At 37.3% G+C, this 72,089-nt stretch overlaps 1 protein-coding gene across 1 annotated transcript; it reads left to right on the top strand.

Moving 5' to 3' along the window:
- Positions 1-41,065: 41,065 nt before the first annotated feature.
- On the top strand, positions 41,066-67,461 carry LOC121734715 (connectin-like). The gene is made up of 3 exons (XM_042125313.1): positions 41,066-41,152; positions 63,749-64,822; positions 66,928-67,461. The coding sequence occupies exons 2-3, from the start codon at positions 63,769-63,771 to the stop codon at positions 67,371-67,373; spliced, it is 1,500 nt and encodes a 499-aa protein (XP_041981247.1). The 5' UTR covers positions 41,066-41,152; positions 63,749-63,768; the 3' UTR covers positions 67,374-67,461.
- Positions 67,462-72,089: the final 4,628 nt, after the last annotated feature.

The following is a 72,089-nucleotide window of genomic DNA, read 5'->3' as shown; positions in this document are numbered from 1 at the left end:
CTTCTATATTTAAGCCACCGAGGAGACTAGGTATTATGAATTTTTGTACGAGTTTTTCGGTTTCTATATTTTTGTTATGTAAAAGAGTTATTATAAAGATAACTGCTTACGTTGTACCAAATTTATTTTGCTCAGTCTAAAGTAGATTTCTATTCATTCACATTAAATAAATCATTACTAATATTATAAATGCACAAGTGCTACTGTCTGTTTGTCTATCTGTCTGTCTGTTTGTATGTTACCTCTTCACGCTTAAACGGCTGAACAGATTTTCATAAAAATTGGTATGGAGATGCTTTAAGTCCCGGGAAAGGACATAGGATACTTTTTATCCCGGAAAAATGTAGGGTTCCCGCGCTATAAACAAATTTGGGTGCAATTGAGTTGCGGGCATTAGTATCTAGTAATCTATATTTATCTAAAAATCAGACTTATTTACAAATTCTTTGGTCACCAACTCTACAAAATGTATCTATTATAACTTGAAACTAAATCTGAATTCATCGTAAAAAAATCAATGTAAAAATTCATTTACGAAATTCAATACAACCTCTATAAACCAAGTGTTGGTTTATGTCTGTGGTTGATTTTCAATAAACAACAATAAAAAGTAATTCCCAAGACGGTCAGAACTCAAAAGTTGTTCGTTTTCTTCAAGTTTTTTATTTGCCGACTGAAAGTAACACTTTGATGATAAAACGGTGCGGTTTTAAATATAATTGCCTCGAGGAGGGCTTGATACACAATATAAATAATAAACACAGTAATGCAACTCAGACGTGTTTTCGCCTTCCTTAGAGCCGCAATCCGTATGCAGAGAATATACGCAAAGCGTAATAAGAGGAAACATAAATTCGGCATATCGCTATGTAATATGTATTCTTATTTTACTGTTGTCTTAAAATGCTATAAGTTTGCCAACTAAAAAATATAAAAAAAAAGATTTGAAAAACGCGACGGTTAACAAAATCTATAACATTTTCTGTCAAAATCTTCATTTCTTCAAATTAAAGTTAAGAAATATTTTACTACAGCGCCACGCACTGCGTGTATTTGTATTGCGTAATTCTCTAAAATTATTTCAAACTGAATGTGCATGCAATTTTTTTGAAATTGCTTCGCCAAGTTTAGCCTAAAGAAGTCAGAGGAGATAAAATATAGACAGATTTACTAATCACTCTTATGTGTGCATGCATCTAATTCAAGCAGTCTTAAAGACACTACTGTAAATCATTTACATTGTGGTTAAAATATGAAACTGGAATAGTGAATGTTTTTCCCTTTTTCTCATGCTAACAACTTTTGAAGAAATTCGCGGAAGACTAAAACCAGTGTGGTTGCCCATTGCTATTGTGAAGTATTTTACTTTGAATCCAAACGCTAAACAAATCTTTTGCAACATTCAACTCTTTGCAGTTTTTTTCTAGTTATTGTAAGGGCACGTAATTAAGTATAATATTATTTATTTATTGTCATTAATTTGTAAAATGTGATAATACCAAATATATTAATTTTTGTGCTCTTTTCTAAGGAAGTTGATCCTATAGGTGGAGCCATGCTTCGGCACGAATGGCCCGGCTCGACCGGAGAAATACCATGGGCTCATAGAAAACCGACGTGAAACAGCGCTTGCGCTTCCGAGTGAGTGAGTTTACCGGAGGCCCAATCCCCTACCCTGTTCCCTTCCCTACCCTTCCCTATTCCTTTCCCGGCCCTATATCCTCTTAAAAGGCTGGCAACGCACCTACAGCTCTTCTGATGTTGCGAGTGTCCATGGGCGACGGAAGCTGCTTTCCATCAGGTGACCCGTTTGCTCGTTTGCCCCCTTTTTTTTTACTAAATAGTGGTATGACGTCGACGCCAGACGTCATGAACACGATCTAGTATACTGGGTTATATTCCAGAACTAAGACTTACCTCTTCTTACGTTAAGGGCTGTTCAAAATTCCTTACTATAGTGCGACAAACTGTTCAAATTCTCAGCCCCCAGAACTATTGCAATACTAGTTACTTAGAGTTATGGCTGATAAATATTCTGTTTGCTCCGAGATTAATGACATTAAGTAATTAATATTCATCTCTTACTGCAGTAATGATCATTTCTGTAATTTTCAGTTTACCCAATTCCATCTAGATTTTCACTTGTAACACCATCGTATAAAATTCTCAGCCCCCAGAACTATTGCAATACTCGTTACTCACAGTAACGGCTGATGAGTATTCTGTTTGCTCCAAGATTAAGAGGACACACCAGGGGCTAGAGAAATGAAAAAAAAGTACTTGTAATATCTATAGCTGTCTCCCTTACCTCAAGCCTATACCGCAGAACGCGATAGAGACAACTGCAGAAAATCCAGAAAATCAACGATTCGTTGTCCCCTGATTCCTTCTCCAAAACTTAACCGATTTAAGTACTTTTTTCATTAAAGATTAAAAAAAGGCTTGAGCTGTGTTCCTATGTTTTGCTTTTTTTTGTATAATCTAGCCAAATCTGTTTTCTGGACGTTTGAACACAGCGGAAAATCTGGCCATTTTTTTAGGTTTTTGAACGTTCATATCTTATTTAATAATTAAATTATGAAAAAAAAAACATAGAGACATTGTATTAGTGGCCGTAGATATTCAGTAAAAAAATTATAACTCTACTAGCATTATCCAGGGAGGAAACAGGGGACAACGTTAGTATGGAAAAAATGGCGGTGTGGAATCCTCTTAATGACATTAAGTAATTAATATTCATCTCTGACTGCAGCGAGGCTAAAATGGTCACATTTAACAATTCCTCTCAATCAATTCAGCAAATGAATTGTCAAATCTGTCAAACTGACAAATGTCAAATCAGAACAAAAATACAGAAATGAATTGCAAGCAGAGTTGCATTTTGCGATTTTAGAAAAATAAATAATATTATGATTCATATCATGATTCTTCAAAGCGACCATTTTAGCCCCGCAATAATGAGCGTCATTTCTGTATTTTTCAGTTTACCCAATTCCACCAAGATTTTCACTTGTAACACCATCGTATAAAATTCTCAGCTCCCGGAATTATTGCAATACTCGTTATTCACAGTTACGGCTGATGAATATTCTGTTTGCTACGAGATTATTGTCATTTGTTACACATTGTTTATTGAAAACGGCCCTGAAATGATGCATGTTTATCCAGGTTTAGTAGGATATAAATAATTATTATATTTTTGGAAATTATATAAATTAATCATATTGCATGTTTTATCGAAAATTTGTTGGTCTCCAAAACAATTTTTTAATTACAAAACATCACTATAAAAACCTTTGATACTTTGATTAGATCGAAACAAATAAACTTACTTAAAAAAAAAAAACCATACTCGCGTAACGTATTCGCGTCATTTACATTGTTATTCATTCGATAGTTTGTTAGTGTTAATATAAGAAATTAATAATTTAAAAGAATATGTAACAGAAAAATTGAATAATCAATTTCTTATAAGTTATAACCATTAAGTTAATATACCTAGCGGAATAGAGAAACAAAGGCCTGAGCAAGAGAGATGTCACTATCAGTAACACTGCGTGGTAAAAATAGACGTGTGATACATGACAGCAGCACTCTATTTTTGACGTCCAGTCGGCACGTGCCGCACGTTGACAATTTAATCTCATAGAATTCATGTTCAATCATGCTTGTGTAAGTGTACACACACAATATATTTTTCACACAGATGAAAACCAATTTTGGTTACGTTTGACAGCTCGAGATTGTTGCTCTATTCCGCTAGGTATATTAACTTTATGGTTATAACACACTATCCACAAATAAAACTACATACTTAATAAAAGCGTACTCTGCATTGGCATATTCTGCCAAATTTCAAGAACAACGTGTGTCGATTGGCTCCGTTGACAGTTAAGAAGATAAACGATCACGTCATTTGTCATTCCTGTCCCCGGCTGACTAAAACCCACGACAACATCATCTTCCTAAACAAAACACGCGATAAACACCCTTAATAACAACAAATAGGGAACAAATTTGGATGACAAAACGAGGATGTTTCGCCTCTTTTGTGGGTAGACTGTAAAAACTCCCTATTAAATACGGCTAATGAGAATTTTTGCCGATTGATCGATTGCTTATCTGCACTTTCACGGGCAATATGATAGTTGAAATGCTTGTAACAAAGAATTAATAGTACAATACACAATGATATTCTACTTATACAGATATGTTACGTCCATACTATTTTCCGGCTTAAATCTCTTCCGAACGATTTTCAAATTCAAAATTGCAAACATTGACAAATTTGTCAGACAAGTGAAACAAAAGATACGAAAAACCATTTACATAAAAGAGACAGCTCTATTTTTAAACGTCGAATCGTATCGCTGTCTCTTTCTTCGCCTGAGCTATGACGAAAATTCGATTTTTTCCAGATTGTTCGAAAAAATAATTGAAAATGTAAATAATCGAGGTATTTATTGCAATCAAGACATGTGGTAAGAGATTCCATGTGTTTTGTTTACTTTCGAGTCATAATTGGTACATTTTAGAAAAATGCACGACGTCATTTTCCATTTATTTAGGTAAGACAAGTCACGGCACGTTCGTGACTGCGCTCGATGCAGACTAAACAACAGACGGCCCAATTGGGCCGTAATTGAATCTTCACAACGCGCGCGGTAGTAACATATCTGCTTTGAGTTTTTCATCATTGACAATACAGCATTGACTACAACTAAAATATATTTGCTACATACTGGAAGTGCCAGTAGTGACAATGAATCAGCTGTAGCAGAAATGCAATTTTCTCTTGCAAAAATTAGATAGTTCCCTTTGTGAGTGTGGGCTAGACGAAGGTACCCTGGATCATATTATATTTTTTTGCTTGTCCTAATAACCATTGTTCCCCATATGATCTTCTCTCCCCAACCATTCCCCGTCCTATCAATTTTAAATCTGTGTTATGTTTTGTAAATACGTCATTTATTAAAGTGTATTGTACATTTATTGAAACTAATAAAATAACATTGTAATTAATCGCTAACCCTAAATGTTTGTGTTGTTTAAGGTTCTCTCAACAGACTCATTTTATACAACACCGTACATTTGTTTAAGCATTAGACCTTCTTCAACACAGAGTCTTTGCCACTCACTCAGACATTGGCAACTCAACAAGGAGCCATTAAGTATTAAAAAGAAGAACAAGAAATACGTTTTCGTCGAATGTTAGAAAAATTGGTAAAAGGAGTTTTACTTCCTTTTCTAAGCCGCGCCAACAGTCTACCATCGGTCTTATTAATTTTCGATCGGGATACATAGGGTCACACGAGTTTTTACAGTTGAACCATCCTACATGCGAATCGCCGCTATAGAAGTCTTTAACTCAATAAAGATTAAAAATTCGTAGATATTTCTAGATAATCTAGTCCAAAAACAGGATGAAAGTTTGAAAAAACCTGATCCATTCATCACAGGAGATAAGGCCGTATGGGGAGGCTTGTAAATCAATCAACATGTGAACAACTGGCTTTGGCTGATATCTTGCAGTGTTGTAAAACTTTCACTCCCGTACTAATAATAATTCCGAACTGACTAAAGTTATACAATTATATTGTCTATCAAGACACTTTTAGCGTATAGGAGAAAGATAAAACAAAACTATTTTCAAGAGTTTATGTTCAGTTTATATCGAAACATGATGAGGCGGTGCGATGTATTTTTAAATGAATGATTCGAACCTGCGACCCCCGGCTTCAGCACTGAACTACTGAGCCACAGAGGTCCAATGTGAACTAACCCTAGAAGCAATTTTCCCACACGTCTTTAGAAGTAGCCTTGTAGAGCTTTAACTGTACTTTACTGTAACGAATACATCCAATAACAAAATAAATTAAAAACTTCCGCTCGTCTACGCACATTTCTTTCCCCCTTACAGCGAGGTACATTAGACAGGGGAAGCTAACACAAACATTGCGCTTATTGCGTGGACAGTAGACTGCTGGGCCGTGAAATTATGCTTTAGGCACCTTGATAAGCTACCGAACGTGGGCAAGGCATGAGCGGTAGCGGATACAATATTTCTGATTAATTATTTTAGTAGATTATGTTACCAATGTTAGCGCTAGTTGCAACAGATCCTTAAAGGTCGCAGTGAAGCTGTAAAGTCTTGCCTTCGACAAAATAATTAAGAAATACTTGCGCAGCTTTTATAGCGCCGCAAGCGTAGGTTTTTTGGGATTAAAACTTTCCTATGACCTTTTCTGGGCTTAAAGTAAGTATAATATTAAAAGCAGTTAAGAAGTAGCAAGCATACAGACAACCATACTAGTAATAATTTAAAATATATACGAGCCTGGTAAGTTTTCAGTTGTTTCGGCTATTCACATTATTATTAGGGGGCGTCAAACAAGATGTTTAAGGGGGGAGGGGATCGAGTCAAATCTCATCTAATCTTACATTGGAGAGAGAAGGGGGTGTCAGCAAATCTCACGTATTTTTTTTCTCATTGTTACAAAAAAATATACTTTTTTGGTCCATTTCATCCAGATTGTCCATAATATTATGCTATTTGTGAACGCCCCCTTACTAGTTTAGTTACTCCCAGATAATAAATTTAACGATGCACTTCCACCAGAAAATTTCCCTGACGTTATTGTTAGGTTTATGCCATGCATCAAAAATATGGATAGATTTTTTTTCTATGTACAATATCGATTAAGTTAGCGATCGATCGATTCAAAGGGTTGAATTAGCGCTATAAAGGGTTTTTCTTTATTTCAAACGATAACTTTTTTTGTCATTTTAGGTACAAAACTGATATTAAAATATCCAAAAAAGGTAGGTAAGTAAAAATATTTAGTATTTTGTCGAATTTTTTCCCCGCAATAAGTTCATTACCAACACCACATCCGACATAATGGCGGCGGGGGAGATCCGTACATAATACCTGGTGTTTAGTTTACGTCGCACATAATGCTGTAGAAAAACCCCGTAATCAAAGCGCTAAGCCCGCTATTTACAGTTTAGACATTGATGTACCATTGATGGAAGACACTGACGGGCTTTATTGACGGATGTCGCGGAGTTCTGAAGAAGGAGCAGTTCTGAAGTGGCACTGATACGCAAATTTTTGTTTTACGCGGTATAAAAGAAATAAATAAAAACGTTGATGTATCATCTACGGATGCCACGGAGTTATGAAGCGGTACTGAAAGACACATTTTACTTTCCAGCACCCGTAGCATGGCTACAGTAGAAATACGAAAGTATAGACAAAGCGGAGATAAACTAAAGGTGCCGCGGCCGTTCCGATCTTTACCGCGGCTAGCCGCGATCGACAAAAAATCAAAAGCAATACAGCTAATAGAAGAGCTAATTTCAAAAGTAAACCAGTCAGGAAATGATTTTTTATACAAATATATTTCTTGTCATATTTATACAAATGTCACAATTTATTAACATGAAGATTGACAATCAGAATTGGTTCAGCGGTTAGGGTGTGAAGAGATAACAGACATACATATACACTTTCGCATATATGGATATTGCTACATTTTTATACAAATGCATCATCCATGAATATGGTACGTCAATGGCTTCGACTGTATGAAATAGCTCTTTATAAAGAGTAATTACTTAATAATGATTTTCATTCCTTTAGGGCGGCTAAAAGCTGTGTTTATCGCGAATTATAGTTTTACTTTGCTATTATATGATTGTTTGCACAAAGGACTGGAAATGTTAGTAAAGATAAAAAGAGAACATATTTTAAGCTATGGTTGAAACCACTATATTATGATATTGACACATTAACATGGGCATTGAAATGGGACTGTTCTCGTGATGAAAAAATTGTATATGTCAAGAATTTTTTACGTCTTTCCTAAAGTTGTTGTTCTAAAAATTAAATATGTATAGGCTTTAGTGACTCGCCTCGTGGCTTAAACAATAATGTTCCAACTTCAAAAAATGCTATTTCTTTTCTAGCTACCGCCGCGTCACAAACAGTGATGTACTATAATATTATGAAATACATTATAGTACATCACTGTTTGTGACGCGGCGGTAGATTTAGATGTAGTTGTACTGATGTGAACAAAAGTATTCTTAGTTAATTCACTTTCATTTCGTTTACTAACAACCTTGTGGGTTAGCTATATTTTTGTTATTGTAATCATTGAGTTATATTGTTATTTTTGAAATTTCATACAAACTTTTATGGTTCGATTCGCCATTTGGACTTTAGATTATTTTTGCCTATCTCTGTTGACACAAAATATTTATTTTCTATCCCTTTATTATATCTAATTTAATTCAGGTTGGATATCTTAAGTAATGCACCCCTTGAACAAACAGTGGGAGCAAACATAGACCCCTGTAGTACCCCTCTAGACCCCTGCATGTCCAAGCACCCTCAACAATGAGCAATCAATGGCTGAATTTAACAACTGTTAGAACCACTGATCTAGAGGTGCAGGAAGAGACAAAATATAATGTTTCAAAGTTACTGAAAACCATTGAAAACCATTGAAGAATTTAATAAAGTTTGGTACGATAAGTCCTGGGGAAGAATTCTTACCCCGGAAAATATTTAGTTCCCTCGCGATAAACTTAACATATTTTAAAAACTTGTGTCTTTAAAAATATATACTTTAATATTCTGTAATCGTTTGAAGTAAGGGACAGATCATAGTGCAACGTGATTGATGCAATGCGGACCTCGCGATGCATTTTAAATCTTGGCAATTCAAACAAAGAATAAACTGACTTTATAAGCAGAAAGTTACACAAAAAATGCACGGTGGAAGACTGCCACTCATCAAGGTGATGAGGATGGTATATTTGAGAACGATGGCGAAAAGTTGCAGGAGGTATTCCGAACAATTCCTTAGAGCACTCCCCGTAATACACCCAATAAAAATGAAGCTTGAAGCCACATCCTTTCATAATTTCAAGGGGTCCAGCTTGTTTGAACTATGGCAGTTGACAAGATACAATTTACAGGTATTTTATTCACTTTTTTACTGAAGGCGCATCCAGTGGCGCGCACTCCCCGGTGTATTCACCGTGAAGATGGCACACTGAGTGATCGGCTTATTTCGGCGTGGATAATTGAAGCACAAAGGGTGTGGACACACCTCTGTTAGCTTCACTTCATTATAACGCAATGTATCAGATTACGGGTAATAAAGAATATTGGATTTGAGTTTAAACTTACCTTATTATACTTATTATGTTTTTAGTTGGCTTAAATAAGTTGGCAATATCGAATAAAGACCTACAAGTATGGTGCTATTGCAACATGACTATTCTACGAGACTATGTCCGCATTTCAAAAATTCATTTCTCACGAGGGAAACTGTACCTAGCATGGTCACTCACTAATCACTATAATAGAAATGGTACTTTCTGCGGAAAAAGACCAAGTAAAACATTGACAAAGAAAATATCTGCTATTTTGTCTCTAAAATATCATTGTTTTCTTTAGCATTTCTACTATGTTCCAACGGCCGGCCACACTCAAAGACAAATATTAATTGCCATGAAGAGTTTGACAGATAATGTTTGGGGCTTTTGTCAAAACTTCATTTACTTAATTACAATATTCGTCTCTGACCGCCGTACTCAGAAACATTTAATTATGATTAACCTTCAATTTAATGAAGAGTATGACAGATAATGTATGGGGCTAATGTCAAAATTTGAATTAATTACATTTAAGTAATTAATGTTCTACTCTGAGTGCAGTGAGTGCGGCATTAAGCCTCCAGAGTTTTGGTGCCCATGTATTTAGAACACGATGTATCGATACAATGATGGATATCACCCAGTAGAGCGGTGAATTGAATTGCCAATGTCCGCACCGAGCAGCCATCAAACGACCTTATTAGCCTCTCGAACTAAAAGCTAGAAATGCATACTTCAATACTAGAAAGTACTAGGCTTAAAAAGGCTTTGCGATGGTTTCTCGTTTCGATCCATTGCGAAAGAGTGCCCGTCTTTGGAGCACGAAATTATTATTTGTCTCTTAAACCTTTCAATATTTTTATTCTTTAATCTTTCACGACATGTCAACAATAATAAATAGGAATAGGAATCCCTTATAGAGGTCTTTTTGATTGATTATTCTGTGTTATAAAAGTTGACCAATCGTGTTATGCTATGGTTAATTCAAAGACAAAGACATGATGAATACTGACAATGAACTTTAATTTCCTAGCTTTAGTCATTGTTGAGAAAAATCGACATCGCTACAGCCAAATTATCAAGGCGTCGCCTTAAAATCAGATTAGAATATTGATTAATTACATCGTATTCTGTCAATATTATTTACTGTATGTGTTAGTGCGCCCTCTGCTCTGACTTTTGAGACTAAGCACTATTTTCATTTTCGTTTTTTTTATGAAATAAGGGGGGCTGGACACTCGCAGCATCAGAAGAGCTGCAGGTGCGTTGCCGGCCTTTCAAGAAGGAATAGGGTAATAGGGGAGAATAGGGATGGGAATAGGGTAGGGGATCGGGCCACCAGTAAACTCACTCACTCGGCAAAACACAGCGCAAGCGCTGTTTCACGCCCGTTTTCTGTGAGAACGTGGTATTTCTCTGGTCGAGTCGGCCCATTCATGTATATCCTAGCCTGTAAATGCAAGTAATTATTTTAAAGATAAGTATTTAAAAGGTTTAAAAATTACACTACTTATTAATCTCCCTATTGAACAAATTGTAGGGCTAATTACATCTGTGTAACTTGTATATTTTGTGCCCGATATACACAATTCCCATTACAAAATACTACAGTAATTATACATAGTACAGGCATTTAGACTTCTATAGCTATCCCAAAAACCTTTAAAAAGTTCATAACATTCGTAAACGGAGCTGTAATCTCGTATTATCCGACTGGACGAAAAAGTGTAGGGACGGGAGTTCCCGGCATGGCTTTAATCCTTCCCAATGCCGCGTAATTGGTAAAGGTGTCTTTGATGGGTTCGTATCGCCTGTATTCGTGTATTGGGACTATATTGGAAATACGAGTATTTCAGACAGAGGTCTGCTTCGTGATATTTTGCCTTGAAAGTTTTGAAACAATTAGAAGTTATAATCTAGAAGCGCCTTAACACGCTTATCATGCGGGAACCGTGCTTTTTTGTAGTATAAAAACTATCCTATTTAACATACCTGTTGAAATAGGGCCTAGTTCCTTTAGGCTAATTTTTGGCCTAGTAAAAAATATCCCGCGTCCTTTTTAAAGACTTGTAGTACCTCTAACTGTAAGCAAAAGTGTTTTAGGATAAAGATTGAAAAGCTTGCATACAAACAGATAATTTATACACTTTCGCATTTATTGGAACGAAGTTCCTTATGGCGCGTTCGGCGTTGCGACAGGAGGCTAGACAGAAGAATATTTGACCTCGACACTTTTTTATTAGTACCTGCATAGCTATAGGGGCAGAGGGCGTTGATGGTATTCCTATTTCCTGGATAAGTTGCGTCAACTAGATGGCGTTTTTGAGAATAAACATCACCGACGCGTTGGCGTCAATAGATGGCTTTTTTATTTTTTTTGAGTAAGTTTAAATAATTTATGTATATAGGTTTTTTGAACATAAGAAATAACTTCGTTTCATTCGGGTGTCCCTTGACACCTCTCAAGTTTTAATATCACTAGATGACGCGCATAGCTCCGTTGCGCCTAAATACGTTTATCACGCAGGAATCGTACATTTTACAGGAGAAATCTATCCTATGTCCTTTCCGGGGACTCAAAGTTAAGTCTCCATCTCCATGGCTTTTAAATAAGTTCAACGGTTGCAGGGCGAGTAGGCAATATACACAGAAACATTCTTTCGAATTTAATACTTTAACAGTATCCTTGACATAAAAGTCTTCTCAGATGTAAAATATATACTTTGTATGATATCAAGATTCAAGATGACATAAACTGTATAGTCGATATTATTTCGCTCGAATGGCTCGGAACAATGCATGCAACTTACAAAGATAAAGTCTAGAGATCAGTCGGCTATGTAAAGTTATATATTTTCTATTTTATGCCAGGACCCAATTGAAAGAAGCCGCTTACAATCCTCAAGCATGTATTTTAGCCGTCTGGCTGAAATTAGAAATCCATCTTTAGTTTATTATGTCCAGACTTCACAGACAACAATCCAAACTGTATTATTGAAAGACTATTTAGCAGAATCGAGATATATGAAAACTTTTTAGTTTTAGGGTCAATTCAGATCGCTACGCGACGAGTAGATATGCGATAGGCTAAATTTTGACAGTAAGAATTTTTTTGTGATTATTTGCTTTAAACGCATAAAATGATGGTTCTTTATGTTATTTACATAGGTTTTAATAAAAATAATAACAATTAATACATCCAAAAACACAAAGTATGTTTCGCTTATTGTTTCTCGCGCCGCTTGTTCGAAAACGATCCGGATTGGCTAATGTCATGATGACGTCATAGGCGAGTAATGTCGTTTACACAGCAGAAAAAAAATACCAATATAATATATTGGTTTACACGCTAGTGACGCGGACGTCACTTACAGAGAGCGACGTCATATTGCTGAAAAGCTTTGAATTTTGAATTTTTATTTACATATTTTTTACGAAATACGTTTAAAAAAACTTAGAAAAAAAAATAATGTAATGAATTTCTTAATAATCGCAACCAAGTAATTCAAGATTGAAAATAATACAATTTAGAAGTGCATCTACGCGTCACGTTGCGGTATGAATTGACCCTTAAGGTGCCATTTGGGTTTAGTATAGACACCATACTAAACCCAAATTGGAAGGAAATTAAATAAAAATAAGTGCTTCATAAAACAACTTCATACCAATATGTTATGTATGTTTTGTACAATCAGAGAAGTAGATTCCTATGCAAATCGGGGACCTAAGTAGTTTGGAATTTTGGAAAGCAGATCACAATTAACATTGAATTGACATATTCGACCAAATAATAATAATACTCCCCCACACCGGTTTCGGTGACGGTGGCCGGTTTCATTGAAACCAGACCAGGTACGCAGGAGTGATTTTATAGTGCCCAAGTGTGTGCGCAGTACACAAGAGCACTCTCTATTCCTTTACTCTCATAACCCAGTGGGACGGAAGACCGACACGACTGGCGAGAGATCAGGCGCAGGACCGACTTTTTACATGCCCATCCGACGCATGGATCGTCTTACTTGTCAGACAATCAGGTGATCAGCCTGCATTGTCCTAACCAAACTTGGAAATGACATGTTTCCAACGCGGGATTCGAACCCACGACCTCCGGAGTCGAGAGCGACGCTCTAACCACTAGACCACGGAGGCGACTTCGACCAAATAACGTTGGTCTGTCAATTGCATAGGAATCAACTTCCTCGATGGTACAAAAACTCTAGTGATCCTTCATTCTTCAATCAGGCGATAGTTCAGACTTCAGGAGCTCTTCGATTCCATAAACAAGACGTACATAGTTCTGTTCCGCTATTTATTTGCTCTCATATTCGTCGGACTTTACAATGTACTTTTATAGCATACACTCGTAAACTGAATCCTCAACGGGACGGAACATACTTGGGGACGGTTAGACCACGATGTGCATGGACTTCAGACAACTTAGCACGGTTAGATTTGCTTCTCTGCTACGTGTAATAATACTTAGGAGTAAATACTTTTTATACTATAAAGTTTATACTAAACTGTATAGTAATAAAAAGTTTTTATAAAGTAAATAAATAAGATTGTAGATTCTTCGTCAAAGGATAGCTGTTGAATGTTAATTATATGGTATTTTCAGACTTCATTTTAGAATATCGAAAAACATTTTGCAAGATGGAAATTAAAAAACTACGTTAATTAAGTTAGTCCACTTTTATCTTTGTTTTGAATACTTATTTACTTTTTTCTCTTGTTGCTCTTGTGCAAAAAGGGAATCATTCTGTAAAACATGATATTAAAAGGGTGTGATCAGTTGACTCATTATTACTTTAATAATAATTAACGTTTACGAAATCGGTCACTACTTTGCAAATAAGACGTGAGCATAAAAATTTGCTACTATTCATTATAATCATAAGCCATAATAATATTTTGCTACATATTAGAATTATAATAAAATAATTGGGAAGAAATAAAATAAGTTATTTTAGGGTTTAAGTTTGGAAAATTTCAAAATATAATCAAAGACGGATAAATATCATATTTTATAGTTTAAAAAATAAAATTATTACTTGAGGTTCAACGTTTATGTAGTTACTAATAACTATCCGCCGCAACATGGGAGCTCCAAAGCTCCTTAGGTCTACAGTCGCGAGCCAATTCACTATAAATGCTATACAAAGCTTTACTAATAAACCTATTTCATTACACTTTTATTATCTAACTGTGCCTTGGATACTAAACCTTTTTATAAGCTGGTTTATTCGCTCAAAATCGTAAATGGACAAATTAAAATGACATAAAAACTTGCAATAAATAGTTGCTTCTGCATTTACTTTGTATCAAAAGTATGTTAATAGTTAATTCGATGTTATAATTGATTGCAGCATTAAATGCAATTCTTTTTAAATGCAACTTTTAACTCGGGTATTAAGAATTCGCAACGAACCTTTATCAGCATTATTTTCTGTTACTGCATTTAAAAATGTTTTCCATCCCTGGTATTTTATTACTGGTATTATATTTAGTGCTACTTAGCCCAACGGAGCTATATTTATTTATATTTGTAATAAAACCTGAAACTTTATAACTTTCATCTTGCGGGCGCATTGCCAGTATTTCCATTTTGTGAGTAACTACTATTGAAAGTTCGTTTTATTGATTTTGATTAATAGAATCCAGTGCATAACATTTTAAAATGTTGTGTATCCCTGATTTTATTGGTCAGGATCCAATAAAATTTTATCTAAAAATTATTTAGTTTTACTACAACGTGACATTTTAGTGGTTGTATTCCCGCAGCAGAACGAATTATTTTTAATTAACTTTATTTTTTGAAAATTAAAAATATTTTGTAGGACGTACCATTTATGCCGATAGGTGCGAGCGGCTATGACCCGGCCGAATTTTATTTATGATTTGAATAAAAAAAACTTCACAAATCGATTGTACTACTAAGATAGAATCATTTTACTGCGGGAAAATAACCATTAAAATTTCACGCAGTATATTCTAACATAGATCTACGTGGTAGAGCCATGCTTTGGCACGAATGGGCCGGCTCGACTGGAGAAATACCACGGGCTCACAGAAAACCAGCGTGAAATAGCGCTTGCGCTGTGTTTCGCCGAGTAAGTGAGTTCACCGGAGGCCCAATTACCCTTCCGTTCACTACCCTTCCCTATTCCCTTCCTTACCTCCACTACCCTGTAATCCTATTCCCTTTTAAAAGGCCGGCAACGCACCTGCAGCTTTTGTGATGTTGCATGTGTCCATGGGCGACTGAAGTTGCATTCCATCTGGTGACCCGTTTGCTCGTTTGCCCCCTTATTTTATAAAAAAAAAATTAAGACAAAATCTTATATTTCAAAATATTCTCTTGTTGCGATGTTAGTTTCCAAGCTCCTCTGAAATGGCTCTAGTCTCGATAGATCGTGTTGCATATTTATTTTGTTTGCTTATTCTGTGGATTCAAGGGGGCGACTAACCCAAAATTGTCGATTTTATAATTCATTTTTAAACTTGAAAATAAGCCCTGAATTGTTTAATTTTTTAAACATAGATACTTCATTATATTTCCAAGAATTTGATGTGAGTGAAAACACGATATCTTGAAATTTTCTTAATAGAAAAAAATCACAAAGATGCGTCTAATTTTCACGAATTTTTCATATATTGCCATAACCGTGCATTAAACTAAGTTAATATTTTAACACATCGTATAAAATTATATTATTGAGACACTGACCTGGCGGATTTTTAAAATGTTGTATATTTATCGAGTTATTAAGAAAAAACTAATTTGGCGATGATTCCGCGTCGTTCTTTTTCCCCTGGCATATGAAAGACGGGCATGAGTGTGAAGAGAGAAGGACGATGTTTAATTTTTTGGGTTAGTTGCCCTCTTAAGAATCGGCCAATGTCTATTTTATATCCTCAAAATAATGTTGAAGCATATTAAACAGCTCCCAGTCCTGAATCGTGCTATCAAAGTTTTTGACACCGGCACTAATTGTCGACTGCCGACAACGCGTGCTGTCGACAAATGCCATTCGTCTGAAGAAGGGTGAAGCTAAACGAGCGTTATTTGTGAGTTGTGAGTCACAGAATTTCGGCTGGCAGAAATTCTGCTGCATTCAGTTTCATACAAAACTCCTGTTTGATTCACACGAGCGTAATTTTATGAGTCATGATTTGTATAAAAAGATGTTCATATTGACGTGGGAGAGCCATGATTCGGCACGAATGGGCCGGCTCGACCGGAGAAATACCACGTCCTCACAGAAAACCAGCGTGAAACAGCGCTTCCGCTGTGTTTCGCCGAGTGAGTGAGTTTACCGCAGGCCCAATCTCCTACCCTTTGCCCTTCCCTACCCTCCCCTATTTCCTTCCGTATCCTCCCCTATTTCCTTCCGTACCCTCCCCTATTCCTTTCCCTACCCTCCCCTATTACCCCTTAAAAGGCCGGCAACGCACCTGCAGCTCTTCTGATGCTGCGAGTGTCCATGGGCGACGGAAGTTGCTTTCCATCAGGTGACCCGTTAGCTCGTTTGCTTCCTTATTTCATAAAAAAAAAAAAAATTCAGACGAATGGCATTTGTCGACGGCACGCGTTGTCGGCAGTCGACAAGTAAATCTAGATTTGATCTAGATAGAGATAGAGATAAAGTCTAGATTTGTATTGAATTGACAGATTTGCATGACGTCTCATGCAATTAAAATTTAAAATCTGTCAAATTCATTTAAAAGAATAATTAATTTATCTTCGCATCGCGTTGCGGTCGGACCCTTACTCGTTTGGATCTTCCTTTGTGTCTAAACACACTAGGCCGAAGTTACGTGGCGTAAATTCCACATGATTCCACCTGCAATGTATTTTAAATTACCGATGACACACTATTCCGTCGCGTTCCGTCCGTATTTTGTATGCGTTGACGTAATCATGCGTAATTTACGCCGCGTAACTTCGGCCTAGTGTGTTTAGACACAAATGAGTCTCTCAAGCACATTCCCACTCCAAACAAAACAACGTTTCCCGGGTCTCCTACGGTACAAAATGAGCTAGTACGTAAATCATACCTATCAGTACACCCAACTGTGAGTTATTATCAGGTGCACATGCCCTTTATGCTCCCTACACACGCACGTCTCAATTGTTATAGCTACTATACGCTTTAGCACTTTCCGCTTAACCTATCGGCATATTATTATGTCAGTTGATTAAAGGCCGGCAACGCACCTGCAGCTCTTCTAATGTTGCGAGTGTCCATGAATAATAATAATAATACTCCCCACACCGGTTTCGGTGACGGTGGCCGGTTTCATTGAAACCAGGCCAGGTACGCAGGAGTAATTTTTATAGTGCCCAAGTGTGTGCGCAGTACACAAGAGCACTCTCTATTCCTTTTACTCTTATAACCCAGTGGGACGGAAGACCGACACGACTGGCGAGAGATCAGGCGCAGGACCGACTTTTTACATGCCCATCCGACGCATGGATCATCTTACTTGTCAGACAATCAGGTGATCAGCCTGCATTGTGCTAACCAAACTTGGAAATAACATGTTTCCAACGCGGGATTCGAACCCACGACCTCCGGAGTCGAGGGCGACGCTCTAACCACTAGACCACGGAGGCGAGTGTCCATGAGCATCTGTAGTTGCTTCCCATCTGAATATTATAAATGCGAAACTGAGACGCCGGCCCGGCCTCTCATAGAAAACAAGCAATGAAACAGCAAAAATGGAAAGGGCGTAAGCCACAAAATGGTTTTATCGCGTAATTTAAAAACCATAAATACATTTTATATAAGCTATGGGCAAATTAAATTGTATGCTTGAACCAATTTATGTACAAATTTTGAAAGCTTAAATCACTCTCCTCTGTTGGCAAAATAGGAATCCCTTTTTTGTACAGAGGTCTTTTTAATAGATTATTCTGTGTTACAAAAGTTGACCGATCGTGTTATGCTATGGGTAATTCAAAGACAAAGATATGATGAATTCTGCCAATTAACTTTAATTTCTTAGCTTTAGCCATTGCTGAGAAAAATCGATATCGCTACATCCAAATTATCAAGGCGTCGCCTTAATGATCTCAGTAGCTCAGTTGGCCTGAGGTCGCTGGTTTGTATGACCAAGGAACTAAAAGTTATCAGTGTTCCTGATCCTGGGTCACAGATAATATTAAAAAAAAATATATGCATAGTGTTAAAGTTTTAAATTTATTTCCATTGTCTAGTAACAACAAGTTCTTCAGGTAGTTTAGCACGGGGCCAGACTGACGTGATTTTTTTAACAATGTGCGATTATTATCACAAAGTTTATACAACAAATAATGACATCCAAGGCTGATCACCTGATTGTCTGACAAGTAAGATGATCCATGCGTCGGATGGGCATGTAAAAAGTCGGTTCTGCGCCTGATCTCTCGCCGGTCGTGTCGGTCTTTCGTCCCACTGGGTTATGAGAGTAAAGGAATAGAGAGTGCTCTTGTGTACTGCGCACACACTTGGGCACTATAAAAGTACTCCTGCGTACCTGGTCTGGTTTCAATGAAACCGGCCACCGTCACCGAAACCGGTGTGGGGAGTATTGTTATTAATGACATCCAAAGTACTTAAGAGACGAATATTCTAAAAAATTTCGTCGAAAACGGATTATTTTTAAAACCGTAATGGGGGCTATTTCTATGGGCCTTTTGGGAAATCTTCAAACGATTGTCTCCGCCGACAATTCTAACTTCTTGGTATTATTTGCATTTTTACGAACTGTTATCATCATCAGTATGACCTAGTTCTGTTAGATATTTATTATTTTTAACCGACTTCCAAATAACGAGGAGGTTATATATTCGGCTGTGGATATATATAGATATATATATATATATTTTTTTTATTTTTGTTATTACTCCAAATATATTTTTAACTTATTTATATTTTCTTTTTTTGGTTAGGTATAAGGTATGGTATAAACTACGAATAATAAAAACTAAGGAAACGTAACTGCCATACTATTACCGTTTTAAATTTGGTTCCTTTCGAACTGTTATGTAACGTCAGCCTGATACCGCTGAAGGCCACCTAAATATTGCAAATGTATTGAAAATGTGTACTGGTAGTAGTAGACTACTTTTGACAAGTATTGTAGAACATGTTTGACAAGTATAATTATTGTAGAACATGATTTTTAACGGAGTTACATTTCCTTAGTTTTTATTATTCGTAGGGTATAAAGAATTTAAAAATTAATTCCTCATACAGAGCAAATCGTTGAACATACAATGAACAAATCACTTATTTATACGAGTAAAATATAATCATACTGTCCGTCGAAATTTTGAAGCATGTTGCAAATACAGTAAATAATTATATTCGAAACTAGCTGGTGCCCGCGACTTCGTCCGCGTCAGCATAGTAGGTAAATTTGTAGGAAATTTTATGAGCTTTCATTATGTATCGAACTTTTTTTACTCTACAACGCACCGTTTTAGCGATCGCGATATGCGCAAAAAACTAAAAATATTGAAACTTGAGCCCCTCCCCCCCACCCTAGGCGATATCGTAATAATATTATATAGCCTATGTATTGACCCGACTTCTCAGTAATATTCGTGCAAAATTTTAAATAAATCCATCCAGTACTTTTTGAGTTTATCCCGGACATACATACAGACAAACAGACAAAAATTCTAAAAACTATATTTTTGGCTTCCATATCGATTGTAGATCACGTCCCAAGTATTATTTTTCAAAAATATTCAATTATTATATTATATGTATTAGTTTGTTTTATTTAGGGGTAACGGTTAAGAATTTCTGCCGCAATTTTGTAGCAAACATTACAATAAGTTACAAAGTCATATTCCAATCTTGATCTTTTTGAGGGGTCTAACAATACATTACAATACTTTTAGAATACTTTACAAAGGTATTGTATGTATTTGTAACACATTATACACACGTGAGTGAAAGCCTAACAAAAATAATGCAATTGATCCACGGGAATTCATATTATTATAAGTTTGGAGTGGTGGCCTTTATAGGGGATTCTTCTTCCGTGCGACTGACTTTTGTCTAACGAACCGACGTAATTTGTAAGCTGAAGCGTTTTATTCTCTTGACTTTATATAATACGACTATTGATTCTGCTTAGTTAATGATACATTTATTAATAATTACGAATAATTTACGTAATATTATAATAAAGGTATTCAATCAAATTTTAGTCGATAGTTTCGATAGTGTAGTTAGATAAAAATGTATGGGATTTGACATAATAATAATACTATCGCAACTACCTTGTCACTCATCGATGGCTTATGTCAAACACTATGAGTTCAATTTGAATATTTCCCCTGATTCGAGGCTTAACCTACGCGTCAGTGACCGAGCGTCAAGTTGCGTCAAGTTGTCAAATGAGTGTTTTGTATACAAAAAAACACATTTGACAACTTGACGCAACTTGACGCTCCGTCACTGACGCGTAGGTTTGTTCTAAGCTTCATTGCATCCTCGTATATCCACAACATAACATAACTTAACATACGATTATTCTTTTCCGCTTTGTCTATATCATAAAGTTAATATACCTAGCGGAATAGAGAAACAAAGACCTGAGCAAGAGAGATGTCACTATCAGTAACACTGCGTGGTAAAAAGAGACGTGTGATACATGAAAGCAGCACTCTTTTTTTGACGTCCAGTCGGCACGTGCCGCACGTTGACAATTTAATCTCATAGAAATCATGTTCAATCATGCTTATGTAAGTGTAAACGTACACATATTTTACACACATATGAAACCAATTTCGGTTTCGTTTGACAGCTCGAGATTGTTGCTCTATTCCACTATGTATATTAACTCTATGGTCTATATCTACTTTTTTTATGAACATCACGTCGGTGATGAGTTACAAGTAAAATATCGACGAATAATATTTTATTTTATGTTTTTTAACCTGTCAGGGATATTTGTTGCATATTGAAATGTATCTTTTATATTTTGGTTACTAAATAATAATAAAAATAAATAAATAATAACCACAATCCTCTGAAAAAAAACTTAAAACATATTTTGAATAACTTGAAATTATAAACCGCTATCGCGTATAACTTGGGGACGTATCTCATTAAATAAGGGCTTGTAACAATGCACCCCATTTCGCACGTGACTGACTTTTTGGTATCGATTAAAATTATCTATCCCATACAACCGTACAGGCTAAGCATAAACGTTTTAATTACTTGGTCTATTTTTAACTAAAAGATGGTGTTGTAAATTAATTTTTTGATCTGCAATCACGTTTACAAATTTTAAAATCACACGGATCATCCATTTTACTCGCAAATCCAAAAGATGAAGAAGTATGTGTATTTGATAAATGGTAATATTATGTATTGTAATTTGTACATAATATTATGTGCTTTGACTAGTTTTACCGCTATGGTGTCATGATGAAATATTGCCCAAAGACTTCCAAATTTTTAGATGGCACGTCTTTTCGATTTCGCTCTTTGTCGACAATAAACTACGCTACACTACGCTGTAGCGAAGTGATGCGACAGTTTACGGCCACATAATAATATTTTATTCTTTGTTTGAAATTGCAATGTGTTATGTGACGTATTGTGGGTTCCGAAGTATTCCCAGAGTATTGAGTACATAATATTATGATTTCATTGGAATGTCATTATTGTGGAAATCACGTACCTACCTCTCTACTCTAACTTTAAACTTTAAACTTTAAACTACTCTAACTTTTAACTTTTTAACTTTTAATTTTAATTTTTTATTTAATTTTTTATTTCTTCACTTTCTTGACTTTAGTTCCATGTCAATTTCTGTACGTTTTACTGTTTAGTTTATTAGTATTGTGAAGCCACTCATTGGCCCCCGCAGAATATCAGTGCAGCGGGCTCGCTTGCTGCGTTTGCTGAGCTGGGGCCAATTTTTGGTATCACACAGCATTGTAATAATATTTATAGATCTTATATATACTGTTTGTGACTAGATCATAATAACTGTAGCACTGAATACTGTTTAATTATTATGATGTTTCGTGTGATGCTGGAAATAAAAGTATTCTTATTCTTATTCTCTCCTAATCTACTACTAATACGTCACACTAGTGTAATCAGGGCCCTGCAGGGTGCAAGAATATAATTTTATGGCTTCGCACTCAAAACGTCATAGCTCATGAGTGTACAATATACTGGCTTAAATTTGTGGATGGAAGTAATCGAACACGCAGCTGAACTCAACATTTGGTAGATTCCGAAAAGGGGAACCTACCCCTTCTTGAGCTTGTTATGTCGACGATAAAAATCGCTAGGTCGTCGTTAGCCCCAGGCCAAAATAGAAAAAATGATAAGATCATTAAAGCTCAAACATGTATCACATTCACGTCTTGTTCCGGTCACGTGGCCTCGTTAGACCACTCAGGCTAATGATGGTGAAGGAGTAAGTACAACGGTAGGGTATTTTAATATTATTATGTTGTCGGTGGTCGTTAAAGACAACGCCTTGATAATTTGGCTGTAGCGATATCGATTTTTCTCAGCAATGACTAAAGCTAAGAAATTAAAGTTCATTATCAGTATTCATCATGTCTTTGTCTTTGAACGACCCATAGCATAACACGATTGGTCAACTTTTATAACACAGGATAATCAATCAAAAAGATCTCCGTAAAAAAAGGGATTCCTATTTTGTCAACAGAGGAGAGTGATTTAAGCTTCCCAAATTGGTACTTTGGCTTTAACTTAGGTGACCTTAATGGAATCAGAGTGCTTATTCAAAACGCATTTGCTACTTTTGTCAGCGAAGTAAGATGTGAAACATGTATGGGATTTACACGCATCGCTAAGACCTGTCATGGCGCTTGCGAAGCGAACTTTTCCTAAAAATGTTTGGCTTCTAACTTCACTATCGACTAGCGAATGTTTTGACTAGGAAGCCAGGCATTATTTTGCGGATAGCCATAGCATACAATTTTAAATGTAAATTTTTAGCAATATTTTACGAATTAACTAACCAAGAAAGTGAGTGAACGCATAGATATAAGGGAGGTACTGTAGCCTGTAGACAGTAATGCATGCCTATTGCCTATGCTCACTCACTTAATTACTTGTATGAAGTTTTTTCGTGGGATATTGTTAAAAAAAATAATATGCTTAGGTCGTAAAAAGTTATTAACTTGCATTGTTATTATGTACGTAGTACTTACATCTCAGTGTTCATTAAATGAACACTGAGATCTTACATCTCAGTGTACTACGTACGTATAAGTATTTTTTAGGTAATTTGTAAATACTATCTGCCGTTGCTATTTGAAAATTATAGACGACTAGCTGTCCCGGTGAACTTCGTGTCACTTTAAAACCTTCCCTGGACTTCTACGAATATTTTAAGACTAAAATCAGCCCAATCCGTTCAGCCGTTTTCGAGTTTTAGCGCGACTAACACATTTGAAAATATATATAAGATAAGAAAGATGAAATTTATATATAAGATAAGAAAGATGAAACATCATCTAAAAATAGTAGTTTTTTGACTTATTGATTTGTAATTTACCGGAATCGACGAGCGTGTATGAAAAGGGTTACAAATGCGAAAGGGTAAGTCTGGATTTAAATTATTTAGCCAAATGGATCGAGACGCTTAGCTTTATGGCAAAATCTTCTTTTATATTCTAACCGATTTTTCGTTGGTGGTCTTTTCATTAAAAACGAAGCTATTGGATGCCAAGCTAGATAGTCATTGGATCTAGGATGGTTACTGTAGTGCCTAACTGTACAAAAGCATTCACTGCTCTCTCAGAAAAATATATATTATTCGGATGTCAGAAAAAGATGTCAGGACATGGTTGATCAGACGTATTGATCATTCGTTTGGGCTGGGCTGATTATGTTTTGCGAATTGTTGCTGTAGCAAATTTTTGCGAATGCTATTGCCTCTACAACTGCCTGCAGTTGCTGACTACAGGCATTAAAATTTAAGGTATTATGTAACTAATCCTTGTCATTATACTCGATAGTATATTTTAAAGAGTCAGTTGGCCTGAAAGATACAGTATCTACAAATGACCTAATTTTTCTAATGTACAATTGTTTAGTAAAACTAAACCATCTGTAACACAAAATTATCTCCTAATTAACCACATGTCCATCATTATCTCTCTATAATCCATCAGGAATCTCTTCACATCTGCGTCCAATTGAAGATTGATCAGTTCTCAGATTACGTATCAGATAGTATTGATGTCACCACCATTGTCCGTCGAGCGCATTATTTTGAAATAAAACCGGCAAGCGCGTGATGGGTGTACGCTCGGGGGTTCCGCAGATCTTTGAGGTTGTTTAAGAGTTGCATTAGATACATAATATTATCTAATACTAGAGGGAGGTCCCCCAGTGGCGGACACTTAAGGTTTTTTGGAAATAGTTCACTATAGAAAATAAAAAAATAACTTTTATTCATGAGATCTCAAGAGCAACAGAGTATATAATCAATAGAAACTAACAAAACAGCAATTTTTGCTTGAACATAATTAGAAACTTAAATTGAACTTTGGTGAAAAATAAATCAGTTTCTGAAAGTGGCACCTAGTACCGGACGCATATCAAGTCAAACCCGTAGCGCCGGACATAATCAGCGAATCAAACACCTATCGCAGATATAGCAACCTGCGCATTCAGGAATGTCTGCACACTCTTCGTGAGCCCACCCATGACAGTTGGACCCCTGTATCTAATCTTCGTCGTAGTCTTCTAAACTCATTTTTTGATAACAAGTTATCGATCGCTTCTTGTAAGTTCTTTGGTTCTCACTGTCCTTTCTTTTTCACATTCTCAATTTTTTAGTTTCCGACAGTATTTTCTGTAAAATAAAATTATTGTAGGTTAAAAATATCGATGAAAATAAAATACCTAAGGAGCATGTTCGTGTCCGGTAATGGGGGAAATGCCCTTGTCCGGTACTAGGGGGCGAGAACGTCAAAAATTAATGCAATTCATACAAATACTACTATAAAAGTTGATATTTTTTTTAGATTACATGGAATATGATGTCATGTTTCGTGTATAAGAGAACGTAACATAGTAGTATATAAAAAACCAAGACTTAAGAGGAGTCCACACCGCCCTTTTTTCCATACAAACGTTGTCCCCTGTTTCCTCCCTGGATAATGCTAGTAGTAGTCAATTTTTTAGTTTCCGACAGTATTTTCTGTAAAATAAAATTATTGTAGGTTAAAAATATCGATGAAAATAAAATACCTAAGGAGCATGTTCGTGTCCGGTAATGGGGGAAATGCCCTTGTCCGGTACTAGGGGACGAGAACGTCAAAAATTAATGCAATTCATACAAATACTACTATAAAAGTTGATATTTTTTTTAGATTACATGGAATATGATGTCATGTTTCGTGTATAAGAGAACGTAACATAGTAGTATATAAAAAACCAAGAGTTAAGAGGAGTCCACACCGCCCTTTTTTCCATACAAACGTTGTCCCCTGTTTCCTCCCTGGATAATGCTAGTAGAGTTATAATTTTTTTCCTGAATATCTACGGCCACTAATACAATGTCCCTATGTTTTCTTTTTTTTCATAATTTAATTATTAAATAAGATAGTTCATATCTTATTTAATAATTAAATTATTCAAAAACCCAAAAAAATGGCCAGATTTTCCGCTGTGTTCAAACGTCCAGAAAACAGATTTGGCTAGATTATACAAAAAAAAGCAAAACATAGGAACACAGCTCAATCCTTTTTTTAATCTTTAATGAAAAAACTACTTAAATCGGTTAAGTTTTGGAGAAGGAATCAGGGGACAACGAATCGTTGATATTCTGGATTTTCTGCAGTTGTCTCTATCGCGTTCCGCGGTATAGGCTTGACGTATGGGAGACAGCTATAGATATTACAAGTACTTTTTTTCATTTCTCTAGCCCCTGGTGTATCCTCTTAATAGTTACCTGAATCTTATGCGGTGCATCGTTTTCCCGCCAACACAAACAAAAACCCTCTCTAGCTTACGCTCGCGGGCCAGTGGCCTGCTACCCTATGAGGTCCGGCGTTGAAACCATCTCCCGCACCCCTCTCACACGTCTTTCAAACCACCGCGTTTTGAATTACCAAAATATTACTAGTGTCCGACGCTAGGTGCCGTCCGGCGTTAAGGGATTTCCCCCTACATGCAATGCAATACATGCAATACATGCGTACTCTATCTAAAACATCCTTATATAATATTAGATAGAGTCAATTCACATTGCAACGCTGTGAGACGTAGCAATGCATTTTTAAATGAGCCATACAAAATTGGAACAGCAGGCCCGAAACTGCGAGCACCAAGTCTGTTAATACAGTGTGTACTTTCTTCTGCATTAAATAAAGTTTAATTTTAAATGGCTCAAAACTAAAATGCTTTACATGGCGTCGTATCGCTTTGCTGATCATGAAAATATTAAGTATATTAGCAACACCGCTAAATTACGTGTTCATACACGTCATACTATAACGTCTCGTCTCATGCATAAACATAATTATTACCTCTTTATGAAGATATGTGGGAGAGCCATGCTTCGGCACGAATGGGCCGGCTCGACCGGAGAAATACCACGTTCTCACAGAAAACCGGCGTGAAACAGCGCTAGCGCTGTGTTTCGCCGAGTGAGTGAGTTTACCGGAGGCCCAATCCCCTACCTTATTCCCTTCCCTACCCTCCCCCATTCCCTTGCCTTCCCTACCCTATTACCCTATTCCCTCTTAAAAGGCCGGCAACGCACCTCCAGTTCTTCTGATGCTGCGAGTGTCCATGGGCGACGGAAGTTGCTTTCCATCAGGTGACTCGTTTGCTCGTTTGCCTCCTTTATTTCATAAAAAAAAAACATAATTAATACATCTATAAGAATATATGCAAAAAAAATGCAACGAAATAATATGAAAAATACGGCAGGGTTTAACTTTACGGAACCCTTACGATGTCGAGGTAAAGTTTTGTCATTGACAAAGAATTTCTCTATGGAATCTGTGGACCAGTTCCGAAGACGTGCTTATTGCTTTTTTATTTTCGCTCCCGATCAGGTTACTATGTTTATGTTCTTGGTATTATATTTGTTCACAAACAATATTATAATAATAACAAGTTGACCCGGTAATAATCGCCATATGAATTATTTCTAGTATCAATATAAAAAGTAGATAAAAGCCTATTCTCAGGCCTTTTTTTTTTTTTTTTTTTCGTTGGGGAAATGCTATTACGCATCCCCGGCGGTCTGGGGATGGCTACCGGGGTATGTGGGACTCCCCAGGGCGGTGAGGCCGCGCCCGGGCATACCCACTAAAAACCCAACGAGTGTTCCTACATTCCGCTTTAGGCAGAGCCACGGGATACGCGGGATACACAACCGCGACCCTGCCAGCGAATACCCCTAAAGGCACTAGTGCATGGCTGTTAGGCCCACACTGCACTGCACTATGATGCGATGCGCGGAACACTTAGCGCATCGCAGCCAACTCGGGAGCTCGGTGCTGTTGGGTGACGGCGTCCCCACGCCGGTACCCCGAGCTTCCCCGCTAAGTCGGGATGTCGGGCCCATGTCTGGCCCTCTGTCTTCGCCTTGGCCTCCTCTGAGGGTCGAGTGACTCCGCCTCACGTCTGCGCTCTGACTCCTCCTTCGCTGACATCACCTCCTCGGCAAATGTCGCGACTGCTCTCCAGGAATTTTCGCTACTCAGCATCGCGCGTACGATCGCTGGCAGCGAAATGTCATTTCCGATGGCGGCTTGCAGAGCCGCTCTTTGTCCGGTCCATGCGGGACAAGCCAGCAGGGTGTGCAGTGCCGTATCCCGTTCGTCGTCGCAGTGGTGGCAGGCTGTGGTCTGCTCACGTCTGGCGATGTCACACAGGTACCGACCAAAACATCCATGTCCGGTCAGCACCTGTGTGAGGCGGTAAGATAGCGCCCCGCTTTCTCTGTCTGCCCACTCCCTCAGTACGGGGCGCATAGCAGCTAGTAGGTCGACACTAACTGTGGATTCGTTTATTCGTGCCAGCCATTGCTCGAACGCGCGGTCTTTTGCGTCATTCCTCCACCGTCGTATATAGTCTGGCGGTGGAAGATATCCCTCCTCGCGCTCGGCTTGGCAACGCCAGTAAATATCAGCCAGCGATTTGGCTTCAATGTCCCAAGGGACGCTGCCTGCGAGAACGCATGCTGCGTCTTTCGATATTGTGCGGTATCCCCGAACCGCTCTAATGGCCAGTGTACGTTGCATTCTGACCAGGATCTGTCTGTTTTTTGTCGCCAGGTGTTCGGCCCATATTGGCGCCCCGTACATGCACATTGACCGCACTATGCCCATGTACAGGTTTCGGCATTTGAGGTTGGGTCCTCCTAAGTTAGGAAGCAGCCTCGTTAGTCCACCGGCGGTCTTTGAGACTTTCTCTGACAAACATCGGAAATGCTCTTTAAAAGACCACCGGCTGTCCAACACAAGACCCAAATAGGTCATGGACCGACGCACCTCGATCCGTGTACCTCCCACGATTACAGCAGCATCCAATGGCGGCGCATTCCGCGGCCCATGAAAGCAGATCGCCTCGGATTTATCCAGGGCGACCTCAAGTCCCAGAGCGCATATACGGCGAACCACTTCTGCAACCGCAGCAGTCGCCAGTATTATGGCGTCACGCTGATTTTTCCCCCGGCAAACCACTGCTGTATCGTCCGCGTAACATTTCAGCTCTACTCCTTCTAGGATGACTCCTCGCAACACCCAATCGTACCCAATGTTCCACAGATTTGGGCCGAGGGTTGACCCCTGTGGAACACCGCATACCACTGCCATTTTTACCCAACCATTTCTAGTCGAGAACTCTATATATCTTACTGAGAGGTAGTTCCTGATTGTTCTTCTTAGGTACTTGGGCACTTTGTGGTACCGAAGTCCTTCTTTGATAGTTGCCCAGGGCAGAGAGTTAAAGGCATTCGATATGTCTAGTGACACGGCCAAAACTACTCCGCCCCGAGCAATTTCTTCTACCGAAATCGTCCGCATCTGAGCAATCGCTCCGATGGTAGATCGTCCTGCTCGGAATCCGAACTGGTTGGAGCTCAGGTTTGGGCCAACTCGGTTTAGGTGCTCAGTAAGACGCGCTACAAGCACCCTTTCCAGCATCTTACAGACTTCGTCGAGCAGGACGATAGGGCGGTATGCTGAAGGTCGATTTTCAGGTCTTCCGTATTTACGGATCAGAACCAGCTTCCCACTTTTCCAGCGGTTTGGGAAACGACACTGCGATAGACAGATGTTAAGTACCATGAGCACTCGCTCTTCCATCTCCTCCATTGCGAGTGCCCATACGCGGCCTGGAATGCCGTCGAGGCCAGGTGCCTTATTTTTCTGCCGCATTTTCCTTACTGCTATGGCAAGTTCCGCCGACGTTATGGGTGGAACCTCCTCTTCATCGTCGGTACCGTCGGTATCGTCCGGGGGTGCCATTACTGGCGGAGACCAATCGGCTCTGGACGGGAACAGAGCTGAGAGGACTGTCTCTCGTAGTTGTGGCTCGAGACTCTGGGTGAGTGGTGGGCCAGATGGACGAAGTTTTTGCCTTATGTATTTGTAAGGCTGCCCCCAAGGATCGCGATCTAGAGTCTCCAGCCACTCGGTCCACGCTTTGGACTTGGCTTGCCGAATGCCTGCCTTTAGAGCGCTTCGGGCGTCTCTATAGGCTTCATAAGCAACCTCTTCAGCGTCTGCATTTCTGTTGCGTCTTCTTCGAAGACGCGTATATCGTCGATGAGTTGCTACGCATTCCGTTCGTAGCTGATGGATCTCCGGACTCCACCAGTACACTTCGCGTACGCGCTTGGTTGACCGAATTCTGGGCATAGACGCATCGCAGATCTGCGTCATGGCCTCATTCAACCATTCCGCCGCTGTATCAGCATCTTCTACCGGTGGCATTGGTACCAACGACTGCACAATGGCAGCTTCTATTAAAAGGTCTTTATTTAATTGCCGCAGAGACCATCGGGGGCCACCGTAAGGTGATGAGTGGCGACCCGGTCTGTCGTGGAAGTCATTAATGCCAAACCGAATGTACCGGTGGTCGGACAAAGTCTCCACATTTTGGAGAACGCGCCACTCGGTAGACCGCTGTGCAACGCAAGGGCTAGCCAAGGTAATGTCGATTACGGATTCCCCTCTTTGGCGTACGCAGGTACTGGCATTGCCGCGATTGAGCACTACCAGGCCAGTTTCGACTAGCCACTCCTCGATTGTTCGGCCTCTGGCATTTGTCGCCGGGGAGCCCCAAAGCGCAGATTTTGCGTTAAAGTCTCCTGCGACGACTACTGGATTGGGCGTTCCGCTTATGAGTGCTGAAAGTCGCGTTAGGAGCTCCTTAAAATCAGCTATCGGTCGGTTGGGCGAGAAATATACGCTTACCACGGTAAACGACTCGAAGTGCACTGCGACAAATCCGTTACCCTTCACTGCGCTACTAGATGCTACGATTCTTGGGCCGGTAACGATAGCAGCTAAGGAATCTGCATCAACAAACCAGTTCGGGCCAGGCAGAGTCCGGTATGGCTCGGATATTACGGCTATGTCAATGGACCACTGCGCCGTGGAGTGGACCAGTAGATCCTGTGCGGCGGCGCAGTGGTTCAAGTTACATTGCAGGAAACTTTTTTGGGCCATTGTTATAGGGCGTCCATCAAGCTAGTCTTCTCTGCTGCAGAGGCCGCAGTAGATGATGTTGCGGCTGTCTGAGGACTCGTGCTCTTTTCAGAGCCGGTCTTCTTTTTATTCCTAGGGGCTGATTTCCCGCAGATCGTGCTTCCAACGCGGTGATCGGCCGGTCTTCCCTTCGAAGCGCAAAGCGCACAATGCGGAGCGTTCTGGCATTGCTGCGATATGTGACCTGGTTGACCACAGCGGAAACAGAGACCACTGCGGTCAATGTCGCAGGTGCACTTGCTCTTCGCATGACCCGACTCCTGGCACTTATAACACCGCATGGGCCGAGCTGGCAGCAGTGTAACGCGGGCTACAACCCACCCCACGTACAGTTTGGTACTAGGGTTAGAAATGGTCTTCGCGGCTTCTATCGGGCAACTCACCCACGCAGCCCCTAGACCATTCCTGCTGACGCGTATTTCACCCACTTTGATTGCCTCGACTGGACAGTTGGCAGCTCTTGAAATTGACTCGGCGACATCTGTAGACGTAACCGAGTCGTCCAACCCTGACACCCGTAGCTCGACGCACTTTTGGGGTCTGGAGATACGTACTTTATGGTCCCCCAAAATCTCCCTTAGTTTACTAGCTAAGGTGTCCGCCTTTTCGCTGTGTGCATCGCCTGAGACCTCAAGTATTCGGGCCCCAGTAACCGCGACCTTGACTTTAACCGCAGGGATTTCGAATGCCTGCTGGACAAGACGTTTTTTCGCTTCTTTTAGCACTTCTCCGTACGAAGCGCCGCGCTCCTCTGCCTCCGGTTGTAGGGTAAGAACCACAGCCGCAGTCTTAGGGGCGCGTAACTTACTACTCTTTGTTTTCTTCGGCACCTTGCCATTCTTCTTTTCCGCTCCTTGTTCTTTTTTCTTTCTACCTCTTTTCACCACTTCAGTCCACTCTGTGGTTTGAAGTAATCTCGGAGCTGTTGTTGCTACAGGGGCGTCTTGTTTCGCACTAGTCGCCTCCAAAGCCGCAGCAGTTTTCCGCGCCTTCTTTCTTTTTTTCAGGGCTGGGCCTGGATTTGTCGGTGGCATTAGCGTTGTGACCGACATCGTCGCCGTTCTTTCAAACTCTGGTTGCGACGGCTGTGCAGACTTTGCATTAGCCGCTTGGTCCTTCTTTCTGTCCGCTGCGAGTGGGGGTCTCAGGCGTGGCTCCGGTAGGAGTCGAGCCTCGAGACCCTCTAGTCGTGCGTCCAGTCTAGCGCTCGATAGCGAGACCGCCTCTCGTACAGCCCGTTCGATCAACTCTTCTGTGGTCAACTTCGTCGTCGTCGTCTGCTTCGTCTGAGTGCCATGCGGCCGAACGACGGCGAGCTCCCGTTTGACAATCTCAAATTCTTGTTTTAGGTCCGAAAGCTCACGGGAAAGGCGAGCATTCGCCTTTTCCAGGGCTCTGGTCACTGCCGTTGACGAACGAGTCAGCAAAACCGAGCAAGCCTCTTGCAAGTTACGGGTCGCATCTTTGATGGCCTTAATGCTAGTAGCACTCAGGTTGCTGGATTTCCTGACTGTCTCTGAAATGGCAGCCAGGCTAGTTGATATAGTGGCGCCCAGCGCGCTTTTCGTCTCCTCGTCTGAACCCAACATTGCATCCGAATATTCAGAGGTTCCGGACGCTCGCGATGATCGGAGCGGTTGGTTCCTCTGCGTCAGTTCCAATACCTCTCTGTCCGTTTGGACTTCAAGAAGCTTATGCTCCACGCCTCTTTTATTATTTAGGCCTACATGCTCTCCTGTAGTAGACGGTCGTCCTCTCCCGCGTTTAGCACGCGAGGCTTTCGTCTTCTGCGGGCTTGTTTGGTTCGACGGCTCAGCCTCCGACTCCCCATCTGCATCGTCTTGTCCAGGTTTCCGCTTTTTGGCGGTGGTCCTTTCTTTCAGGTATGCCGCCTGCTTTGAAAAAACGGTGGTCTCATTACCGCTTTCTTCAGAAGCTGACGTACCTTTAGTAGGTCTTCTAAAGAACACCGAAGTTTTTTCCGTTTCCATTGCTGTGACTGTTGGCATTGCCGCCCGCGAGCCACTTCGAGTCATAATACGTGTTGTCTTGTCCGGTACTGTCAAATCCGAGGTGTCACATCCTTTAAAAACGTCTTCCGATCTTACCAAAGCAACTTGAGCCCCCCCCGTATACTTGGGGCGACCCCCCGCCAAAGCAGGAGTGTGGGATTCTCCGACATCCACCGGACTGCCGGAACCCACCCGGGGAGAATTTTTTCCATTGCTTACTTCCATGTTTGATCAATTACTAAGGGTGATTCTGCCCTGTTGTGGTACCCTTGCGGCGCAGACCTCCCGCTCGCCATGCATCCCAAGGCCGGGTACCTATGCCGGGGATTGGGGACCCACGGGTCCATCCGTCAAATCATACACTCACTGACATACACACAGAAACACACACTAATGTAAAGAAGAGATAAACAAAAAGGAAATACAGAGTAGAGAAGATGGTGAAAGATAGAAAAATAAAACAAAGTAAGCAAAACGAAGAGTACACTAATAAAAAGAAAGAAAAATAGAAAAGACCGACGTTCCGCCATCCTGAGTACCTCACCCCGTGTAAAGGGCGGGGTGGCGCACCCATAAGCCCAGTGACACCAACGAGGAGGAACCGGTATCGCCCCCGCCTATTCTCAGGCCTAACGAATTTAGAAAAAATACAAAATTTCATTACAATCCGTTGAGCCGTTTTGGAGGAGTTCGCACACAAACACTTTTTTTTTATGAGATAAGGGGGCAAACGAGCAAACGGGTCACCTAATGGAAAGCAACTTCCGTCGCCCATGGACACTCGCAGCATCAGAAGAGCTGCAGGTGCGTTGCCGGCCTTCTAAGGGGTAATAGGGGAGGGTAGGGAAGGGAATAGAGGGGGGTACGGAAGGGAATAGGGGAGGGTACGGAAGGAAATAGGGGAGGGTAGGGAAAGGTAAAGGGTAGGGGATTGGGATTATAATTTAGAAGACATACAAAATCTTTAAAATATTACGAGTATCTGAACTATCTATGATTGTGTATCGTAATAGACTTAATATTGACCATCAATTTTGATTGAGGCTACTTTACACACAATTTTTTCTAAAAATATACTTTAAAAAGTGATTAATTTAAATTCCCCTAACTAGTATTCATAGCATTACCATAATACTTATTATAATAATGAAAATGTACATCATACAGAAAAATATTTTTCATTACTTTTCTCATTTTAAATAAATAAATATTTTTTACAAACAATAATTTCTTTTTGTCCTTTTAAATAAATAAACACTTTTTTCGAACCATTTCTAAATTGTAGGTCACAAGTCTCAAGACACAGACTCGACCGTCATAAAAATGGAACCTAAATAAATCCAGATCCGTCAAAGAACAGATTTGACTGGTCCTTTCCCTCGATATAAACACATCAGTCCTTTTATGGCCGATCCCCTACGTCCAGATTTCATTAAAATAATATTTATCACATTTATTAAGTTTGTTCAAGGCATAATCCGCCATTACTTTGGGGTTATTTATTCCTAACAATGCGAAATATGAATCCTCTTTGTTGGTGATGCCATAAAAAATCAAAATACGTGTTATATTAGAAAAGCTCACCCTTCGTTATGAAATTATGGTAATGCCGTCATATTGTTTCCTTGTTTGATAATAATGACCCTTTACGGCATCAAAATAGGGGCGAGAATCGCTTAGCGAGGAGCGCAGCGGGTCCCAATGTTTCGTTTCATAAAGAGATTATTTGAAAAAATCTCTCAATACTCGAGACTTATTGTTCAATCCTTGTTGGAAGGTTTGGATTTCCGAGAAGTTTGCGAGTATATTTACATGTAACAAAGAAAGAAGGAGTGAAGAAAGTTATTTTAAATTCTAATGCATTTGCCAAACAATCTTTGCTGAAATACATCCTAAGTTGTAACCCTTTTTAACTGACTTCCAAAAAACGAGGAGGTTATATATTCGGCTGTGGATATTTTTTTTTTATTTTTTTTTGTGTCTTAAGATTTGGAATAAACCAAAACTAAAGTGATAAAATTATGAAAAAAATATATTTTTCTAGATGTTTTCAGAGTAATGCCGTGGTTATCTTTCAGTCAGGGTTAGGATAGTATAAAGGAGGTTGGCAAGTTGCCATACATTGAATGCCTAATGAATATCTACGTGGTTTTTGAACGTGGATTAGGAATTCAATTTAAAGAAATTGATTAAGTGCGGACCAAGACCAATTGCATAAAGGGTTCCATAATAAAGCAAAAAAATATATTTTTTGTTGAGCTGATAGTATAAAACGTACGAATTTTGCTCCTCAATGTTTCTATGCTTTTCAGAGCCAATCAAAGTAATAATTAATACCCAATTATTTAATGACTACTGAATACCTATTCTACAAAACCACAATATTATAATAATTTGAAGTATGAACCCTCGTGATAACAGGGCAGGATTTGCCATCCTCCTTGGCAAAATTAGTGGACCCGCGCTGGTAATTTTCGGCTAAATGTAAAACAACACCCTCCATAGTACACGATAAACCAAAAACATGTAAAGTGATGTTCAAACTGTACTCAACTCTGCTTTGAAACTCTAGTGTGATGCTCTAATATTTTATTACACAAATTATCTATGGACTTTGTACAAAATGGTACTTAAAATAGAAAATTATAAGGCGCTCCGGATGAAATGGACTTACTGAACTTTCTTTCACGAATACAGATTCATGTAATCAAAGGTTAAAACTTAAAACTGTAATCCGACTACTCAAATTATAAACCGCTACTTACTGATAAGTTCCGGATAGGCTATCTACAACTTTTCTTTAAGATACTTCATACTCTATCTGTCACTTGGCTACATGACAAACTTGGTCATGTAGTCAAGTGGCTGTATGACTAAGTTTGCTTAAAAATGTAAAACAACGATGTATTTAAAGTCTAGAAAATACAATGTGAAAGTAGCAGCGCTGAAAGACCAATTTTTTCCCCTTTTGTTCGGGGAAACTCGTGACGCTGGGGCGCTTGCCCGTACCAAAGAAAAATAGTCTTTCAGCGCTCCTACTTTCACAGTGAACGCTCTACAACAGTGGTCCTCAAAGTTTTTTCATACGCGCCACAAACATATTCTGGTCTAGGTGCGCGGGCCGCAACAAAAAAAAATTAGTGTGAAAAAATAACGTTTTAAAAAATTAACGATTTAAAAGTGGAAAAAATTACGACTTTCACGACGACTTTACATTATTTTGCCGGTGGGCGTAAATTTCAAAAATTTAACAGCACGCGGGCCACAAATAAAGTCCCGGTGCGGCGGGCCGCGGGTTGAGGATAGCTGCTCTACAAGGAATACATACACATCCTAAAGTATTATACCCTAATTTTGTTACACCCTTTAAACAGGTAAATATATTGTTTCTACGAACTTTGGCGTCCGTTATGAGTCATACTACTTGAACATTGCAACACAATAACCTATTATTTAGTCCACTTGCAACAAAAGTTGTTACCTGCCAGTAAACAATGATCAAAAAACTTTGAGAGTTTTGTCTTAAACTCGAGTGCTTTTATTGATGTAAAGAAATCTTGAGAGCTGGCATACTTGGAATTTTAAAACAAAGCCAAGCTTTAGAGTTTCGGTTTTCTTAGCTCGTGGTTTTTAGAGTTCCGTACCCAAAGGGTAAAAAGAGACCCTATTACTAAAACTTCGTTGTCTGTCCGTCTGTCTGTCTGTCTCCAGGCTGTATCTCAAGAACCGATATAGCTAGACATCACTGAAATTCTCACAGATTGTGTATTTCTTTTGCCGCTATAACAAACTTGATGCCGCTAAAAACAAGATACTTAAAATTAATATTTAAGGGGGTTCCCATACAAAAAAACAACAACTCAAAAAAAAGGCCTCTTTTTGCTCTGTAACGGTACTGAACGTAGGTCCCCCATCTGCCTAGGAATCAACTTCTCTGATAGTACTTTCAAATGACAATTTCTAACAGGGAATATTGCACAAAGGTCTGAGCAGAGGGCCCTTATAGCATAAACAGTAAATAGTCTTACCAAAATTCGACATATTGTACCACGAGGGCGCGTGGCTCGAGCTGGCGCGTGATATTAAACGCGCCTGCTCGAGCCAGCCCTAGCCAGTGAGAAGGCACCATCATATCAGAATATTTACTGAAATTTTGTCAAACGTTGAACAAAACTTTTTGCTTACTTATTATATTATGATTATATTATATGCTATAGCATTAGATTAGATTAGATATATCTAATTAATAATTAGATATAATAATTAGACATATCTAATACAATAAAATTCTCGTGTCGCAGAGTCTGTGCGCGAACTCCTCTAAAACAGTTCAACCAATTTTAATGAATTTATTTTTTATGTACATTCGTTAGGCCTGAGATTAGGTTTTTATCTACTTTTTATATTGATACTAGATATCATACACATGAGTCAAAACAACATTTGCCGGGTCAGCTAGTATAATAATATTATTTTTTTTTCTGAAATAAGGGGGCAAACGAGCAAACGGGTCACCTGATGGAAAGCAACTTCCGTCGCCCATGGACACTCGCAGCATCAGAAGAGCTGCAAGTGCGTTGCCGGCCTTTTAAGAGGGAATAGGGTAATAGGGGAGGGTAGGGAAGGGAAGGGAATAGTTGAGGGTAGGGAAGGGAATAGGGTAGGGGTTAGGGGATTGGGCCTCCGGTAAACTCACTCACTCGGCGAAACACAGCGCAAGCGCTGTTTCACGCCGGTTTTCTGTGAGAACGTGGTATTTATCCGGTCGAGCCGGCCCATTCGTGCCGAAGCATGGCTCTCCCACGTATAAAACATTTATATTTTTTCCAAATAAAAAAAATGTGCTAATTATAAAGTTGTGCTTGTTTTATTTATCAAACAACCCTTAGTTTAGGTAAACTGGGTGGTCCCCGGCTAGACAAACATTTGGTAAAAAGGTCCCTCATGACTAAAAGGTTAAGAACCACCGATCTAGTCTATAGGTATTTTCATAGTCATGGTTGAAATTGAAAAAAAGCAAATTCCGCAATATAATATATTTCAGCCTCCAGCCTATTTTCTTAACTTTCACTATTTTTCTTGCGTAAGGAAAATCACAGTAAATATATTCCGTACGTGTCCTCAATAATGGGTCACACACAACTCACACGCGTATCGAAGTAGAGTCATAACTCATATCATAGACCAAGTGAACTTTTCCACAGTAGTAATTAAGAAAACGAGTGTGTAAAGCGGTGAAAGAGATACTTTTGTCGTCTATGTTTATGTCAAAACATGTCCCAGCATTATTTTTCCATACTTTCATGGTAAATAAAAGCCAAGGAACCCAATATACACTTCCTAAACTATTATTGCCAATAATTTTACTAACCCTGTATTATGTATACATTTCAGGTATAACAAAACCACATACTTTAGGGTGTGTATAAGTCTCGTGTAAAGAGTTCACTGTAATAGTAGCAGCGCTGAAAGAGTAACTTTTTATTATTTTGTATGGTAAAATTCATAAAGCTCGGGTGCTCGTCCATACAAATCACAAAAAATGCTCTTTCAGCGCTGCTACTTTTACAGCGAACTCTATAAAGAAAAACATACACACCCTAAAGTATTATCACTTAGTTTAGTTACACCCTGTATAATAAAAAAGGCTAAAGGCTACCATGCCCTAAGCTGTTTCAAAGATAATAACGAATGATGATATTATTGTCATAACGCGGGTTTTCTTGATTGAGCCGACGTTTTATATTTATGTAGCTGTGCATATTGTGTAGATAAGTTTTTCTACAGTATGTACCTATGTATTTTCTGCAAGACCTCCATCCTTTAGTCAAAAGCATATTTTGATTATTTCACGGTGAGTCGGTGTTTGACAAGGTAACATGCCGATTGCTTTACTTGATTCTTAAGGCGAGGTAAAACCCCATTTTCTTATTTCTTTACATCCGATTTACCTAGTTCCAATATAAAAACGAAATGTAAAAACATGAGATATAGAGCACAATGTTTAAAAGGATTTAAGCCATAAAGATTTACAAACTCACCTCCGAAAAAACTCTTTGTCATCGAAATATATTGTATTAACAAGAATATCTTACATTTTATTTTATTAAATTGTTAATAAATCTATTTTAAAAAGGTCTGAATCGAACAATCTTTTTTCTTCATAATATTTATTTAGAAATATATTTAAAAAAACATGAAAAATAGAGAAGATCCGCCCCTAGAAACTACAATTTTGTGCTAAGCTAAAATGAATCTTATTGCGATGCGTACACCAAGGTCTTTGGTTGTGTGCAAGGTTATCGTTTTGGATTGAGATAAGACCTCGCCTTAAATCTTATTTCTTTATTTCCGACGCCCTGATCCTACTACCGCTAGGACACAGGATGTATATGTAATAATATATCTTTATAATCCGCCGAATCACCACTCAAATAAATGAATATTGATTTTTATAACAAAGCTGCGGTATACCAAAACCGATCTGTTCTGATTGTTTAATAGTGTTTAAGCCCGTGATTCATATGTGCACTCAATCACAATTCACAATGCATAAAACGATACACGCACACTGAACATTAATTTTGTTTGGTCTCGTCCATTCTATACTAATATTATAAATTCTAAAATGTGTCTGTCTGTTACCTCTTCACACCCATACCACGGTGTTGTGCAGCAACCGTTTGTGCTGAGTATGGACTATAATAATAAGATTCACACGTGGGAGAGCCATGCTTCGGCACGAATGGGCCGGCTAGACCGGAGAAATATCACGTTCTCACAGATAACTGGCGTGAAACAGCGCTGCGCTGTGTTTCGCCGAGTGAGTGAGTTTACCGGAAGCCCAATTCCCTACCGTATTGCCTTCCCTACCCTCCCCTATTACACTATTCCCTCTTAAAAGGCCGGCAACACACCTGCAGCTCTTCTGATGCTGCGAGTGTCCATGGGCGACGGAAGTTGCTTTCCATCAGGTGACCCGTTTGCTCGTTTGCCCCCTAAATTCATAAAACAAGAGCACTCTCTATTCCTTTACTCTCATAACCCAGTGGGACGGAAGACCGACACAACTGGCGAGAGATTAGGCGCAGGACCGACTTTTTACATGCCCATCCGACGCATGGATCATCTTACTTGTCAGACAATCAGGTCATAACATGTTTCCAACGCGGGATTCGAACCCACGACCTCCGGAGTCGAAAGCCGCGCTCTAACCACTATACGACGGAGGCGTTAGACTATGAAGTATGGAGATGCTGTGAGTTCCGAGGGAGGACGTAGGATAGTTTAGATCCCGGAAAAATGTACGGTTCCCACACAATAAACGAATTTTTGGCGCAACGGAGTTGCGGGCGTCACCAAGTGTTTAATATAAACATTGATGCAAAACTCGAGACAAGTCACAAAATTTTACACAAGTTTTGACGTTTCTTTCAGCTTTAGTCGCTGTGGAGCTGTGTCTCATCTCATGGCACGATCAATTTAACGATTCAATAAGTTCCAAGTAAACCAATGTATCAAAGCCTTAAGCAGGTGTCTCACTTAGGGGTAGCAAACCATTGGGGCATATTTTCTGAAACAATACATTACCCGAGGGTTCGCTATCTCTGCACTCATCGTCGAATTACGACGCTTAATGAAATAAAAATGAAAGTTATTGGACGTGTCTGGCTTTTTCACTTTCCTTTTGTTTATTTTTCATATTTATTTGTCCTAGGTAAGTAACTTAATTAAACGCCTACGCTTTGTAACCAAAAATATGTGATAACAGTTAATTTCATGGAATTATTAATTCAATGCTAATTTTGTCTTCTTTATAAAAAGGGTTATTTTGCTTGTATTAAAATATATATTTTAGATTTTACTCTGATTCTCTGATATTATTAAAACCATCATCAAATTAATCTGCTATACCTAAATATATAATATATATTTATATTTCTGTCACGTTTCTAAAACACTAAAATTAACCGAATCAAAATCTTAAAACCCACACATTTTACTTTAACAATCAACTGTTATGCTATATTTAATAACCAATTTATACCTGCAACGAAACGCGACAGATACGCGACAGGGGAATAACTTTAAACTATCATCCCGCCCCAACTTTGGGCTGCCCTGATTCAGTATTGAATTTGTGAGCGGAGCGGACAGTTGCGTATCGCGTGGGCCGCATGCAGGGGTGACGAACTTTTACGGACTTGTGTTTGTGCTTTGTGTTATATTTTTGGTAAGTTTATTTTAGTGACTTTTAAATTATTTTTTGTGGTTTCTCAATTGGGTATTTTTGGTATTTGTTGTTCAGGAAAATACTTGATATTAATCAATTTTGAAATTTGAATTATTAATTTAATTAATGAGTTAATTATAAAATAATTTAGGAATACTCAACGGGTTTTACGCCATGTGAATTTAATAATAATATGGAAAATCTCTTATTACAAATTTACAGTTATTTTAAGAGCGTTTCGCGTAGAGTTTGATATACACTTAGCTTTATATTTTGGTAAATTTTAGTCTAAATAGCACTAGTATATTCAATATTGAGTAAGTATATAGAAATTTATAAAATGAAGAAGACCATTATTAGCGTGATTTAAAATAACTTTCAAACGCTGAACAATAATGAACAATAATCTTTTCTTATCTATTTATATAAAAATGGATTCTCAAATGTGTTAGTCGCGCTAAAACTCGAAAACGGCTGAACGGATTGCGCTGATTTTAGTCTTAAAATATTCGTAGAAGTCCAGGGAAGGTTTTAAAGTGACACGAAGTTCACCGGGACAGCTAGTATATTATAAGATTCTCGTGTCACAATGTTAGTTATCGTACTCCTCCGAAACGGCTTTACTGATTTTTACTAAATTTTATATGCATATACAGTGGGTCTGAGAATCGGCTACTGGGTACTTTTTATAATTATTGATATGTGCATTTGTTGAATAAATAGTAAATTATTACAACTCGAGACTGACGGCGACCATAGTTTGTGCGACGGGATAGCAATGGACGTTGCCATGGTGACATACTTATTTAGTCACTTCAATAAAATAATACGGCGAAATACTTTATATGGCAAAGAAACGTTTGCCGGGCAGCCAGTACCTTTATAATCTTACCCCCTTACTAATAAACGTTGTATAAGCTTTGAATAGTTATACAGTGTTTTGTCTTCTTCAATCCAATTAAAAATGTCACTTGTGTGACAGGAACACTAGTCTCTAGATGACGCCCGCAACTCCGTTGCGCCAAAATTCGTTTATCGCGCGGGAACCGTACATTTTTTCGGGATGTAAAGTATCCTATCTCCTTCCCCGGGACTCAAAGTATCTCAAGACCAAATTTCAGCAAACAGGTTTATCGGTTTGGGCGTCAAGAGGTAGCAGACCGATACACTTTCCCATTTATAATATTATTATGGAGGAAGTATGAAAGTATGGATATTCAACGTAACATCCAATATTATATTAAGGATCCAGATGAGGACACTTCACCTAACTTAGTTAGTAACATATTGGCAAGTCTCGGTTAAACTTAAACTTAATTACGGCCCATCATAACCCCGTTAAGACGGCGGTCAAACTTATCCTGACGTTTATGTGTTTTCATCTTCAGCCATCTTGAAATTACAAATTTAATCTATATATATAAAAATGGATTTTCAAATGTGTTAGTCGCGCTAAAACTCGAAAACGGCTGGACGGATTGGGCTGATTTTAGTCTTAAAATGTTCGTAGAAGTCCAGGGAAGGTTTTAAAGTGACACGAAGTTCACCGGGACAGCTAGTATTCGAATAATATTACAATAGTGATTTAATTAAATCTATGATAAAAAAAATAAATATAAAATTGGCATATTTAATTTTATCAAATAAATCGAAATTTTTAACAAGGAAAGAGAAATATATATATTTCTTGCATGCGACGCTGTATGGCGCACGTCTCTTAATTTTCAATTTTTCACAGATATAGAGAGGCGTAAAAGTAAAAATTTCTCGTAAAATAAATACTTTACAAACGGTGCAGTGTACAGATTACAGGTAAAAACTTGTATTGTGTCCGACTTCGTACGTCCGCGTCGTCCGTATTCGTATTTTTTAAACGAAATGGTCAACATTTCGTTTTGTTCCAGTTTGGCTTTAAATCCACCATGATTGGTTATATTATGTATTATTATATAATGGCCATAACAACATAACGATATCCTTATTAACAAACCCCTTCGAAATATTATATCGGTAATATTTTGGCACCCGTTCACAAATTCTGAATATTCACACAGGAATTTACGAAATAACAAAAGTATTTGTTAGCATCTTGGCAATGACCTATTTGCCTTTGTAACGTCTTGACGCAGATATTTAGCTTCCAAAACACGTTCCTTTAAAGTGCTCCCCACAGATTATTGTGTTGGCTAAGGAATTTTTAATGAAATAAAGATTTTTCAAGTTTCTTGAGGTGCATTTATGTTTTTGGGTTTATATTCGATGGGTCAAATATAATTTTACTGTAGTTAGACTTTCTGTCTAAAAGTATTTTTGGGTTCAAATTTGGAGGTTGAATACACAATACACTTGATAATTATAATTCTTGACATTATTGATGAGCATTCTGCTACTATTTATAGTATCTCCCAAATACTATCTAATTTACTAACAATTTTTTTGATATTTTCCAATAAAGCGGTAGATGCTTAAAATTAGAAAAAACAACTTGAATTACAGCTGTTACTTGTCGAACCTCAGGTTTCTACCGGCCTTAATATAATATTTTAATAAAGAAAATGCTATACTGCAAAATGTCTATATAAAATTCATGGTATAATTTACCATAAAATTAATAAGGCTGTCACGTGCAAAGAGTTGGCAAGAGGGCAGGCGAAAATAAAAAATAAAACCTAGCAACGCGGGACTTTTAACTTTTCTGTGCCTTTCGTTGTGTATTTTTAGAGCGATTTGAATAATTTTGGCCTACATTATTTAGTTTATTATTTCCGTTAAATGTCTGACATTTAACGTCGCTGTATTTTACCCGTTAGCTATTTTATAAAGTGCGAATATTTTTGTATCTTTCCTTAAAGAAATAGATTGGTACTTTTGAGAGAAGATCATCTTCGTTGGAAGAGTTTAACGGCTCTAACAGATAATATTTCACTTATATAATATACAAGAATTGCTCGTTTAAAGATATAAGATAAGATAAAGTTGAGCGTTCATTGAAGTCTTGGAGTGTGGCCGTAGCTCGTAAGACGCTTAAATGATTACTCTATGAATGAGCATATATGATAGAACATGACTATTTAATTAGAACATCTGCCAGAATCTATATTTATAACAGCAGAAACAGCATACGTTTCACATGAATTATTAAAGTCACAACTTATATTCTATTTAGAAATGTCGAAGCGCTGAGAATTTCATGAGATTTTTAAAAGGAATTCCGTCGGATGTCTAAAGAAAATCTTAAATCCAATTAGTGTCGACCATTTATTAGTTGGCAGCTTTGCCAGGCGACTTATGTGTTTCTAAAGTAAATTCTTCTTTATGCTTCGATGGTTTTATGTCACAGTTTTAATCTAGAAGTTGCGCCCGGCTCCGCTCGCGTAAAAAAAGTACGGGCAATTGTAAATGTGCCCAAAAAAAATGTCCTTCCTCTACTTATATATTTGCTAAATTTCTACAAAATCAATGCAGGAATCTTAAATCAAAATAATATTTTTAATTAAATTATATTTTTTTCCTTTTCTCTCGTTACACACACACACACACACTAGTATACAAAAAAACGATTCACTATAACATTGTAATTTTTAAATATTCAACATCTTAGAAGATTTTTTCCCTCATGAAATTAATCAGGATTCATCTCATTGTATCCCGAGGGACAGGACTAGATTATTAAGGGATATAATATTATCTGTGCTTGGCGGTAGGAACTTAATTAATCCGAATAACAAAAGAAAGGTAAATATAATATAGGTTACTTATTATTTAATAATAAGTAGTAAGTAACTATAAAAAGAAAACGAAAATTAAAAATTCAACAGTGGTAACCAGTTAATATTTGCATAGAAGTAAAACAAAATAATTTGATTAATGACTTTGGTTTTCTGAAATAAAATAAACAAAATATTAAACGGTGGTAGGCATCATGTGGACGTTCAGACTTTAGAGAGTATTTGAAAAAAATAATTCTGAATAAAAAAAATTGAGTTGGAGTTTTTTGAGTTTATTAGATCATACTAGATAACTATGTCCACACTATGCGCTTTCGTCTTCAATTTTCGTCATCTTCTTTCATTCAACGAACGCAACGCCAACATTGTCATCACGTTCGCTTTTGACTGCGCTATAACGCATGCCCTTGACGAACAGAAAAAGGCACAGTGTGGACAAAACCTTCTGATGAACCTTGACGTGAACTTCGTATTTTAGCGAGACTAACATTTAAAATTCATTTTCTCATATACAATGTGGGTATTAAAATTAATGAATAAACAATAAATAATATTGACATAATGATGAAGACAGAAGCTACGAGTATAGAGCATTAGCTGTAATATTATTAAATGGAATATCAGCATCTTTGTGTGCACATCCCACAATGTTTTTGATCACTAGTTGTATCTATGTAGTAGTTTACGATATATTTTCGTCCGGCTCTCAGCAAACACTCAAAGGCTTGCATTCTATCTACTTGTTCAATATTCCATTTTTGATAAGAAACGAAAATGTTTTGTTCCGTAAACATTTTCTATTCCTTGTTATTCTGAAACTTACCGTTCTCTGGAACTTGAAACAGAGTATAGTAGTATTTATTTCAAACTCGGTACTGGAAAGGACGTTTTGAACATTTTAGATTTTGTCTAATTAAAAATTTACACTTTCGTTACGAAGATGACTAAAATAGAGTAGTCTAATTATCATTGATTATGAAATAAAACTAAAATAGAGGCTGAAACAAATACTCTCGATCATGTAAGCTTTCGAACAAACAAAACTTGATAAAATTAATTCCACCCATTTGGATGTAACAATTCCACAGACACGTCAAAATTAAGACATTTAAAACACCCCTTTTTTCGTCGGTGTTTAGAATGTAACGTTAAAACGTAAGTACTAAAAGCGTCGTACTAATTTCTTCGCAGGCTCTTAAACAATTCAAATACGTCTTGATTAGAAATGAAATTAACAGACACGTTGATTGTGATGGTGGTTCAAACAAAGGTATTTAATATGAATATTTGATTACACCTTCACAAAGAACTGAAGTTATGATTAGACGAACAAAGGAATTGGAAAATTAGGATGCAAAAGGAATATTTAATGGTTGAGGCTGTGTTGAGCCAATAAGCTTCTGAGGGCTTCTTAGTCACTAAAACGGAAGGGCTACAAGTCCCAAAACCAAGAGAATTAGAAGCTTCCTCTAACGTCCTCTCATTATAAACCCTATGGTTGCCTAGAAAGACGCATTTGGATCACTTTCCCTGCTTTAAATTCAACAAAAGGTGAAATTATACTGAGCATATCCAACGGTTTATTTTAAAATATAATCCAGATTTAGTAAAAATACTGCGATTAGATTAATTGTATTTCAAATTCCAAAAATAATTCTGAATTCCAATCGAATAAGGATTAGATTACACTGCCAATATTTTTGATCATTTTATTGTAAATCAAAACGCTGACGCTGTGCAAATATGGTGGATTTTGTTGTCTGTTGACGAGTTTATATTCTATTTTTAAATAAATATTCAATTTAGGCGTGCCACGGATGGCTGACTTTAATCGATCGGATAATAGTTGGGAATTAACATACGTGTCCATCAGCTGAATTATAATGGCACCTGGATAATTTACTCCGTATAATAATATTTATACTTCTCCTACTTCTTCTGTTTAATTCGTTGCTGGTTTTGAGAAAGCATACCTCTCCAGCACTCTTGAGAACTTTAAAATGTTCTTAATCTTCACTATTTTATTGAAGCCATACTCAAAAATGTTTTTTTCTACTTTTTCACTGAATAATAAGTAGTGAATAGCAAAAAGTCTATACCATCCACAGACTGAACAAAATTTACAATAAATATCCCATAATCACAATGTACAAAAAGTGAACACGAGGGGTGGTTCTTATCAGATCCATATCTGGCTAGTTATGGCTAAGGGATCATTCAAATATTGGGGTTGCTATCTACTCATGCGTAAAAAAGAAATATTTACATTTGGGTCTTTAAAGCAACAAGCTAAAGGTAAAGTTTGACCAAACTTCCGACAAACTTAAAGCTTAGTAACGTTATTGCTTGCCACTTGAAGACTTGAAGACTTAGGCAACACGACAGTTAGTTCGGAACACTAGGAATTTGATACTATCTATGAGCATGTATGGGCGGTAAGTCCTTTCAACCAAATAGCTTGATAACTATAGTAATAATTTACTCCGTGTGTGACGTCTCAAAATATGTTTGTAATAAATTTAGTTGAGAAATTTAAATTGCAGTTCCGATAATGCTCAACATGAGCGTAATTATCAAAAATAAAACAGTGCAAAAATCAGTAAACTTCCCACCTCATAACGAAATCATGATCACTTAAGTAAATAGATTGGTATCTAAGAGGATCATAATATCGTCCATCTATCAAATCCAAGAAAACAATTTACAACTAATTGTCCTAAAAGTGGGACTTACGAAGCACTCCGACAAATTAACTTGGCGAATCTTGAAGTTAATGTCGTCTTTCGTTTTTGGGTGAATGGTTCTCACCAATGCTTAATAGTATACAAATATTGAATCCTGATTCTAATTAAACATTGAAATAATATTATTTCATTCACGTTTCATGTTGTGGTTTTTATTTATATAATTTCATGTTTCCTATTTTTATAATTTCGTACCATGTATTCTTTGTAATTATTCTCTATGTTAGTGACTGAAGAATTATTTAAATTTTTAGATATTTTGTCTCCTGAGTTTTAACACACATATTTAGCTTCACCTGTATACGTATTACGTATGTTTGTGTGTTACTCTTCTTTTTTAGGGTTCCGTATCCAAAGGGTAAAAACGGGGCCCTATTACTGAGACTTCGATGTCTGTCCGTCTGTCTTGGAACTTGGCTGTAACTCAAGAACCGCTATAGCTAGAATTCTGAAATTTTCACATATTGTGTATATCTGTTGCCGCTATAACAATAAATACTAAAAACCAAATAAAATTAATATTTAAGGGGGGCTCCCATGCAACAAACGTGATACTTTTGGCTTTTTTGCTCTATATCAATAATGGCAACAGGTAGGTACTTGAATTTTTCTCAAAGTTCTTAGTTATATGTGTTGTGTGTACTTTAATATTTAATAATAATATTAAAATAAAATAAAAAAATAAGGGGGGCTCCCATACAAAAAACACCATTTTTGGCCTAATTTTGCTCTATAATGGTACAGAACCATACCTGCGCGAGTCCAACTCGCACTTGGCCGATTATTTTGTACTTTTTTTCTTTTTAATTCGCCTCCGTGGTCCAGTGGTATAGAGCGCGGCTCTTGACTCGGAGGTCGTGGGTTCGACGTTGGAAATATATTATTTCCAAGTGTTGTTAGGACAATGCAGGCTGATCACCTGACTGTCTGAAAAGTAAGATGATCCATACGTCGGATGGGCATGTAAAAGGTCGGTCCTGCGCCTGATCTCTCGCCAGTCGTGTGGGTCTTCCGTCCCACTGGGTTATGAGAGTAAATAGGAATAGATCGTGCTCTTATGTACTGCGCGCTATAAAATTACTCCTGCGTAGCTGGCCTGGTTTCAATGAAACCGGCCACCGTCACCGATACCGGTGTGGGAGTTATCATTACTCTTCTTTGGACTAAGCGTGTTTTTTAACTATATTTGTTACCTTAATTCTCAATTCCCTCAGCGCATTAATCGTTAACTACCCCTTTAATTTGCCTTTTACATTCGAGAACTGTTAGTTTATTACACACTTTAATCATTTTAATATAATTAGTAATAGATCAGGGGTTCCCAACTTAGGGCGCGCCTACTAAGGGGGATTATCCGTCATATGTCACTCTTGACGTAACATTTGCATTTAAGAAGGAACCTAATTTTACGCATAAATTAAACATGAGACTGTTCATTTGAATAATATTGATTCTCTTGGTAATATTATGTATGCAATGCTAGAATGTTAACACAGTGATGTTTTGTTTGAATTAAAACGTGCGGTAGAAAAATTAGTACTCAAAAAGTAATGAGATTTATTTATATTGTAATAGTGAGGAAAATATCAAGTTTTAAGCAATTATTTAGTAATTTGATATCAAAATACTACCAATAGAGTAAATAACAAAAATATTGCAGTCAGACCGTTACTAGTTCCTCCGTTCTCGTAATGACGACGACAGAAAACTACAAGAATTCTTTTATGAATGTAGTTTCTAATACAGAACAAGGCAATTATCCCAAGAGGTTGTTATAAAGACAAGGCAGGTAGGACGTGAGCGTTGATAATTTTGAAGAATCTTCAGAAAACATTTTTTGCTCACAATCAGAAAGCAGGTAATCTCTGTGATTTCCTTTGTTTGCTTACCTTTTCTTTGTGCCTTTGCAAGTTCTGTTCGTATTGTTGACAAATATCGATTTTACCTGAGTCGTCATTCGAAGGAGAGGTATGAGCAAACTATGGAATTCGTCTTTTGTTATTCTGTTTGAAGTTAGATAATTATTGTTATTGTAAAACTATGGCACCAGGTTAATAATATTATCTAAAACATTTATTTAAATAAATTATATAACTCAATGGTACCTGACTGACTGACTGACATAGTGATCTATCATCGCACAGCCCAAACCACTGGACGGATCATGATGAAATTTGGCATACAGGTAGATGTTATGACGTAGGCATCCATTAAGAAAGGATTTTGGTCAATTCTACCCCCAAGATAAAATAGGGAATGAAAGTATGAAACTTTGTCAATTTTAAACCGATCGAGCTCGATCGGTTTGCATTCATAAAGCTACCATGACGTACGCATCTCCTAAGAAAGAATATTTTTTGAAAGGAAAAGCTAGTCAATAATAATGTTATTTATCTTTGTAGGTTCATCAAAAATTATCATCACCTTTATTGTAAATACTTAAGTGTGTCTGTCTGTGACCTCTCTCTGACTCTACAGTCTACACCACAGAAATAAATCTATTGATTTGACTTATAAACTTGATTTATTTCTGTGGTCTACACACTCAAATTGCTAAAACGATTTTAATTAAATTTGTCATGGATATATTTGGAGTCCCGAGGACGGATATGGTGAGATAGATTTAATCACGGACTTTTAGAATGGTGTTGCCCATTTTTTGGGACGGGTAAAAAATGTTAAACTCTCACAAACACTCGTCAGCGCACGTCAACTGAAGGAAATCTTTCAAGACTGCCTCAGAGTAGGCGCAGCCGGCGCGACGAATAGGAAATAATATCTCTAAAAAAATATATTACTAGCGACCCGCCCCCGCGTCGCACGGGTATAAAATATATAGCTACTGAAAAAATAATTAAAATCGATAGCCTATGATCCTTCACGTGTTCAACTTCTTATCTGTGCCAAATAACATAAAAATTGCTCCAGTGGTTCACGAGATCAAGCCCTTTCAAATAATTTCCCCCGTTTTTTCACATTCTCCTATTAGTCTTAGCGTGATAAAATATAGGCTATAGCCTTCCTTAATAAATGGGCTATCTAACACAGAAATAATTTTTCAAATCGGACCAGTAGTTTCTGAGATTAGCGCGTTCAAGTTAGCCCTTTCAAATCATTTTCCCCGTTTTTTCTACATTTTCCTCAATTTCTTCGCTCCTATTAGTCTTAGCGTGATAAAATATACCTTCCTCGATAAATGGGCTATCTAACACTGAAATAATCATCAAAATCCATTGCGTAGTTTTAAAGATTAAAGGGAACAAAGGGACATGAGGGAAAAAAAGCGACTTTGTTTTATAATAAGTATAGATGCTCGCTATTTGCCTCTCCTTTGAATATCTGCCAGCACTCTATAAGAGCAACCCGTTGTTTTTATTAGTGTTTCTCTCAAGCATCCCTCAACTAATATTACGTTCATAATAATCATGGTATTCTGTATTTTACTGATGCTTTTATGCCACCCCTCAAAACTTTGCAACATATTGCTGCTCATGAGCATGACCAGCGGGGCTAAAATTGTCACATAGCATTTCCTGTCAATCAATTCAGCAAATTAATTGTCAAAACTGTCAAACTGACAAATGTCAAATTAGTAAGAATTAATGAATTGAAACTTGCAAGCAGACTTGCATTTTGCGATTTTAAAAAAGTGAATCATATTGTGATTCATTATATGATTCTCCAAAGCAGCCATTTTAGCCCCGCAGAAATAAGAAGTTGGGAAATAAGATTTAATTATTTGGACACAGGAATTTTGTGGTAGTATATTTCAGCGGGGTGTGGCACAATTATCTGACATGGCAACGTTCCAATTACTAGGGGCGGAGCGTTTTGTTAATATTAAGGTACGTTACGTTTGCGGTGTCTCAGCACTTCTCAGAAACCTTTCCTACCGAGAATCTGAAAAGTCTGAATGCGGTGATTTTGTTCTTGAGTTCCTGGTATACTCCTATCTGATATCTTTAAACGAGCAATTCTTGTATATATATAAATATATAATTGGAATCTCGGAATCGGCTCCAAGGATTTTCATGAAATTTAGTATATAGGGGGTTTCGGAGGCGATAAATCGATCTAGCTAGGAATCATTTTTAGAAAATGTCATTTTATTCGTGTTTTATCGAATACCGAGCAAAGCTCGGTCAAATAGCTAGTTATTTTTTAATCGTTTTATTGCGAATTTAATACACCGAGGGCCTGTTTCACCGCTTCCTGATAAGGCTATCCGCCACTTAATTTGACAGATGGAGTATGGAAAATCTGTCAAATAACCCTATCGGGCACCTTATCAGGAAGCGGTGAAACAGGCCATAACTGTCGCACTCAGAGACATTTAATTATGATTAACCTTCAATTTAATGAAGAGATTGACAGATAATGTATGAGGCTTATGTCAAAATTTTAAATTAATTACATTAAATTTACTTAAGTTATTATTAATGCTCGTCTCTAGGTGCGGCAGTTAGGCCCTTTAGCAGTTTTGAAATACACGTTCCTCTTCTTGACACTTAGTCTTTTGAGGGTTCTATAAAGTCACAAGAAGCACTTACACGGCCAACAATTGCGGCAATAAGTGCCCGGCGACACGAATGGACCGATCTGGAGCAATTAGTGGAGCAATATGGAGCAATTTCAATAAATTGCGGCAATTATTTCGGCGATATTGCTCCAGATATTTCATATTGCTCAATGTCGCCGATACGAATTGACGAATATCCGACAGTATTGCCTAGTAACTAGTTGATGCAGTTGCGCCATATCGCTCAATTGTATTGCGATGTACTGCGCAATATTGTTCTGCTTGTTCCTGCTTGTTGCCGAAAATTGCTCGATGTAGTCGTGGCGTCAAAGTTGACGAGAATTGACTGGAATGGAGCAATTTTAGTTGCCCGTATAAGCGTACCTTAAGCCCTATAATGGCCGGTTTGCTGATTCTGATCCAATTATAAAATCCAGTGTTGGTTTGAATCATTGGAATAGTCTAAGCCAGCCTTAAATATTAATTCTTAATGCTTCTTTTTGAATCCTGTGATTTCTTTCAACTTCGTTACGCTAATAATTCTTACATATTTAATTTACTGTTCAATTCTACCCTCATTTATTCAGAGAGCCTAAGCTTTAATTCCAAAGGACAGTTTAAAGTTTAAAGGTACTGTTCTTAAGACCTCAAAGCATCCCAAGAGCTTAATATTTGCTTACGCTGAAAGCTCAAGTGGATCAGTTACGTAAGCTCGTTACAACTTAAAGCTGCATCCATAAAACACGAGCTTATTCGGTAACAACGTTACAGCTGAAAGATTATCTTTTTAGATACAGCCGCGGATGGACGGTTATCTTTGGTCGAGGATTATTCATTAAAATCTTCTGGCATGGCTTCATTTTAGCAACGCATGACCTACAATTCTCTGTAGGAATATAAAGAGAAAAAATGTTGTGTTTGTTAACAAAAACAGGGTTTCAAACTATGCGTCTCCGGTGCCCGTTAAAAATGTCAATAATACAGATCTAAAAGGATTATTCTCCGCGTGGATGACATTGTGCGTGATGACTGATGACATGCATGACGTGCGAAATAGCTGACACTTAAAATTACATCAGTGATAATTTGTATTTCAAATTCATCTTAAGGTGCTCCCTCATACTAGGGAGCATTCGCTTGTAATGTCAAATCAAGTCAAGTATAGAGTCAAGAATTGCAATTCGCACCTTGTAATGATACAGTGTGTAATATCTTGATTCAACTTGTAACATCAACTATCTATGGAAAGCTCAAATTCGAATGTTACATTACACGCGAATGCTGTCATTCAGGGAGATAGTATTGTAATGTAATACTCAAAGTCGAATCTTTAATGTTACATTACACGTGTAATATAATGCTCAAAAACGAATCTGTAATGTTACATTACAAGTGAGTGTGAGAGGTAGCACTTTCAAATTTTGGTTACCCACCAAAACAGCCTTATAGGTTTTTTATTAGACCATTATTAATCATGTCGTTTTTTGTGAAGATATACCTTAGAAAATGTCATAATATAATATTGAAATAAAACAATAATTTTACTAAATTAACAGTTCTTTTGTAGCTAAAGTTGATTTAAATGGAATACCTATTTAAATAGCTACTTGCTAATATTTGAGAATTTTTAATTATTATTCGCTTCATTAATTTAGTCAATTATCATTAATTTAGTGTTTTAATTCATAACTCGTTTTACGTTATTTTGGGTATGAAAAATGGATGGTAGCCGATTTTCAAGATGAGCACACGTCGTCATCATCGGTTCAGCCGTTTCTAAGGAGTTTGAAAAAAAAATAGCTTATCCAGGAAAAGTTGTTTTGCTTTATTATTTGGAGCTTAACAATTTGCCTGTATGAATAATAGCCAAATGGGTATGAGCACTTTTATCATATCTGGTTAGATCTTGTCGCGTTTGTTGCTAAACTACTTCAAAACGGCTGTATTAATTTTGATGATGATGATAATATTTTGTATGCCGATCACCCGATATACATCTAGTAACAAAGTAGGTATACAAACACCGCGATTCGTATATTTTATACGAGCTTTTGCCCGCGGCTTCGCTCGCGTTAAAAAGTATTATTATATACAAACTTTCATCCCCTATTTTAACCCCTTGGAGGTGGAATTGATCAAAATTCTTTCTTAGCGGATGCCTACGTCATAATATCTACCTGCATGCCAAATTTCAGCGATAGCGGTTTAGGTTGTGCGTTGATAGATCACCATGTCAGTCAGTCACCTTTGAGTTTTATATATATAGAAGATAATATTAGTCTTGTAATTTTTACCTAATAATGAATTTGAATAATATGTGTATTTAACGAATAAGTACCAAGTAATATACTAGTAATATCTATCGGTTAACGACCCACAGTTTTGCGATCCAACTTTTAGCTCCCCGAAGACAAATTTCATGAGCTCACGACCTCTTCATATTAAATTTATATTAAGGCGCTTTAGAGGTTTTAAGCAAATAACCAACTCTTTACTCATATTATTAGTTATGATATCCTTTAGGTGTCTAGACTTCAGAGCCCACGCCAATACAATTTTTATAAAGAATATTATATTTCGTTTGCACTGAATAGACTATGTAACTTGAGTCATCTATATTTCTTTTGTTAAAACTTAAAAAAAAACTCAGCTAAAACAGAAAAAACAAGAGGAAAGGAGGTTAGTTTTTAAACACTTAGAATAGAATAGAATAGAATAGAATACGTTTATTTTTTCCAACACACAACATATACAGAATAGAAAATAAAAAGTAAAAAGGACTTAAGCTATGTACAATTATAATTATAGGTATATTGAAAGCCCCAATCCTTATGATAAATACAACAAATTTTCAGGACTAATAAGAATCTATAATGATGTCTTTTAAGATTTTTATAGTTAACTAGATATTATAGAACTTCGTTGTTCTAAAATTAGTTTATCGCGCTGGAACCGTACATTTTTTATGGATAAAAAGTATCCTATGTATAGGAAGGGAGGGGGGGGGGGGGGGGTAAAGATGCGAGAGTCGGAGGGAAATGTTGCTTATAAGTTATAACAAAGGTGTCGCGTCGTCAGTGTTGATTTTTTATCCTCCTTTTTAGGAACAAATTAAGTTAATAATTAAGTGTAGAATCCATATTATTATAACAAACCTTCTAAGTTCTAATATATCGAAGCTAGCACGTACACAAAATAGACTAAATGATATTCAAATCAACCGTATCCGAATATTTAGTGTTTGAATTTAGAACTTATATTGTAATGAATGTATCGAACAGAATATGAATGGAATAAGGGCTGGTACACACTAACTGAAACTTAGGATGTGTTAACACCAAGAAACAAAAAAGAAACGAAATGAGACGAAAAGAGGCGTGGCTTAAGGATTCATTTAAGCAATATGAAAAAGGATATTATAATCCATATAAATTTAGAATTGCATCTACGCGTCGCGTCGCGGTCTGATTCAACCCTTAAGGAGTGAGCACACTGAGACGGGCCGTGCCGGGGCTCAGCGTGCCGGGCCAAAAATCCGCCTCCATACAATTTGTATGGAAGCGGAAATCCGCTGCGCCCCGACACAGTGTGCGATACGCGCATCCGCTTCCATACAAATTGTATGGAGGCAGACTTTTGCGATGAGCCCCAGCACGCTGAACCCCGGCACGGCCCGTCTCAGTGTGCTCACTCCTTTACTGTTTGTGCTCGTAGCGCCCTCTACTCCGATGGCTCCGACCTTTTCGTAATAATCCCTATTGAAATATCAACTACAAAATGTAATACAATGTCAAATTCATTGGGCTGAATTTTATTAATATTTACATGAAAATGTATTTAAACTTTAGTGTAAATCTATTAACTGTATAATTTAGCCGCACTTTTGTCAACTCTGTTAGATCTATTTAACTTAAGAGGATTCCACACCGCCCTTTTTTCCATACAAACGTTGTCCCCTGTTTCCTCCCTGGATAATGCTAGTAGAGTTATAATTTTTTTCCTGAATATCTACGGCCACTAATACAATGTCCCTATGTTTTCTTTTTTTTCATAATTGAATTATTAAATAAGATATGAACGTTCAAAAACCCCAAAAAAATGGCCAGATTTTCCGCTGTGTTCAAACGTCCAGAAAACAGATTTGGCTAGATTATACAAAAAAAGCAAAACATAGGAACACAGCTCAAGCCTTTTTTTAATCTTTAATGAAAAAGTACTTAAATCGGTTAAGTTTTGGAGAAGGAATCAGGGGACAACGAATCGTTGATTTTCTGGATTTTCTGCAGTTGTCTCTATCGCGTTCTGCGGTATCGGCTTGAGGTAAGGGAGACAGCTATAGATATTACACGTACTTTTTTTTCATTTCTCTAGCCCCTGTTGCATCCTCTTAAGTGATAAATTTTCGTTAGCGTAATTACAAACAATAAATTGGTGGAGTTTTATCGCTCAGGGCTTAATGGTTTGGAAGTGCGTTAAACATGAATATTTTAGTATTAAAAAAAAATATATATTTTATGGTATCTGCTGTAGCTATTTCACTTCGAATCGGCGAAGTTTTTGTGCCCTTCGGCCTATCCGTGCTAATATTATAAATGCGAAAGTGTGTCTGTCTGTATCTGTCTGTCTGTTATCTCTTCACGCTTAAACGGCTGAAATGATTTGAATGAAATTTTATATGCAGGTACTTTGAGACCCAAGAAAGGACATAGGATATTTATGTCGTTTTTTTAATGCAAGGGCAAACGAGCAAATGGGTCACCTGATGGAAAGCAACTTCCGTCGCCCATGGACACTTGCAGCATCAGAAGAGATGCAGGTGCGTTGCCGGCCTTTTAAGAGGGAATAGGGTAATAGGGTAGGGAAGGGAAGGGAATAGGGGAGGGTAGGGAAGGGAATAGGTTAGGGGATTGGGCCTCCGGTAAACTCACTCACTCGGCGAAACACAGCGCAAGCGCTGTTTCACGCCGGTTTTCCGTGAGTATGTGGTATTCGTGGCGAAGCATGGCTCTCCCACGTGGTAAAACGTACGGTTCTCGCACGATAAACAACTTTTGGCGCAACGGAGTTTCAGGCCTCATCTAATTTAATAGTATACAGTCGAACTGAGAAACCTCCTCCTTTTTGGAAGCCCGTTAAAAAACGGCAAAACAAGTTGAAAACAACAATGTTTCAGCCATTTCGCCACATCATAAACCACCGTGTTAGTCGAAACTAACACAAAACTCATTCGTTTTAGTTAAAAATAATTCACTTTCCCCCAACAACCCTCCTGAGGCTAATGCTAATTAAAAACTTCTTAATTAACCGTCGTTTCTTTTTACTGTAATCTTCTTATCTGAATGTCACATGTACTGCGCGGAAATGGTTATTTTATTTTTTTAATCCAGTTACACATAATTGAATGGTTCACCGTCGTGATGAAATTAGGCTTTAACGTTATATTATTCGTAACTACTTAAAAAAGTAAAATCAAGTGAATAGGGAACGCAAAGGTTGGAGAGGAGGGTGGTACTAGGATATACAGTAAACAACACGACCAAAATCCGTTAAGTTGCATACGTCGTATCAGAATATTGAGAGAAACGTTGTTAACAGTCGAATAAAACTTTCTATATCTGCTGATGCTGCCTTTTTTTTATCCTCCTTACTTCTTTTTGCTAAAATGACGACCTCTGTGGCTCAGTGGTGAGCGCGTTGGTAGCTCAAGCCAGGGGTCGCGGGTTCGAATCCCGCCGACGGAACAAAAAGATTTTCAAAGTTCCTGGGTCATGGATGTGTATTAAATATGTGTATCATATAATAAAAATCTTAAATATATGTATAGTATAAAAAGTATTAAATATATATTCGTTGTCTGGTACCTGTAACACAAGTCCTTCAGGTACTTAGCACGGGGCCAGACTGACGTGGTGTGAAGCGTCCATAGATATTATTATTACTATTATTATTTTTGCTAAAATGTTTTAAGATAATGCATAGCAATGTGACTTGTCAACGTCGGAATATGATGGACCAATTCAGACGATTGCGAATATTCGTCTGCCATTGCTTAAAATGGACGTCGATTGTGCCTGCAAACAGCTCTCGCAATACAAAAACCTAGCGCAATTGTAGAGTTTTGAACTTTGTTAGGCATATAAAAATGTTTCTTTCTAACCTAATTCATATAAAGTTGATAAAAAAGCGGACTAGAATCATCATTTGTAAAAAATATTAGTAAACAGTGTGCTGACTTTCAATACCTTGACTGCTATACAAAGCAACAGTCAATTCCAATACAAAAGCAAACTATAAGTTACATGCATATAAAGATATCAAATTCCATTCATTATACTCTCCCCAAGCTCACTACTGGTATTAAAATATCATAAATTTGACATTGCCACTCCTATGACTACTATACAAAGAATATTTACAATTCATTTATAGGGTGTTCAACTGTTCGATCTACGTGATTATAGATGCGTGTAGAGGGGACAACTTTTGTACCTCATGATCAAGAAAATACATTTTTTTTTAAATTGAGAAAAAGTTAATTCTAATTTTTTTTATGAAATAAAGGGGGCAAACGAGCAAACGGGTCACCTGATGGAAAGCAACTTCCGTCGCCCATGGACACTCGCAGCATCAGAAGAGCCGCAAGTGCGTTGCCGGCCTTTTAAAAGGGAACAGGGTAATAGGGGAGGGTAAGGAAGGAAAGAGAAGGGAATAGGGGAGAGTAGAGAAGGGAAGGGAAGGGAATAGGGTAGGGGATTAGGCCTCCGGTAAACTCACTCACTCGGCGAAACACAGCGCAAGCGCTGTTTCACGCCAGTTTTCTGTGAGAACGTGGTATTTCTCCGGTCGAGCCGGCCCATTCGTGCCGAAGCATGGCTCTCCCACGTATAAACCTATTGTACCTTAACTTTTTCGTGTTAGGTTTCTACAGTTATTGATTTATCAAAGTGAAAATCCAAAAATGTGTTAGAAAGTCGTTAAATATTTGAAGATGGAAATATTTATATTTATCACGTAAAAAAATAACTAATAATTAATAAACAATTTTAATAATTGTTTCACTATTTGAGAATTGCAAACGGTTCACCAAGATTTTGTAATAGCAGTTCATCTATTCAAATATTCTATCGATTGATATATTTACTTTATGATACTAGCTAATCAAAGTGTTGTCGAATCAACTCTGCATCCATGACCCAAGAACATTGAAAGCTTTTTGTTCCCCCGGCAGGAACCAAACACGCGACCCCCGACTTGTGCCATTGAGCCACAGAGGTCGTTAAGATTATTATATCAAGTGTCCCCTCTATCCAAATACTCTTTGATTCCTCAGTCGATGACTCACGATATTCCCCCGGTTCCATTTACGATATCCATAAACTTTAACTCGTAGGGCAAAGTCCAGAGTTTATTTCACTAAGTTTCCATAATGATCATTATATCCAGGACATAAGGGTCCTGTCAGAGGTTTCGAACGGAGAAACTACAAACTTATATTTCTCGTCAAATTAGAAAAACTGTGTAAGAAATTGGCTTTATTTTTAAGGTTAAAAAGTATAATAACTGTTTTAAAAGTTAATAAATCACAGAATTAATGTTTTATTATTACAAATTAACAATTTACGCAACGTAAATTAATTAAAAAGATTAATGAATAATATTTAAAATTGTTCGTAATAATATAGGGTAAATGACTAGTACATTGGACAGTACTAGTCATTGGACAGAGCATAAAAACACAATATTTATTAATGTTGTTTAAAATACTGCCTGTTTTTAAAGTAAGAGAACGCCCGATTTTTAAGAAGAACGGGTAGTTTTTAAAGCAACCTTAATAAATATAGTGTTTTTGTGCTCTGTCCAATGACTAGTACTGTCCTATCACTAGTCATGTTCACCCTAACTTTTTATGTAACAAGACTTTTCTTTAAAATATAGGTACATACATGGTGTCTTATCCTTAATTCATTCATCATTCTCCTTTATTCCTTATAACTTTAGCTTCAAAATTATAAAACTATTATGAATTGCAAGTAACAATATTAATATTTAAGCCACAGACTAATTAAACCACTGAATGTTCTCACTAGGAGCTTAATGAAATAACTTTGTGTGGTAAAAGTTAAACTAATATTTAAATTGCATCCTGTCTGATTACTCTAGTCTATGGCGAAGTCAAAAGGAACGGTAATGATTTTAGGTATTTTCACTGAAGCGCCTGAGATATTGCGGGCGCGTTCTTATTGCAACATCCAAGGAAGGTCTTCAGCGTATTATCACTAGAATGAATCCCATAAAGCAGGTTTGAGGATGAATGCTTCAAAAACAAAAATAATGACTATAGCTAATAACCCTCAAAATACAATAAACAAAGTGGACAACACCTTGCTGACGAGAGTGGATAAGTACAAATACTTGGGTTCCTGGGTAACAGAAAGCTGGGAATCAGAGACTGAGATCCGTGCCCGTATAGAGATAGCGAGGGAACATTAATGAAAATAAACAAAATACTCACAAGCCGCTCTCTCTCTGTTGAGTTACGAACCAGGGTGCTCAAGTGCTATGTTTGGCCGCAAGTCCTTTACGGTTGTGAAGCTTGGGCTATGAAAGAAATTGGAAGCATTTGAGATGTGGACTTACCGGCGAATCCTGCGGATAAAATGGACGGACAAAGTTACAAACGCAGAAGTACTCAAACGTATGCGTAAAAAGGTAGAACTTGTTCGTACCATCAAGCAAAGAAAAGTCGCGTATCTGGGCCATATCTTCAGGAACAAACAGTACAAGCTTCTTCAAACCATAATGATGGGGAAGATTGCCGGGAAAGGAAAACCAGGGAGACGCAAAACATCTTGGCTGAGGAATATCTGAGAATGGACAGGGATAAAGTCTGTTGAAGAACTTTTCAGACTCACTTTGGACAAGGAAAAGTTTCGGAGCATGACTGCCAACCTTCAGTAATTGGAGAGGCACTGGAAGAAGAAGAAGCCTGAGATATATTCTAATAGCTATGTCCACACTATGCGTTTTAGCTTTGTCCACACTGTGCCTTTTTCTGTTCGTCAAGGGCATGCGTTATAGCGCAGTCAACAGCGAACGTGAGGCATGCCCGCGACGCATGTCCTCTCACCGTATCCAAAACTTCAAAAATGACAATATTGGCGTTGCTTTCGTTGACGTATACAATTATTGAATGCGCCAATATGAAAGTTGATGACGAAAATTGAAGATGAAAGTGCACAGTGTGGACATAGCTTTTGGTCTTCAATTTTCGTCATCGTCAAAGAACGCCACGCCAATATTGTCATTTTTGAAGTTTTGGATATGGTCAGAGGGCATGTGTCGCGGGCATGCCTCATGCCTCGCATTCGCTGTTGACTGCGCTATAACGCACGCCCTTGAAGAACAGAAAAAGGCACAGTGTGGACAAAGCTAATGCGATTCGAATGTGGGAGGTGTCAATTTTGTACAGGGCAAATGAGCTCACAATATGCACATAACGCCACGTTGTAAAATGTCACTTACTAGAAACCTCTTTGACATTATTTCTGTTAATATCATCCGTTTAACTTTTGAAGAAGAATTTGAAAACTCTAGTTTTTTTTCCATAAATGAAAGCTATAAGTATTATAATATAAAGGGCCGGGAAAATGACTTGAAATAAAAAAGTAGATTTTGATAAATGTGTAGCCAGGGATCTATCAGCCAGAATATTATGATGAAGCAATTTTTTTCCAGAATTTTTATTTTTTCAGGGAATAAAAATGAGTAATTAGTAATTAGGCTTATGAGTTATGTTTTAAAATGTTATCTCTCTGACATCACATCTACTTACGACTTCAGTTATTTTGTCTGCCTCCACGACAAAGTCATCCACGCGTCAAACTTCATTACGTAATTTGACAGCTCTATTTTTAATTTTCGATCATGCCGGTGTGACAAAAGGGTTAGATCCAGCCAATAGACTTAATTAATTAATTGTAGCGGCTTCATGCACCCATATTATTAATTACAAGTTCATTAAAATACGCCGATAGAGATAAAAGTGACAAGACAAAGCTAGTATAGATAATTTCGCTCGAAAAATGTATGTTAGTTTATACCAGGGTTGACAAAACACTTTTGAATTCCATGTTGATCACGATAATAACAATTAATCTATGCATGCCATAAGGTGTTATTTATTATGTATATAATAGGGGCTTATTCCACTTTTCCCCGTTGACACATGAATAATAAAATAATATTATGACTACTTTATATAGTACATTTTCAAATAAAGAGTTTTTAAGTTAACAAGACGTATTTCCATATTTATAACCTGTTACTGAAATGGTTTCTTTGAACGCCAACTTCTCAAATCGCCTGATTGAAAAATGTTATAAAATATTTTCTGAAACTCCAATTTCATCGGATATGTAGACTCGGTGCATACCGATAACGAAATCTTGGTTTACTGTTATAACTTCTCGTAGTCAATTATTTAACAAAATACCTTGAAGGTTTTCGAAGAATTTTATCCCCTGTTTCCATGTATTTATATTACGGATACAACTCAGTCTCTGCCCCACCCAGAGACGAATATCAATCATTTATTTAACTGTAATTAAATGAGATCTGTCAAATTCTTCACAGTAGTTGTTAAAGTTGAAGTACAGTAAAGTTTGAAGATCATTAAAATATGTTAAACATGCATCAGATTGCATTAACGCGTCAGGTTGCATTGTCAATTGTCCCTTAACTAATAACTAGTGTTGTTGGCTTATTTCATTAATAAAGTTCCAGAAATCACAACAAATCCTTTCATAATATCAAACACATTCAAAAACTTTCGCAATTCAGTTTAATGTGACGCGAAAACAAATTCAATGAAACGATTAAGTAATACTTGTTCACATCTGCTGAAAACAATACACACCCGCATTCAAATTGGTCCTATTTGGGTATCTCAACGATTTACGCCTGTCCATTCAAACTGTCCATTTAACGGTCATAAGCCGCCGATGTCCGCCATATTTCTTTCGAGAACATTCCATGTTATGGCTTCAGATTGGCTTTATCTAGTCCCATATGCACGACTTATTTGCGTACGAATCTACGATTCAATAACGGTGAATTTGGGAATCGGGTTTGGTTTTTTATGGTTGGCTGGGATTGGGTTTGATAATTCATTTGCAAGGTTCTGGCAATGATAAGTGGTTTTCGTTTTTTTACTTCCAAATAATGGTAACTGCATTGTGTGTTGTAAAGTTTGTAAAATAATTTTACGATAAGCTTAACTATAAAATATTATGACAAGTTTTGGAGCGTCCGAAGGAGATATTTATGGCAAGTTTTAATAAAACAGCGCCCAGGTGTGTCCTACTAACCCGAGAATATCACTAATTTATGAATATACTTTTTACATTACGCCGGATTAAATATCCATAATAGCGGTAATAACACAAAGTTTACTCACCGAATCCAGAGTAGTTAAAATAACGTAACTGAATGATTATTTTGAAGTAAATTACTTTGTACCCAGTTATTGAGTCGATGTGGACTTTCCCCTGTTTTTATACAGCTTAAGCTGCAATTTCGCTTTAATGTATTTTTTTACTTGTTTCAGGTTGTGAATAAGCTGGAAACATGGAGACCGTGGTTCAATATTTGCTCCTAGCTCTAGCACTGACCTCAGTGCAAATATCCTTTACTGAAAGCCGTCTAAATGAAAAACGCAGGGATAAAACTGAAAGGAGATATCACGCCGTGCAGACGAAAGATAATATGTGCGAGATTACAAACAGAGAATCCAAAGTACATTGTTACTGCGAGAATACGGAAGTGAAAACCGCCACGAGAGCCGACTGCTGGGTTTTTAATGGCGGAATAGATGAATCGGATCCGATATGGTCTAGTTTTAACTCGCAACCGCTCCTGGAAAAACTTACATTTAACGTCAGATCCGACGGCGCGCTCAAGTTCATCCCGTTGAACGTTATACACAGATTGAAGCGATTACAAAAATTATACATTCATTATGCGACGCTCAACAAAATCGAGAAGAGGACTTTCACGAATATAACGACGCTGAGGGAAATAACTTTAATGAACGACAAAATAATAGCGCTAGACTTTTCGGCGTTCGCGAGCCTCCCGCTACTTGTGAACTTGACGATAAAGGGCAACAAAATAGCAGAGATTCAGAGAGATGTGTTCGTTGATCTCCCGAACCTGAGATATCTCGATCTCTCCTTCAACAATATTAACTTGGCGCATGATGGATGCTTCGAGCATTTGAATATCCTCAACGACCTCGTCCTGGAAGGCAATTTAATCTCCGTATTAACGAGAGACACCTTTAAAGGCCTCGCTAATTTAACGAGGCTGGATTTGAGGTCAAACAAATTGTCGATGATTGGAGATTTAACGTTTTCCGAATTGTGGAATCTAAACGAACTTCTTTTGGATAATAATGAATTGAAATATCTTTCGGAGAGAGCCTTTGATGGCTTAGCTTTGCTTCAAAAACTGTCTATAACTGGTAATAAATTGCAGTCCGTCAACGAAGGGCTTTTAGAGGGCGTAAGAGGGTTGGAATTATTGGATTTGAGAAATAATGAAATCGAATTCTTTACGTACGACACCGTCAAGCCGATCCTCGAGAACTTAAAAATGAAAACCTCCGTCCTCTACTTAAGCGGTAAGTTATTAGGGTTTACGTTGTTGACATCAATAGCCTTTATTGGAAAATCCATTTTTACTACATAATTGATTGTAATTTATTGATCAATTTGACATTGATAGCGATAAAGTTTTCTTAAAATAGTTTCATTATATTACCAATCAATTAATTGAATCTAAATCAATATTTTATTTATGTTTTACTAAAAATGTAGTGTTACTTTTTCATTTTTAGGGTTCCGTACCCAAAGGGTAAAAACAGTACCCTATTACTAAGACTTCGTTGTTTGTCCGTCTGTCTGTCTCCAGGCTGTATCTCAAGAACCGCTATAGCTAGACTTCTGAAATTTTCAAAGATTGTGTATATCTGGGTAACAACAAATACTAAAAATAAAATAAAATGAATAGTTAAGGGGAGCATATATTTATTTTTTTTGGCTTTTCGCTCTATATCAATAATGGCAAGAGGTAGGCACTTGAATTTTTCACACATTCTTTTGTTATATGCGTAGTGCATACCTTAGTATTTAATAACAATATTAAAATAAAATAAATGAGGGCACCCATATAAAACACAATTTTTAGCCTATTTTGCTCTGTATCGGTACGGAACCCTTCATGAGCGAGTCCGACTCGCACTTGGCCAATCTTTTCCGTTCACTATGCTATTTTTTTATAGTGAGTGGTTGTTGACAGCAAAAATTATTATAGTACTCACCATTTACCCTAATACAACCATCACAACGCTCCGGCACGCATCACGTAAGCCATTATGGGGTATGTTAAAATCGAAAAGATAAATAACATTTTGGGCGAACAATACTCTAGTCCCCAGCTTTAAGCCCCCGCCAAAGAGCCGAAACACCCTTCGCGTTAAGGACAATTAATGAGTGTAGCAGTTCGTTTAGAGTCAACAATGGCGTAATAACACGATTTGGCACAATGGAAAATGAATTATTAAAAATCAACAAACCGAACGGGAGTTCACATGATAATTTTATTACTCTTTGTCTGTCCGACGAATCTGGACCCTTTATTAGATTGGGAGAGTCCTAAATTGATATAGATGGGTGGGAATAGATCTCTTTTTACGAATGTGGGAAACGTCAATATTTTAGGCTTCGTGCTTTGTCCGGGTTATATTAAACTAGTAATGCCCGCAAATCCGTTTGCGCTGAAATAAATTTATCGCGCAATTTTACCGTACGTTTTGTGGGATACAAAATGTCCTTTCCCGGAACTCAAAGTGTCTCCGTATAAATTTTCAGCAAAATCGTTCAGCTATTTGAGCGTACAGCGTTATAACAGACAGATAGACACACTCGCGTTTAAAATAATAGCATGGTTCTCATGGATGATGATTGACGGATGATGGATTCTTCTTCTTAGGCACAATTGATAAAAGTTTCCACACAAACATTTGTATGAAAGTAATTCATTTATTCTCCACACAAAATTTATTCCAGCTAAGTCCAATGCATCCCCAATTTACGATTACATCTATCCTCGTCTATCTTAGTGACTTAGGTCGCACATCGATCACGGAGTAGAATTAGATTGCAACATAGAGGAACTTTATATTTTGTATGAGTCTATTAAACTGTTTAGTGTTTAAATAGAATTATAGAACTTACTACAAAAAAAAACCTATTTATTTCAAAATATCTTTCGCTTACGATGTGCGTTGTAATGCATCGTTACAAAGATTTGTTAAATAATTTTGAAATCTCAATGTTATTACAAAAAGAAAAAAATGCACTTTTGGGGGTTTCTCGTCATCTAACGCAAAAACCATTTGACACATAAGATAATTTTCTTGCCATAAAAATGCTGCATTCTTATTTATCTGCCATCCAATATCATTTTTGCTACTTTTCATTGTCACCACCGCAAGTTAAACGTTCTTTTTAATTTAACGCCTAACGAAATACACATACAAGAGCTAAATGATAATAAGTAGCACCTCCATCGTGGGTATCGCAGACATAATAGATTTTCAATTGTTATGCGGCAGCCTGCTGCCGCTTGGGGATCGATGGGTTAAGATATTGCCTTATATAAAGGTATCCATTATTGTTTATGTAAAGTTTGATTTCAATATAATGCATTTTCCTCTCCCAACAGGTAACAAACTTACCTGCGACTGCCGCTTAAGCTGGATCCAGAATCTCCGCAATGAAACTAGCAGCGATCCTCTCAAATCAGCTTTAGACGACGTCACTTGTTATTATAATACCCTTGATAGCGCTGAAGGAAACAACGAAGTTACAATCAACGAGAAAGCGACAATAGATAGCTTCGATTTAGATTCAAATGATGAACCAAAAGATGCTATCGATGAGGAAATATATGATCCACTTAAGTACGAAGCTACTGTGAAGCCTGAAGAACAAGTTTTCGTTGTGGACATCCCAGCGAAAACTCTCCCATGTCCAGGTCTGGTTCGAAACGGTGAAGACTCGCAGATGTTGTCTTCGAAAGATGAAAACTACTGGTTACCGAGTTCAAGTACAATGTTAGTGTCTAGTTTATCCACAGTCATATCATTACTAATCATATTACTACATTAGACTAAGAACGTGTGATTCTGTAAATACGTAAATTTTAGATGACTTAGCGTTAAGAATTTTCTCATTAATAAAGACTGTTTAAGCATTCCATTGATTTTGCTTGTTGAGTGGAGTTAATTTATTTGTAATGTAGTACTTTTGTGGGGTTCCAAAGTTTCGAGAGATTGAATAAAATAGACTTCTAATTAGGAGTAATTGTTTATTTGAAGTTTGTGGAGACTTGTCGATTTAGTAATTAATTAGAGTTTAAGTAATTGTGTATAATTCTTGATATTTTTATATTCCTAAATTGGATTCCTATAATATGTTGTTAATTAGTATATCTAGTAGTAGCTATCAGTAAATTAAACTTTCCTAGTTTCTTACCTTCTCATCAGTAATATTTTCGTTCAAACCATGATTAAGCGAACTACGATATCGTATTAAATGTAAAATTTTGTAACTAGTTTAATGGTTTTGACCGAAAATAATAAAAAAAGTAATTAAAAAGAGTATTATATTATAGAGTATTATAAGATACAAAAAGTTTTTATAAATATAAAAACTTTTTGTATCTACGGTTACATAGACACAATTTTTAATCTAATGAATTTAAATTTTATTTAATGAAATGTACAATTTATGTCTTATTCTTTCTGACTAGGTATAATATATCGATTGGTTTGCTTCTTGTGTGTAAATATTTATGATATTAAACTGTGAGATAATATTAGAATTACAAAATAGTAATAAAAGCGATTTACAATTCGGTTTTGAATTTATTGTTTCACTCCACTTTTTCCCAAATGAAAAAAAAAGTAATATTATTGTGCATTCAAGTTGGTTTGAAATATTTAATCTATAAAATTGAACTAAAATACATAAATTCTGGAAAAAGAAGATGGTATTAAGAGTTCACAAGATTCGATTATGAGTAATCTCACAGAATTTTACGTATCCAATATAACTACTATAAGAAGAGAGCCATGCTTCGGCACGAATGGGAAAATACCACGTTCTCACAGAAAACCGACGTGAAACAGGGCTTGCGCTGTGTTTCGCCTAGTGAGTGAGTTTACCGGAGGCCCAATCCCCTACCATATTCCCTGCCCTACCCTCCCCTATTCCCTTCCCATCCCTACCCTCCCCTATTACCCTATTCCCGTTTAAAAGGCCGGCAACGCACCTGCAGGTCTTTTGATGCTGCGAGTGTCCATGGGCGACGGAAGTTGCTTTCCATTAGGTGACCCGTTTGCTCGTTTGCCCCCTTATTTCATTAAACAAAAAAAACAATATATTATATTGTAGTTACTCCAGCGAAGGATGGATGTTCTTCAGAACTCTATAAAGTAGGTACAAATAATATATTGATGTAAGTCAGTTTCAAAGTTTAAAAGGTGAAATTAACGAGAAGGGAAAACATTTGAATGAAAAATAATGATATAGAATTAAAGAATAACTTCGTGAACTTATATCGTATTATTGAAAAAAAAAAATTATAGCTAGATTGGTGAACCCACGTCATTTGGTCAGGCTATGTCAATTTAATATCAGTCATGATGAAAGAGACCCTAGACGGTAATGCAGCATGACATTCGTTACGTGCTGTCATGCACGCATGATAGTTTATTGTGTTGATTGATGCGAATGACATGCATACTACGCGCTGTACATAGATTGACAACTTCTTTAATTTTTCGTCCTGCAATACATGCATGACATGCGCACATGATCGTTTCGCGATCGGCATGTCACCAGAATCTGATGGCAATAAGTGAGAAAATAAATTGACTCTAGCAATACCGGGGTAATAGGCATAAATTATTTTCATTCTTTTATATTCCTTTAGCGGCTTATTTTGTGTGTGAAACATGCAAATATAAAAATATATCCAACGATCAAGGATATTTTTTGAAAATCTGTTGTCAAAAATTGCCATCAGATTCTGGTAGACTATCACGTAAATTATTGTCATGCTGCATTACCGTCTAGGGAGCACTTTACACAAGTTAACTTATTAAATTTAATAATTTCCTAGCTGCAGAGGGCAGTAGTGATAATATTTTCAATTCACTTATTCGCACCAACATTTGGCGGCGGTTCAAAAAGATCAAAGGAGCCAAATGCGAAATCGTTTATATTTCTGGTAGATGACTCCGTAATCACACTGTGACTTGAGTGGAAAATGAAAAAATACGAAAGAGAATTTCAGTATAGCCAAACTTAAAAGTGTAGTTTCGTAAAACTTATGCAATTTTGAAAATATATTTCCTTAACTGAGCAGCTTACTCGTAAGAAAATCTAGCTGCTTTTCGATATTATGTAATAAGAAAGTAAACTATAAAATATTACTAGCTGTGCCCCGCGGTGTTACCCGCGATTTATTAGGTAAACTCAATTGTAAATAAATAAATAAATAGTTTATTGCCATCAGAAAAATAAATACATAACACGATAAAAAGACATATATAGCTGTTATTACATAGAATATCTTGTTATTTGCGCAGCCCCTACACTAAGAAATTCTTGTGCTGTAGGGGTTGCCTGCCAATTATTAACATAAATTATGAAGACATATTATTATAAAAGACATCAGAAAGATTTATTTAACAATTCAATAGGTATATCTAAATTATATTTTATTATACAAATGTCAAGTTATTATATTTACTTATATGAATTCTTAGTGACAATTTTGATACATTATTATTACTTACTTATTTTTAATTTATGAATTTATCTTTATTGCATTAGAGAAGTTAGCTTAATTTTATTGTTATTATTATTAAATCTAATTGTTTCTCTCTGTGTGTGTGTGTGTGTGTGTGTGTGTGTGTGTGTGTGTGTGTGTGTGTGTGTGTGTGTGTGTGTGTTTTGTTCACTCTTGATAGGTAAGGTGTTTTTATTTCGTGATGTGTATTAGATTTTCAGTTTCGTCATATTTAAGTGTGATTAGCCAGTTGTTCACCGCAAACTTGGCATCTCTAGTGTTCATTACGTTAAAATTCTTTATAACTTTGCTGACATTATTGTATAAAAATGGTCCTAGGAAATATTGTTGGTGTTGGGCCATTGCACTATTAGTTTTAGGTAGTATGCATACTTTGTCCTTCCTTCTTTTATTACAAAGATTTTTAGTTAATTCTGTATCACTGGTGTGGCGATGCTGTGTCAGTATTGATTTTCTAATAAACAGTTGTCTGACTGTCAGTGTGTTGGTGAGTTTGTAGAGTTCATCTGTCGGAAAGTCGTAAGGTTTGGATACAGCTACTTTCAATACTGCTCTTTGGGCTCTTTCTAACTGTATGATTAGCGTTTTGCAGGCTCCTCCCCATACTGATATACAATAGGTCAATATTGATTCACATAGAGCACGGTAAACTTCAAATATTAGTTTTTTGTCAGCGAAATTACGTAATTGCAAATGTAAATTAGTTTACGTACTCTTTTGGTAAGCGCTGATATATGTTCTCTCCAGGACAGGTGTTTGTCTATTATAACACCCAGATATTTGATGTTTGGTACTTCTTGTAGCTTGGGACAGTCATTACAGAAGTCGTCCTTGCAGTTTTTATGTATAGCAAGATCAATAGGTGCTATCCTTCTACGGTTGGCAGTAAATTTTATAAATTTTGTTTTACTAACATTTAGCGTAAGTAGATTTTCAGATAACCATTTAGCAACTATGTTTAATCCAAGTTGGGCATGAGTCCGAGCCTCCTCCCAGGTCTTTCCAACGAAAATTAAGGCAGTGTCATCTGCGTAGGAGAATATACTACCATTGGTAAGCGCCATGTTACAAAGTTCGTTCACGTATACTAGGAAGAGGCTCGGACCCAATACACTTCCTTGAGGAACGCCATACGTTATGGTTTCTTATTCACTAACTATATTAGCTACTTTAGTACATTGAGTTCTTTCACTTAAGTGACTTTTAAACAAGTTCAATGCAGAATCCCGTATGCCTAAGTGTTCAAGCTTTTTAATAAGTGTGGGGACACAGACCGTGTCGAAAGCTTTTGCCAGATCCAAAAAGACCCCAATTACTTTATTCCTACCATCTATCTCCCTAGTAATTAATTTTGTAAGTTCAGAAACAGCACCCTCCGTAGAGCGTCCTGATCTGAATCCATACTGCCGCGTTGAGAGTAAATTATATTTTTCTAAGAAAGATGCTAGTCGATTATTCATAATTTTAGAGATAGATGGTAGGACAGATATGGGTCTGTAATTCTCGACACAGTCTCTGCTACCACCCTTATGTATAGGAGTAATTAATGATGTTTTAAGAGCCTTCGGAAATATGCCTTCAGACAGACATAAGTTACAGACATGGGTTATGATTGGTATTAAAGTTGGAGCTGATTGCTTAAGAATTTTTGAAGAAATGTTGTCAATTCCGGCTGCGGAGTCACTTTTTAATTGTTTAATTATGTCACTAATTTCTGTTTCATCAGTCGCTAATATCCCCATTGAGTTACCTTGTGACACAGATTTCTCACTTTGACCACCTCTTAAGTGTGTTGTCCCTTGTATATTATTTGCTAGGTTTTTACCTACATTAGCAAAATAGTGGTTCATATAATTTACGGATTCAACAGGGTGTTCTTTTAATTGGAGCAAATTGACGTTGTTAGATTTTTGGGTATTTGTGTATGTAGCTTTCTTAATTATATCCCATGTTTTTTTCATGTTACCCTTACTTTTTTGTAGTTCAGCTCTATGATAATCTTCTCT

Source organism: Aricia agestis, chromosome 16 (genome assembly GCF_905147365.1).
Source record: "Aricia agestis chromosome 16, ilAriAges1.1, whole genome shotgun sequence".
Lineage (NCBI taxonomy): Eukaryota > Metazoa > Arthropoda > Insecta > Lepidoptera > Lycaenidae > Aricia > Aricia agestis.
The sequence above is the reverse complement of the archived record's forward strand: the minus strand, read 5'-3'. Positions and strand labels throughout refer to the sequence as shown.

Bases quoted from the DNA above. Each gene is read 5' to 3' on its own strand.
- LOC121734715 (XM_042125313.1), top strand. From the start codon at position 63,769: ATGGAGACCGTGGTTCAATATTTGCTCCTAGCTCTAGCACTGACCTCA. The intron at 64,823-66,927 runs GTAAGTTATTAG...CTCTCCCAACAG, and splicing joins CTCCGTCCTCTACTTAAGCG to GTAACAAACTTACCTGCGAC.